Source organism: Poeciliopsis prolifica, unplaced genomic scaffold (genome assembly GCF_027474105.1).
Source record: "Poeciliopsis prolifica strain line A6 unplaced genomic scaffold, Auburn_PproV2 SCAFFOLD033, whole genome shotgun sequence".
NCBI classification, from domain to species: domain Eukaryota; kingdom Metazoa; phylum Chordata; class Actinopteri; order Cyprinodontiformes; family Poeciliidae; genus Poeciliopsis; species Poeciliopsis prolifica.
In genome coordinates this window covers 3,279,660-3,351,748 of record NW_026562408.1, presented here as the reverse complement: position 1 = coordinate 3,351,748, position 72,089 = coordinate 3,279,660, and the positions used below count along the sequence as shown (strand labels likewise).

The following is a 72,089-nucleotide window of genomic DNA, read 5'->3' as shown; positions in this document are numbered from 1 at the left end:
CGCCGTGTCATAGCAGAAAACATTGAATTTTAATAAGCAGAATCTAAGGCGCAATCATTTCACAAACTCTGTTATAATTGTCAGAAATATTTGACAAAGTCTAGAAGTATCAAACATACACATTGTTCCAAGTTATTATGCAAATTGGATTTAAATATCATAAAGATTACATTTTTTTGTTGTGCTATTAAATTTATAGATGATATTGTGTGTCAGGGCTCTTTGAATCACGATAATTAATTTCAGAGAGCTGGTTGATCAGTTTGTCTGATTAGCTCAATTAAAGGAAAGTAAATTTTCTTTAATTGTTGTTGGATGTTCCACGTTATTAAGCAGGCCACCGGTTTCAAGGAATATGGGAAAGAGAAAGGATCTCTCTGCTGACAAAAATCATCAGATAGTGTAGTGCTATATGACAAGGTATGAAAACATTAGATATTTAATTGAAGCGTTATCATTCTGTGAAGAGATTTGTGGCTGATTCAGAACAAAGATGGTTTGTACAGATAAAGGAATCAGGAGGAAGGTTTCTGTTAGACAAATTTATGGGATTAAAAGAGCAGCTGTTAAAATGCCCATACAAAGCAGCAAACATTTATTTGAAGCTGCTGGAGCCTCTGGAACGTCAAGGTGGAGGATCCTCCAGAGGGTTGCAGTGCATGAACCTACCATTCAGCCCCCTAACCAGAGCTCACAAGCAGAAACAGTTGCTGTTAATTTTAAACAGACTTGTTCACTGATGAATGCTGTGCAACCCTGGATGTCCAGATGGACACAGTAGTGGACTGGTGGTGAACGGCCACCACATCCCAACACGGCTGTGACGTCAGCAAGGAGGTGGAGGAGTCATTCCTGGGCCAAAAACATGAGGGGAGAGAGAGCTGGTCGGCCCCTTTAGAGTCACAGACGGTGTGAAAATGAGAAAAGTATATGGACTTTCTGACTGATCACTTTCGTTCATGGTTCAAAAAGAAGAGCCGTATCTTCAGTAGCAAAATCACCTTCATGCATGACAATGAATGCTGTAAGGAATACCACTGTGTCATTGGCTGCCATGGGCATAAAAGGGGAGAAACTCATAGTAAAGGGCCTTTAAGTGAACAACTATTCACTTAGTTCCTTTTCAACCAGACAAAAGTTAATATCCTGTTATCTGCCCCTATTAGACAAGAAATATGTTGAGACTAAATATACAAATAAAGTTTAAAGATCTCTCCTCCAGTTCACTAAAGTAAAATAGTATTAAAAACTAAGCCTTTAAAAGAAAAACTTGAAGTAACTCCACTATGCGTCTTGCATTTCAACAACATTGAACTGAGCTCACCCTATATTTCCATAAATTGGATCTATTTGCTTTGTAAAATGCCTGGAGATGACATTTATTGCAAATCAGTCCTACATAAATTAACTGAAGTGACTTAAATGACTTTGTTGGGCCTCCTTTCTATCTGAAGCAGGACTGTATCACCTTTTCTCACAGCCTGAATGAACTGCAAACTTATTTTAAATCTCTTCTTTCATCTCTGTGTTCCTCTGACTTTTCTTAATTGATGTTAAAAACAGCCAAGCTAATAGCTAAGAGTATTTCGGTCTCAGTAATAGCATTCAAATTAAAAACCTCAAACTGATTTTGATTTGGTAAGGTTCACATTGTGAGTCAGTTAACTCTTTTTAATTTTCAAAAACAATATAAGAACCCCTTTTGATTGTTGGACCTGAATTAGTCTGCATATGTGACTTAATTGTTGCAGGAAAAGTGAGCTGCAGAATCAGCAAGTCCATTTTTTTTTCTTTTGTCAAACTGACTTTTCACTGCAACCATTAGCTAAAATATGCCTTTTGGAAAGATTTTCCCTTCTATTCCATAGCAAAGTTAAATGGTGCAAATCAAAACCAGATTTTCAGAATTACTGCATTTGAAGTTAACTTAGTGCACATCAAAGCTGGGTAGCATATTTTTCTTTTCAATAGAACTAAGCTTTTTGTCTTATCAAATTTCATCACTATACAACAGCAAATATGATTTAGCGTTTGTTTTCCTATTTCTTTTGAATTCCTAAAAATTCACTCACTAAATGAAAATAACCAAATCTTATTATCATGGCAGCTGGCATGCACATTTGAGTCAATACTGCATTTAGACTCACATCAATTAATCCAGAAGGAGACAGAATTCATCTTTAATTCAGGTTAAAAGCACTTCAGACACGAATATAAAATCTTGAAATCCTAAGAGTATCAACGAGAAGCTGTGAAGCAGTTCCGACTCGCCCGGTGACGTGTGTAATCGAGGTGGCAGTTGGTGCCACCTCATGAGAAACACACGGAGAAGAGGCATGATTCCAGTTCATGAGTTAGAATAGAGTCAGCAGACGGTTGAACATATGTAGCCTTAGATTGTAGGAGGGAAGAGGAAGACCTACATCAGAGTCTGTGACATGATTACATCCATTTCGACTTTACTGCGGAATGTTGCTTTAAAATCTCTACTGTGCAAATTGGGGACAAGCAAAATCACCATGCGTCTAAAAAAAGGGAAAAGGTGTTTTCCTTGCTGAAAATAGACACTGGTACTTGGTCAGCTTTTTAATTAATTTGATCAACTACTTAGGCAGCAGTTGCTTTGGGGCCTCTGACCAATATTCATGAATCTTGCAGATATGAAGTGGTCTTTATCTGCTCCTGAAGGGAACAAGTGGCTTTTCACTACTAAATAGCCCACTTTAGTGCCTTAGTTTATTTCTTCCTGTGTCTTCCTGCTTTAAGGTGTTAAACAAGTCTAAGCTTTATAATGATTTATCACAGAAAAATAGCTGCTTTCTGTGGTCACAAACAAAAACAGAAGCCATAGGAAACCTTGAGCCAAACTTGAAGAAAGCTGAGAAAAGCTGTTGAGCCGTATTGCATAATTCAGATGAATTTTATCCCATTCTTCTTATACTTGTAGTTACTGTATTAGCTGCTGACCTCAAATCCTTCTGAAACTTGTCTGTTGGATTAAGCTCAGGAATTCATTTGGCTGTTTCTACACAGTATCTTTTTCTTATAATCCTGTTATGGCTTTATTTTCCCTTGCTTGTGTTGATCAGAAGCGATAGTTCCATCAATAATGGCAAACTGCCCCTGCCCTCAAGCAGAAATTTATTCATGAATGAAATAGTGCTTTATGTCAGAATGCAATCTTTTCTTTCCCACAAACATAATGGCTCTCATTTTGACAAGAAAGTTGTGAATTGGTCTTACAGGTTCAACAGAACAAAAACATTCTCGGAATATAAATGAGATCCTGACCAAACAAAGAGGTGGTCATGTTCTTTTTGTTTCTCAGAATAATGAATTGCTTTTTGCAGTACTGTGATGTATATCATTGTTGTCTAGTACCTTTCCTTTGGTGTATTCATAAACACTTAACTTTCACCAGCATTTAAAGGGCATTTTGTCACTTGAAGACCCTGAGATCTTTTTAAAACTCAGATATAATTTGTATATAATTTTAAACATTGTAATTGTTTTGGTTGTGTGTAATTCAGAGTAAATATGTACATGTACAGTTTAGCAAAAAAACTGTTCATACCCCCACAATATTAGCATTTTAGAACTGCCCATAAATTGGCAGAGATCCATCCATCCATCCATCCATCCGTCCGTCCGTCCGTCCGTCCGTCCATCCATCCATCCATCCATCCATCCATCCATCACTTTCTCCTGTGTCACTTCATGCTTTCCCATCCATTTCTTCTAAATTCCTATGATTGACTTTTCAATCCACATTCACTGCCCTGAATCAGATCTTTTACCATCTCAGGTGTGCTTGCCATATGTCCATCTCTTTGTCTCCATAGCTTTTCTGGCCACCGTATTTCTGGAAATCCTAACTCTGTCCACAAACATATGGGTAATCAACCTCTTGGAAGTGAGTACCAGCCATTCCTGCAGTGTGGAGTGCTTTAAATAATTACTTAATCCAGTCTAATTCTGTTATTTCAAACACTCATCTGAATGAAAGCTGATCATCTGGAACTGAAATGATCTTTATCTTACTCCATGTAGTTAAGCGTAACGCACCACTAAATGACAAACCACTTTCTCCTGATCCACTCCCACCCCAACATATACTGATGGTTTAGTGAAGACACACCTACACCCAAAGTTTATTTCTATATTATTAAAATGATGAAGAAGGTCCATAAAATTCTAAATTTTTCATAATAAATGTACATATAAATAAGATAAGCAGTTTCAAACAAAGCTTATCTTTTCAACATATTTAACGTAAGCTTTTTCTAGTTCCATTTAATAATGCTTTACATGGATGTATGTGTGCTGAGTACTGAGAGCAGGTGGTAAGTGGCAGTCTGGGGATTACTGTCGGGACAAATAAAAAGGTCTGAAATAGGAGGGAGGATCACAAAAGATAGATGGATTTTCTAATGATTTGCACCTGGCACAAAACTGTTTTTGTGATGAGTGTTCCTGTAGGGAATCACTCAAGTACCAAATTGGTACCTGACAATGCTATAATTATTTATCACTTTAAATCACTATGATATCAAATGGAATTTCAGGGCACAGATCTTAAAATGATCAAGAATTCATATACTTGTGTTTATTTATACACAGATATAGATTATAGGTTCCTACAGATGCACCGATGAATCAATAACTCAGAATTGTCTTTTTCTCTTTTTCTATCAGCTCTAATTAGTGATTACTTGCATTTAAAAAACTTCTCTCTTTTATGCAAATGTAATTTTGCTTTTGACAACATTTGGTGTAAACAAAAACAAGATGCCAGCAAAAACTATGTCTGCTCCAGCTGCAGTTGAAACCAGCTGTAGCAAATTACAATTACATAAAGAATAAAAAATGACTGAGAAGGGAATGATTGAAATCAGCACCAGGGTGAGACGGTTTAAACCACCAACCAATGCATGTAACCATACCAGATAAAGAAAGGCAACAATTAGGACCTTTTAGAACTTCCACTCATCATCAGAAATCATTGACAGACGAGGTCTTCTTCCAGGATGGAGATCTTTTACTTAAAACCTCAAAACAATTAATATTTTTACTTGAATCAATTCAATTTAAGCAGTTATGATATCTCAGTATGACATTTTTAAGCATAGCAATGCCATTAAAATAACTTCAGTGGTCCATAATAGCACAAGAGCAAGGAGGCTGAACAACCCTGAACAAATCTCATGGCCCCTCAGTGCTGAGCAGAACCACTAGATTAATGACTGAAGTAGCTGTCAGAAAGCCTCAGAGGTTTTTGGCAGAGGTACAGTCCAAAGACACAATCCATTAAACTGAAACAAAACAGCCTTTAATTAAACACAAAGTTGAAATAACATGGATAAACTAGGACAGGAGTCCCGTTGATGGTAAGTGTCAGACGATGCTGTTATTTAGCATTTTGTGGAAAGGAAAGTCCACCGAGAAGTCTCATGTTCTGAGAATTCTTGAGAAAAAAAATTGATCATCTCAGGAAATGCTGTAGCTGAAATCCTGAGGAGCATTCAGTTCTGGACCCAATTCATTTACAAATCAGCAGATCCCCATGACAGTCAGAGGTTGTCTTCGCATGGAATCATAATTCTGCCGGCATCGACAAAAAACCTCTGATCCGGTTCAGATCTGAATGAAAAAAGATTTTCATTAGAGTCAAATGCAGTATTGACAAAGCACTCGTGGATCACCTTTCTGACCCACATCTGTAATCTAGATCATTCTGCTAATGGGACGGGCCCGTTTACAGGCCTGAGCCAAATACTCATCTAGATTTGTCCCAGCGCCAATGTAGATCACTTTTGGTGTCTGAATGCTTGAGACAAACTATGCTATTCCCTCTTCAAATTATTTTCCTACTTCAGAAAGTCTCTCCTGGAATAGTAGACTGACATCTGAGGAAATGTGGCCTGAACACTTTCTACTACAATCCTTGTGACACTTCAACTCAATTTGTTGTTTCAGTGCACAGGCAAGGGGCTGTGAGGTTTATATGGGGTTCTGCTGCTAACTCTGACAAAAATGCAACAAAAAATGCTTGTACACCACAGAGCACAACTAGGTGCCTAATTAATGCACCAAGGACCTCGATGCAATTACAGTTAAATGGACGAATGGATATTTGGGCCAAAGCAGTTTATCCACAGTATGGTTCAGCACCTGCTACCTTAGCCTGGTGCACATGTGTGTGTGCCTCAATGCAGTTGGTGTATTAGTTTTACTCCAAGCTCTATCCGGTGGCCTTACTCTATTTCTGAGGCTAGATGCAGTCACCCTTGGGTGATTGGTTCACGTTTTGGGCCAAATGCAACAAAACAAACAGCTGAGTTTCATTGCGTCATTTTGGATCCAACAGTAGCCTCTCTGAAACACACAGAGCACATCAATGAGGCGGTGAAGAGATGACGGTATGAGATGGACAATAACAGTCACCTTATTACTGTAGCTATAACAGCTTTCACAGCAGACATTGTTGTCATGGTGTGGAAAAAACACTTAAGGATAATTTTTGCTCCAATAAAGCTTCAAAGGGATGGCTTCATGTACGTTCCAGACACATGGTGCTATTTTGTAGTAACCATATTCTTAATAAAATCCTGTATATATCAAACATATTGTAGCAGAAATTTTCACAGTTTGAGATCTTGAAATTGACTGACTCTTTAAGAAGCTCTTGTTCTTTCCAACACTGCCTACAGTACATTATCACAACAATACTTTTTTCCATTCTGCCATGTACTTCAGTTCTTAGGCGAATTGGACTGAGAAGTAGTTTGTGTAATAGCTCAGCAGTCTTGCAGTTCTGCCAGGTAATTGTTAATTGTTGTGTGGAAGAGCTGAGTGGAGGAGCTGGAGGGGGGGAGGTTTTCTGTCAGTGGGAAATTCATCTTGGAGACTGAATCTCCAATTAAGGACTCTGTTAAAATAGAGCATTTAGGCCCTCCTGAATGGCTGTCAAGGGAAATTCAAGGATTTTTCAAACATGCATGAAAAAATCAAGGTAATGCTCCAGGTATGTTATTGATAACAAGATAACATCATAACATGACACAAAGCTCAAAAAGTCGATTTCGCATAATACCTCACATTAAAATTAACAAGCAAACAGGGTGTTTACTCCCCACCAGGGAGGCATCCAGGAGGCACCCTAACCAGACGCCGGAGCCACCTCAACTGGCTCCTCTTCACATGAAGGCGCAGTGGCTCTACTCTGAGTCCCTCCCAGATGACCGAGCTTCTCCCATTTCGGCAGCTTGTATCCGCAATCTCATTCTTTTGGTCATGACCCAAAGCTTGTGACCAGAGATGAGGGTAGGAACATAGATCGACTGGTAAATTGAGAGTTTTGCTTTTTGACTGAGCTCTGAGATGGGGAGCAACAAGTATGCTCACTTCCACCTGATGCCTCTCACCATGGGCAACTCCAGAGTGGAAGTATGTCCAGCCCCTTTCAAAGGGAATAGTTCCAGAACCAGACCCATGCGTTGAGGTGAGACCAACTATCTCTAGCCGGAACCTCTCAACTTCACACACTAGCTCCGACTCCTTCTCCACCAGAGAGGTGACGTTCCACATCCCAAGAGCCAGCTTCAGCAACCGAGGATCGGACCACCAGAGCCCCTCTCTCGGCCGCCACCCATCACACAGTGCACCCAAACCCTTTGGCCCCTCTCACAGGTGGTGGGCCCAGGGGAGGGGGGAACCTATGTCTCCTCTTTGGGCTGAGCCTGGCCAGGCTTCATGGGAGCCACCAGGCACTCGCCATCGTGCCCCTCTTCCAGGCCTGGCTCCAAAGTGGGGCCCCGGTGAACCGAGTCCGGGCAAGGGAACGCCAAGTCCAAAATTCTTGTCCATCATAAGGGGTCTTCGAGCTGCACTTTGTCTGATTCCTCACCTGGGACCTGTCCGCCATGGATGACACTACCAGGGGCATAAAGCCCCAGACAGCATAGCTCCAACACAGGCAGCTTTATCCATGGGGAAAATTTCTCTCGGTTTCAGAGAGGGAGCGAGAAAAGCTGCCTCCTGCCTGTGATAAGTTACGAATGAGCAAAGAAGCTGAATGAGTGAAATTCTGTTACATAAGCACATTACTCCATGCTTGCATGTCCAGCTCGCTCACATACACACATAAAAGCAACACTGAGTTGCATTCTGCTGCCTGCAGTCTATCATTAACCTTGACAGTATTTCCACTGTGACCCCGCTGCTGTTCATCAGTACCTTTTAGACTGAAATAAGTTAAATATCAATACAAGGCCTGATGTGTGACAGAGAGTAAATTATTAAGATTCCATTTTATGGTTTTGCCTAAACAAACATTATAACAACAACACCCAGTCTAATCTGGAATACACGACAATTTCACTAAACCTAAAATTTTCCAAGTGTTAAGATTTTTCAAAAATGTCTAGACCTTCTAGATCAAATATGGCACTCAAGCATTGTCTGTCTCAAGGAATCTTTCTCTCACATACAATTATGCAATGTATATTAGTGTTCTTTAGTGTTTTAGTGTTAAAAATGGAGATGCACCTAATGCTTCCAACTTGTAAAACTATTTACAGTACAAAAATAGACCAAAAATAGACCTTCAATTTCTTCTGAATTGAAGTTTTAAAATATTGTTTGCTGCTCTTCCCTTTTTTGCCAACTAGTCATGTACTACTGTATTAATCTCACTGTTTGGCTTTTTAGTCGTACAGTATAACCAGTTCGCCTCACACTTAGCTTGTGAATAGCTGAGCCCAGAATTTCCTCTGAATATCACAAATGCTGAAAGTATTACCAGTGGTTTTGTGTGCCACAGTTCGAGAACCATAGCCATAAAGTATTTATATATATTTGATTTAAATACAGAGGAGCAGCATGCTAGTCTGTTCAGAGTAGATTTCCACCTTTCTCATGATTCTACAAGACAGTTTGACTCAGAGGTTACAGATTTTGTCAAGGCTTTCAGAGGAAGTCATATTGATTTATGTTAAGTCCTGCCTTCAGGTTTAATGCTGACGACACAACTTCTGACCTTTCTAGATGATGATATATTATTGATCACTTTTTCCAGTATGTAGATCCTTCAACTGTTAATTATTTTGCTTATTACAGATCTTTAAAATGTATAAAAGATTTAGAGTTCTGTTCAGAAGTTTACGTAGGTACCATGAGCGTGGATGACATTTCTGGGACTCTGGGAAGTATTCAAGCATGGATTTGAATACTTAATTGAATAACATAAAATGATTATGAATACTTCTACAAATTTCAAAAAGAACAATTGTTTTCACAGTTTTAAATTGATTGTAGGCTTTTTTTCTGTAATCCACATATAATCTAAGCTATACTTATAGGATCAAATATAAACAAATCCCCCCCAAGTTAGATTTGGTAGATGACCATTATTAACTTACACCACAACCAAATCTTTTTGTAGCAATATTATACAAAAACATGTGTTGAATATTTGTCAACTTCTTTTGGTAGAATTGTTATAGTTCATTTAAATTAGGATTTTTGAGGAATGATAGCGCTTTAGACATTTTCAAAAGGATAGAGGTGCTTGCAGAAATGCACTGTCAGCCTCCTTTATCATTTCTAAAACCAGGTTTATGTTTATGCTTAGAACACCAAAGTGTATCCAAGGTGTTGCCAGTTTTCAAACTGGGAGATTGTCCAGCTTTTCCTTATTTCTACTGGTAACTGTTTTGGTCTGCTTAGACAAAACTGGGTGATCCAAAATGGAAATGATTCCAAACACACTTCATAACTGAAGTGTGTTTGGAAAACACACTTCAGTTATGAGGTTAAAAGTTTTGGAAAACTTGCAAAACTTTTAACCTCAAACATATTGAAATGTTTGTGTTAAACATATATGCCAGATACGTGCATGGAATCTAAATCTGTTAAGTAAACTTTACCAAATCCTACAAATTGTTATTCTGCACTAACAAGTGGTCCATCTACAATCCAAAATTGTGGATGGACCATAACTTTGATGTGCAAAGTTATGCCACATATCTTTGGACATCTAGTCCATGAAGGATCAGGATTATATGGACACAAATTTAATCTAGTTCAAAATGTTTATGCTCATGTTCACAAAACTCAAAATTAACTGGGTTTTATTTAAGAAGCAAATTCAATGACAAGTATTATGTATGAGCGACTTTAAAAAGTTAATGCCTCTTAAAGTCATCAGCATTTAGAGACACTGTTTAAGGATGCCACCCTATGATCAACTTTGCCTTTGTTTGCACCCAAATTTAGGTTTGCTAATCAGGCGTAAAGGATGAGAGGGAGAAGAGGAAGAGGAAGAGGTCGAGTCAGCTGTGAAGTGACCATCAGGTTATGTAAATGCAGACTAAAGGCAGCGAGGACACCACGCTTTGGGAGCTGGAAAAAAATATGCGTCACCATGCAAAATCAATTTCTATCGATCTTCTGCAGTGGCATTACCATCCAATATCCACTGAGAGTCAAAGGTAGACTGCCCAAAAAAACTAGAAAAAACAACACATCAAAAGCAAATGAAAAAAGAACATACATACATTTTTATTTTACAAGAAGGGCACATTTGTTTTTTGTTTTTTTGTCTTTGTACAAACTGTAAACTAAATATTTCTCAGGGTTATAATTTTTGACATCACTTTCATGGATCAACACCAAAAACATGTAAGTTAATACACAAATTCTCAGTGAACTTTGCATGTTATCGTAGATTTTAATCCCACACTCGAGAAAACATACAGCATGTAAGTCTGCTACACACATTAAGGATTCTGAAAGATAGAAAGCACTTGTGTTCATCACAACTACATTTTGAACATCATTGTACAATACTGTATCCCTGCAAACCCCAAACCTTTTTACTGCCATTAACTGTTTAAATAGTTATTTTGTATTTTTTTTACATGAAACTTGCTGACTGAGGTTGAGGTAGGGACTCTGTCATTAAGTCAGACAGTCAAATGAGGTGAAACATCATTGCTAAAATGGCTCCATACTTGCAGCGCCTGGCCACTCGTTTTAGGAGGACACAGAGAGATTCTGCACTGTCAGATTTGTTAAAGTTGTCATTCGTCTCTGCTAGAACACTGAGGGAGAGACTACGGACTGTCACCACAGCCATAGCTCCTTCAAAGGAACTTGTAGGGTCTCCCAGAGGAAATGCTCCACATCAAGCAAAACATTTTGCTTCTGGGAGTTTTGCACTGACATCGGCATTCTCCAAAATCAAAACAGGGCAAGCTAGAGAGATGATCCACAAAGCTGACAAGGTGAAGGCTCATGAAGAGGGCTGGGGGGAGAAGTGAGGTTATACAGAGTCAAAAAACAATAAAGATCCTTTCAAATGAAGGTTTCAGTAAACCATCATAGGTTTACCAACTGCATGTATAAAAAGACATCACAGGAAATGGCAAATAAATCTTAGTGTCATCAAGAGTCCCCACATATCCCAACCTTCAGCATATAAAACACTGGTTATGTCACAGCATATGCTAAAAGTACATCCACATTCAACCAGACATGAGAACTTTGGCAAAAAAAGAAAGAAACAGTATAAATACAGATAAAATAACCAGTCGAGCTTTGATTTAGGACTTTGATTTGGCGCTTTAATTTAAATTACAAAATAAGAAAGCAGTCAGCTCTGGTTGCTGAACTATAAATCTGGTATTTGTTAACATCATGAACGCTCATCAAGTCGACAGAGGCAGTCAAGAGAAAGAGACAGAGAAAGAAGGAGCTGCTGGGAGCAAAGGGAAAGGGAGGAGTTTGAGGAAAAGCCCACCCGAAGGCAGTTTTCTTTCATGTCCGGCTCTGATGGATTGTACACACGTCATGTTTTATCGCTTGTTGTGGCCGGGATGTGTTTGGAGATAATTACAGAGAAAAAAATTTAATGAACTGGTGCTGAATGAGCATGCTGTGGATGATTGTTTGCAAAAGAAATGGGTTACAAATTATAAGGGATTGTTCACAGTTTATGGCACTTTGTTTCTCTGTTGCCACTCTCAACATGAGAGAAGGTGCTAATCCAAATTGAGTCCGAAAACATCAAATCCTAACCTGATGGAGCAGAGCACATGGGAAGGCACAGAGAAGCAGTGAGGACAATGAGGTGCTTTTGTGACACAAGCCAAGCAACATATTGAGCTAAAAGCTTTCCCCCCTCGCTTTGGTGCCATCCAGACAGCATTGGATTTTCCAATGCAGGAAAATCAAATGCTTTATTCAAGACCAATTGCCTTGTATTGGATTGGTTCTTCCTTTCTCTGATGTGCAACAGTTTTACGCCATCATGGGCACAAACATGCGGTGAATGAACTGCGTGCAATCTGGAAAATGCAGTGGAGTAAACCTTGACTGGACTGCTGAACATATTTAATACAAATGAGATATTTCAAAGTTATTTTTTCAACTGGAGATTCTTAAATAATTAAACATTCTAGGTTTAGGTCTAATTTTAATGTGGTAAAAAAAAAAAAAAACGGTCTAAACAATTATCAAAAACTATTTGATCTGTGAGAAGCACTTCATACAGACAATGGAACAATGTTGAAATCTGACTTAGTTTGTCTTCAATCAGCTGACATTCTTAAAATATAAAAAAGAACATGTTAAAAAAGTTTTGCTCTAAGGAAAAATTGTAATCTAGAAAAAAAAAGAAAAAAAGAAATACCACTGTTTTTGAGAATATTTAGTACAACACTAATTTATATCACATCACATTTTGAGGTTTGATTAAAGTAATATGGACTTTATCAGCGACTATTGGCAATGTATAGGTATTTTACAGGATTATTATTATTATCATAGTAATCTTATTATTTTAATAGTAATCCTATTTAAAATGCCAGAAAAAACACCCGTTTTGTAAAGATATATCCAGAGAAGTGTGGCTCAGGTTTTTACAGTGAAATTTAGATTGAAAACAAAGCTCTGTTGGTCATGTCAGCTCCCTGTCTGTAAATTTCATGTGACCTGTGCTGGCCTGTTGTCAGAACATTTTTGTTTATAAATCAAGTTAGTTCAGATCTGGTTGTTCAGGAAGAACTACATCTGATCACAATCATGGAAAATAAGTGAAAATACAACTTCTTCCCAGGGCAGCTGCGTTCTAATCAGCAGCATCTGGACTATTATTCTATAATAAGTACTTAATGTTTTGCTCCTGTGAAATATCCCAGTTTATTCCTAATTAGTCCTAAATTGGGAGTGTTTTCCAAGTGCAGCTGTGCAAAGATGCCAAACATGTCCGACAGCTCAGGGCTAATCCACATCACGGTGCACCGTCTGTGACTTCACCTCTACAAAACTAAGCGACTCTGTCACACTGCATGCTCCACATAACCACTACAGCACAGTATGGCTCCCAGCTTGAGCAATTTATGAATCTGATATCTGCAAGTTTGCAAAAGGTCAGTTAGTGTCATGTGTTTCAGCTTAGTGAACTTGTATCCCTGGCTTCTCTGTATGAGTGCAATAAGCATTTAATTTCATTAAATTGTCTTTCTGTGAGCCAGATGTATTTACCAAGTGAAAAACCATCAGTACCACTCAAAGTGGGCAGAAAAAGTAGTTAAAATGGAGGACTGCCAAAGGAGACTGTGAGGAGAGTGCAGACAAGAACACAAACATCAAAAGAGTTGATGCGCAGGTGCAAAAAAAGAAGACTGTTGACAAAATGAGAAAGAGGGGCATCGTGAAGGAGAATGGGATTTGCAGACTGAGCAAACAAGAACAGGAAAATGAAGATGAGAAAGGAATAAATGACTGCTTAATAAGCAGCAGGGGGTGGGAGGATTAAACAAACAAGAGGAGGAGGAGGATATAGAAAAGAAATGCAGCAAAGTTTTAGGAAAGACAATTTGATCAGAAAAAGGGTACAGGAGATGAAAAAGAAAACGTTATTTTCAAAACTTCCTTGTCTGTCTTTCTCTGACGACACATCATTTTATGACATTTTACATAATAACCTTAAACCCAAGATTAGATTCAAATAGAGCCTTTTAGGCTTGACTTATAGAAAAGTTACTTTGGCATTTACAGAAATTTAAATAGTTAAATAAATAACCACTGCAATACAGATGTAAATTTGCAATAAAACCACCATTGCTAAGATACTGAAGAGTTGAGCAAAAAAGTAACAAGCAACTAATTTTACTGCACCTGTTTAATCCACATTGCTCTTTCTTTCATGTAACACCTATAAAGCACCTACCTACATGATATTTCTCTAATACTACATTTTCCTCTGCTGAATATAATGTGTTTAAGTCCTTCCAGAGTAGTGTCAATGCTGAGCTGTACAGTACACTTGAGCAGATGTATACCTCCAAGGAGATATTTCAAAGATGTATGCATATGCGCTGTTTTTTCTGCTTTAATATACACGTTATCAACATTTATCATCAAATAAAAGGATTTCATCCTCAAATGCTGAAATTATTTTGCAGATAGTTATATCCTGGATAAAGTGCCTTTACTTTTTGACATTCTGTAGGTTTTTCTATGTGGATTTTTATTGACAGTCCAGAGTCCTGTCACATTTTTTTTTCTATCAGGCATATTCTTGGAGATCCTTGTCGTGGACGTTTGTTTTAGGGTCCTCCATGAGTTTTGATCCATCTTTGCAAAGGTATCCTCAACATGACACAGCTTTGTGTTGCCCGTTCTGTGTGATGGGATTGATCTTTTCCAGGGTTACCTCGGTATCACTGTCTAAATTCCCAGAAATGGCCGGGGAGGGTTTCTCCAGGGCGTTGTTTACTATTCCAGCCTCAATCTCGCCTCCACATCCATCTTTCCTCTGTAACTCGTCCTCCTGACACTGGATGCTGTGAGGAATGACATAGCTTGCAGAGTTGTTCCCTTCCTTTGGGATGTGACTCTTGGGCTGATACTGAGAGTTAGGGTTGGGCACGGGGGCTGCCATGTTGTTGTTAATGCTGACGATCTCAATGGCGTTGCTCCCCGGGCACAACCGGTGGCAGCCCAGGAGTATGGAGAAGGCCTTGCGGAAATCTGCATTGAAGGCATAGATGATGGGGTTGAGAGAGGAGTTTGCCCAGCCAAACCACACGAACACATCGAAAGTGGTAGAGCTGATGCAGAAGAAGTCTGCGGACCCATCTGGCAGGTTTGGTTCGCAGAAGGGAACCATGCAGTTCAGAATGAAAAACGGCAACCAGCAGCACACAAACACACCCATGATGACCGAGAGCGTCTTTAAGACTTTGGTTTCCCGTTTGAAAGACATTTTGAATGAGCTCTCGCTCTCTATGTTTGAGCTGTTCCCCATACTGCTATGTCGGTTTTTGGCATTCTCTGCTGCACGTTCCAGGGCAGATATTCTCCGTATTTGCTTCTGGGCAATGCGGTAAATCCGGGTATAGGTGACGAGCATGATTGCTACAGGGATATAGAAGCTGATGAGGGAGGATGAGATGGCATACGTCCTATTAAGGCTAGAATCACAGTTATCAGGGGGCAGTTCACTGGGGTATGTACCATTTAACTCTGCATAGCTGGTGGTCTCAGCTTTGTGCCAGTCTAGCTGAACAGGAATGAAGGAGATGAGTACAGAGAGAGTCCATGCTACACTGATCATCAGGCACGCCACTTTCGGGGTCATTTTGCGTTCATAGCGAAACGGGCTGGAGATGGCCCAGTAACGATCAACACTAATAACACACAGGTTCAAGATAGAGGCAGTGGAACACATGATGTCAAATGCTACCCACACATTGCAGAATGCCCCAAACGGCCAAAACCCCATGATCTCTGTGGCTGCCTTCCATGGCATCACCAGGATAGCCACCAGAAGGTCCGAGATGGCCAGCGAGATTACAAAGAAGTTGGTGACCTTTGACCTCAGGTGTCGGAACTTGGTGACAGCTGCACACACCAGGGTGTTGCCAAGCAGTGTGGTGAAGATAAGCAGGGAGAGAAAACATCCTGTCAAAACTCGCTTGGACGAGTCCCTCTCTGGCGTGAGCTGCTTGCCGTCTCGTACTGTTGAGAAATTCTGATCCATTGTTTGTAATCGCAGCACTAATGCAGTGAGAGAGGGAGGGTGGGCGAATGGGGATGTTAGCAATCACCCCATCACATCCCCAACCTGCAGCAGCTGTGATTCTGCTGGAGTTTTTTTTACACAGATGGTGGAGATACAAGCTGTCTGGGTACCAGCTCTCTCTTGGACTGGGTCATCCACTGGCTGCTCGTCACAAAAAACATTTTTGTGCAAGTGCAGTTATAAATTTTTCAAACTTTTCTCTTCAGAAATTTCCTTCGCAAAAATCCCCAGTCCACTGATTCCCGCAGCAGCAGTAAAAGCAGCAGAAGCACAGACAGTCGACATTCTAGTGTGTAGAGGGGGAGGAATTTTCCAGCAGTTGTTTGCATCCAGACTCCCAATCAGAAGAGGTTTTCATGTAAAAATCTGAAACAAAAACAAAAAGTGTATCCTTCAGTTTATGTTCTTTTTGCACCCTATAATTGCACGCAGCAAAAGTTCCACAGCGCACTGACCTTGAGCTTCCCAGTCAACAGTGGTTTTGCCAATCATTAGCCTTATATACCACCACATCAATGACTTCTATTGATGATTTTGCACCGCATTTATCTGATTTGTTTAGTGGTTTCGAGGCGTGTCCATGTGGTTACATTGGGCACGGCAATGATGTGGATCCACCCCTAATAACATCTGCCTTATTTTTTTAAATCTGTTTTCAAGCAAAAAGTTTTGAGATGGACAATATTAACCATTCACAATTATAACAATTAATTTAAAGACAGACGATAAAACAATGTAATAATTAGAGATTAAAACATGTTAAATTGTGTCATGAATGTTTGGTCCTATAATCCTCATGCGTTTTTCCTTACATGTGGGTTAATGCGCATGGCTATTCCTGTTAAGGCAGCACAGCAGCCTCTGACCCCCTTACAGAAAAAAAAAAAAGCCACTCGTTCTGACCACCCACCTAAATCATCTCTGGCAGTCTGATCCCTCGTTGGTCGTCCTTGAAATTCAGGGGCAGTTTTAGGTGTTCATCCTGAGGCTTTTTTGTTTTGTTTTGTTTTTTGTTAAAGACAGCGTGCGCCTTGCTGCGTGAGAATGGGCAGCTCCTGAAACGTCCTGGGTCGGCTTATAAAATATGCTGGAATTCAAAAATTCAACAAAGTACTAAAAAAAAACCATTAAGCTCAAAATCGAAACCGACATTTGTCCAGTTTGTATCTTGATGCCAGGGAAGGCGCTCACCCTGTCTGCGCTCTGCTCTGTGGAAAGCTCTCCAAGACGCCACGGTCCGCAGGTGTTTTTTCGGTCCTTACTGGCTTTCCTTTTTGTTTCTCCGGGGTGCATCCTTGTTTGTGCGACATTCAGTGAGGCTGCAGCACGCGACGTGACTGCGGCCGGCGGAGAGTGACGGAAATGACTGATCTCTCCACGAGCGTTATTCATGCGCGCTCTCCTCTCTCTCCGCTCAGCTGCGGCTGCCTGCTGCTTTGGTCCACGTCCCCTGCCACAACTTCTCCATCCAAGGAGATTGTAAGGGTATAGCCACGCAACTCGAATCTAAGCCCCTTAACGTTTGCACTCGGAAGAATTTAATCTGTGTAACGTGACCAGCTGGTTAAAAGTTTTTTTTTTTTTTTCTCGAGTTAAATTGTTCTCTAATGTTAGAAGTCCCATGTGTTTCACTATATTTATCATATTTTATTCAGGAAGCAAAATTGTAAGACATTTCTTAGTCATTTACTTTATCTAATGCAAATGCCACAAAAGTGTAAAATCAAAAGTCGTGCTAAAAATGTATCCCATATGTCCTGCGCTGAACTTGTGGCCAGCAGGCACAGCAGGCCCAACGAGGCCATCTACTGGATGCAATATGGTAGGAGGTGATGTTTGACTTCTCAAGCAATAATCCATTATTGTCACCCAAGTAAACAGAGCAACAGTAACGCTGAGTTAGTTGAGTCATGACAGCAAAGAGACCCAGAGAGATCAAGAGTGTAAATTCACAAATGGCCACAGGATTCAAAAGGGCGTAAATAGAATTTCATTTGGGGGCGGCGGCACACTTCCAAACCAAGGCTTGGCTGAAGATTCTTCCAAGACATTTGTTGCTCAAATTGCCAACTTTGTGTGCGTACATTTAAAGTTTAAAGTGGCCTCCTTCACCTAGCTGCATTATTTGTCTTGTTCAAAATCTAAAATACTTCAAATTATCAATCCTAACCTTCAGAAGTAAACATTGAGCAAATATTCTTTAAAACAGAGTTTGAGTTTTTATGTATTGTTATTCTATTTGTAAAACACACAAACTTATCCTTTTCATTGCTTTTTTTTGTTTTGGCTTCAGGAGCACGTTTGCACCGCATTTTGAGACAGGTTGAGACAAACATACTGCCACATATTACCCAGTTAAATCTCGATTGAATTATTCTGCAAAGATTGCAGGTGATTTAAAACTATATTTTTGTGATTTGGGTAATTAAATGAATGAATGTATGTTTTTCTCTTTCCAAAATATTACTAAACAATTTTCAGCTCCCGGCCTTTGACCAAATATTGTTGTCTTGGGAGTAGTTGTTTGGTTACAGCTCTAGTAACTAAAAAACAGGAGGTGTGGTGGGGTCTGTAGCATGTCCAATTGAAATGTACATGTTCTTGTGTCCCTGAGGCCATTAAGAGGCCTGAGGAAAACAAACAAACAAAAAAATATTGAAATGGATAAACATACAAACACCAGCTGTATATGTACTGTCAGTTTGACCCACATACACAGTCACAGGGCTTATCTGTCTAGCTTTTTATCTCTTTGCTGAAACCGAAATATGTGCTACAGCTGCCACTAACTCTTTGGTTTTTCTTTAACATGAAGTAAAAGTTGAGTACTGGACCAGCTTCTGCTTATTCTCTGGGCTATTTTCTCAAACCCCCAGTTGGCAAAAGCAGACTGGGGGTTTTGTGCATCACAGATGGATGGAAACTGGTTCCGCTAGATGTTTCTCCCCTGTGTCAAGGGAATCTTTTCTTTCCACTGTCAACACATATATTCAGTATGAGGGATTGCTTCAAAGTTAATCACGTGATTCAATTGTTTTTATTTCTGTAAATAGAAATAAAACAATTTTTTTACAAATTAATGTGATGTGATAAATTGAACTTGAGATTGTTTTTTCTGGCCTAAAATTGGAATACATTCATCTAAATCTGACAATTAACCCAAACTGACAGTGTATAAATTAAATCAGTTTGTCTGGTAAAGGTCCTTCAGACGACATTTGTTGTGAAAAGAAGTACATATGAACAAATCTTCATATACATCTGGTTCTGGTACATATAGTCCACTATACTTCCTTTTTGACAAAAATCTGATCATTTTCATACAACAGATAAAAACAGAGATGTCCAGTTTTCTGGTTGATTGCTGATCTTTAAGAAGTCTGACCTGCTGATTCCGATTTTGCCTGATGCTAATTATTTTTGGTCTGAAATGTTGCTAAACATGGCAAAAGAGTCACTGAGTTGACAACAGCGAGGTATGCAGACATGAGCTGACTCTCAATCAAACCTCTTTAGTGGCAGAGCAATAGGACAGTGGTTGATTTTTTAGAGTTTTGCCGACTTTCATAGGATTGGTAAATAATTTCGGCTCCACATATAAATATTAGATGATACCGAGGAAATTGGTACTAATTTATCGGTGGACTCCTAATAAACAGGTTATAGTCAGCACACATGGGCACACATCATCTAAATTTAAAGACATAAAAATCCTCAATGGACTCTGTCCCTCTGTGCCTGTGTGTTCCGGGACTTTAGTTTTGTATGTGTGCATGTATGACTTTGCATGTCTGTAAATACGTGAGTTTTTGTGCCTGTGTGTGTTTTTGGGGATATGTACACATTTATTTGTGTCTGTGAGTGTGTGTGACCATGTGAGTAATAAATGTAGACAAGCCAAGTGTAAGAGGCCTGGCAGACATAACGCCCACGTTTCCCTGTAGCACTGAGCTGGGGTGTGCGTGCAGCTGACAAAGTTCAAACCAAAACTCACATGCGCTCAAGACCGCGCACAACCAGCCATGCAGGGTAATTTATGTCTGCTCCAAAAGGCAACAAAACAGAAACTGAATGGAATAAAATAGAATGAAAAGTACTGGATTGGGAACAGAATACATTGTTATACAACAAATCTCACAGAATCGATGATCGCTAAGATGAAAAAGCTACTTGTAGCTGTTGCTGTTGTATCGTATCGTATGTTCATTTGTAAATGAAGGACTCATGGATTTAAACAAAAAAAGAAAACAATGTTATGAAACCTGTCTAAAACAATATTTTGACTTCTGTGTCTTTTAAAGTCTTCATTATAAACTATTCGGCTTCATTGTCATATTTTTAGGAGTTTTTGGATAAGATTCTTGATTGTACAAAAAAGGAACCAAATAAGAATGACCATTTCATTACATAATAGATTTTAATGCTCACAACAGACAGAGCCCACCTAGTTTCATGTTCACTTGATTTAAAAAAAGAAAAACCTGCCAGAAATGAAACAAAACCACTACACAATATCAGATCCACAAAGATGATGTTTATATGTTGGTCTATGGCCTTCATAACCATTTTCTTTGTGGCAAAGGTCTACCATGACTTCCTCTGGCTTCATTTTGAATTTGGCTGTTTGCTAGCACAGGCCTTCACATACTAGCTATATGTTAAACTGGAAACAAAAAAATGTATGCAATATTTTCCTGCAATTTCAAAATTATGTATTGCATTTACAACATAAAATCCCAATAAGATAAGATAAGTTTTTGGCTGCAAGGTCAAAAAATTTAGAGGTTTAAATGTTTTAAGTGATAAGAGTTATTGTATAACTGTTTGGTTGGTACATTATAATATTAATTTCATTGTCAAATATTATTCCCTTTTCTCATCAACTTCTTTGAACAAATTGCAATGCAACTAAGCTCAAAAACTATACATCTTGGAGGCAGAAAATGTAAATGCTAACCTCTGTGAGTCTTTTATTCCCAGATAGAAACAAAATACTGGGAATGAAAAAGAAGATAGTGAAAAGTGTCAGTATAGTGTTCCATGGAAGTAAAAGCAATCCAATCAAATGATATGATATGAAATGGTTGTATATGCATAAGGACTGTCTATAAAAGATGTCAGACTAAAAGTAATAAATGTGTTCTTGTCTCATTCAGCCTGAATTCTGTGTCACATACTCAATAACTGGAAAGCCACTGTGGCTCTTTTTTCATGACCATTCAGAAAATTTGTTTTCATTGCAAAATCAAGCTTCAAATAAGCAACATCTTTAGTGATGCCATCATGTCTTGTCCTGCTTGTCTCATGTACTGTAAATAAATCCCCCCCCCTTAGCAATCAGAGATTTCAAGCAAAACAGTAATTAAGAGCCTGATGGCTCAATAATCTCGGTGAGAGGCCCACTTAGTCTTATCTCACATGATAAGCTGTCATCTATTTATACTGCATATGTGCACGAACTCTATAGGTTGATAAATGTGATGTGTTGTCTTTTTTAAGTGATAAGAGTTATTGTATGAGTCGGGGGGGAAATATCAAAGATGGGATGACACCACCTGCATATTTTCTTCTCACTGAGCAAGGGGACAGCAGCAACCTGAGACCTGCATGTCAAACTGACAAGATCAATCCACCTGAGCCCAATGAGAGATCAAGAAAGTGTGTGTGGCAGAGAGAGGGAGTCTGCAAGCTGTGTCTCTTTTTCATCTTTCTTTGCTATCAAGAAATAATTGAGTTTTCTAAGATGACTCCTCTCTCTGTTTCTTAGTTTTATATAAATCTACACATAAAGTGCCTCCACAAGTAGTTATTGTTATAATGAAATCTAGTAATCAAGTGGTCATTTTTATAAATAAATTTCACACAGAATGAATAAATCTTTTTTTTAAATCTTTGGCCTTCCTAAACAAGAAACCTTCTTCCTTCTGAAAGGAAATCTTGAGACCACTGATGTTCACACCTTGTAAATCTCTCCCCAGATTCTTGAATGGAGTTTGTTTGACAATCCCCTGATGGTTTACTTATTCATCATTTCCTCGCACTTTTTCCTTTCAGTCAACTTTCCATCTTTATTAGCAATAACCTTCTTTTGCTTACCCTGATTGAAAAGCTTATCTGTTGGAAAACTGCCACTATGTCAGTCTTCATAGTTGCAAATACCAGACTTGTGCACAAATCAAATTTTGTCTTTTCATTATCAGTCTTTTGTAAACAGAAAATAATTGTTTAACTCTTCATTATTTATTTCTGATCACACCTAAAACTTTGGTTTAGCTGAAGATAATAATAGTGTTTTATCTCCAGTAGTAATTCATCTGAATGACCATATTATAAATAGGGTTCTTCTAAGTTAAGAAATTAATGTCTACTAAACAGAGACACTTATTGAGAATGACGTGCCTAGAACTATTTCTTATTAACAAGCACAACAATCTGGTCTCTTTTTGTAAACAGTTTTATACACTTTTCTGATCATTTTAATATGTCCTTTTATTTAAATTTTCATTTAAAAAGTATTACTTTAAAAATTAATTCAAACAAAGAAAAAGGTATGTATATATGATTGTCTACTCTGCACTATGGTGGATTTTGACGAGATACTTCTAAAAGGGTTTGCAATCCCTTATTTAAAAAGACTTTGCAACTCAGGGATGTTTTCTGCTCTAATGAAGGAGAGAAGCAAAACAAAGAGTTACACATTCAACAATGACTATTGAAGCATTGCAACTACATAATCTGTTGAAGCATTTGCATTTGCAGGAAGATTATTTTGGGTTTTTAAAAAAAGAGGATTTCTTTCTGTAGTCTCTGGTACAAGCTGATGTAAGCTCAGAGAAAATATGTCTCTTCACCAAGGGTGGTGGGAAAAAAAAGCAGCACAACATTTAATCATCAGTTAGCACTGAAAGGGGAAAAGCAACCTGGGTTGCAGTCTTGTCATAGTGGTTGAAAGCAAGTAAAGAAGATTATACCATTGCAATTTATTTGAAGTTTATTACCATAACAGAAAGTAGACAGTACCTTGCAGTTTAAATACCTTAAACCTTTTCACATTTCCTCACATTAGAAGCTTAATTTACTGTTGTTCATTTCACCGTTTGTCCATCACATGGAGTCTTTAATAAAGGTTCAGATAAGCTGTCAGCACCTGTATGACAAACTCCAAACTGAATTCATGAGTTTTTCATGAATTTTGTTTAAAAATGTTTTTCTTGTTTCCTACTTTTTCACCTATGTTAGTTATGAACTATTTCGTTTAGGCACATCACACACATGGCTGGACATTGCACACATTTTGGCACATGGCTGCACTCTTGGAAACATTCGGTGGGGGTTGTTGACCATTACTCTGCTTCTGCCAAATAACTGTAAGGAAATATTCCTTTTCAACAGTGTTTTTTTTTTTATGATCATTGGCTTTTATTGTGTTCTACATTAAATCTTCGTCAGCATACTTGGCTGTGCAGGCTCCATCTACATCGCCTTGTAACAAATGTTAACTTGAACATATCAATCCCAAATATGATGAACATCACATAGAGTTGTCAATAATTTGACCAATAATTGCAAATTATATAAATGTTGTTTCAGGATATTTCAGCTAGGTTTAATCCCTTTGTGGGCTTAAAAAAATGTATTTCAGGAATCTTCTCCAAATAGGTTTACACAGCTGTCACAAAAACTTGATTTTGTTAATTATTGTGCCAAGTGTAAAATTGTCATCTTATTTTTATTTAGTTTGTTGAAGTACAAGTAATGTGGCATTCTTCTGGCAGCGTGATGAACATTTGTTTAATTTGCAATTATGTGTCTTATTTCAGGAGCTTCTGATTATTGGTGCACTTGTTTCAAAGCATTTCTCACTTACGGTTCACCCACTGAACAATTGTGTCAAACTGATCCATTCAGTCACAGTTTTTATTTATAAAATTGACATAACTACTGTTGATACTTGAAACAAATGAGCTTGTCATTGATTCTTCACGCTATTCATTGAATTTTGTTTCTTGTCTGCTCTGAACTGACTCACAGGGGCTCCAACCTGGCTGCACTCCCAAGATCAAAAGCATCCCTCAAACAAACATCAATACGTCTGTTTATATCCACTGCTGTGAAAGCCAGACTTTCATCAGTGATCTTGTCACTTCCCTGGCTATCACAGCATATCCTGGAGTCTTTAATAAAGGTTCAGATGAGCTGTCAGCACCTGTATGTTGACGAAGATTGATATGATATGAACCATAGATTTTTAGGGTTGAACTCAGGGGTTTTAGATTATTACCAACACTTACACCATGTTCTAAATTATAATGCAAGTGATATTTTCTCACATTTACTTAAATGGTCAATGTAACTGATAGTCAGTATAATTTTTCAAAGAGCCCTGACACACAGCACCATCATTATTTAATAGCATATCAAAAAATGTTATCTTAATGAGACTTAAATCCAATTTGCATAATAATTTAAAACACAGTGTAAATATAACACTTAAGTAGTATTGAGTCATTGTACAAAATAAATCATCCATATTATTGTAGCAAAGTGTTGAAAGGTTACTTTTCAGATATAAGTGTTACTGAATATTGTAGAACAGCATTTCCAGTGGTCCCTTATGGTGACAAGGAATAAATTACCAAATCCAAATAATTAAATCCATTTAATAGAATCAGCAACAGCGGGAGCAGGACCAGACGGTACAATCACCTCTCTTGTTCATAATAATTGCTCTTCTTCCAGCTGCCTGTCTTCAGCGATCTCTCTTGGCTTTACTTGCTCTGATTTCACACTCCAGCTCATTCTCTATCATATAATCTGCACCACAGTCTGGAGCAGAGCTTTCAGCTAAAACTGAAAGCTCTGGGATAGGTTGGGCAATCAATAAGTCAAGAGATTCAAGCACTTCTGATGCCTGTGCTCTGTACATTCTTATCTATGTTCCCCTCCAAAGCAGGTACACATCATTTTCTTTTGTTTGTGAAATAATAAGAAAAAGTACACAAAGCAACTTTAAAATACGTTTAAATGAAGGATGAATACAAGTGCAGCTTAAAAATTATGAATATTACAAAACAGGTCAATACTTTTTGTCTCTCATTTCAGAAAGTAACATTCAGGTATTACAGAGATTCATTAAATATACATTGGAATAGTCCAGGTCTATTTGTTTTTATTTGGCGTTTGGCACACTGAACGTTGTTTTCACAAAATAAAGACTGAATGAATGACAAAAAATTAACTTTTATGTTGCGAGAATGACACAGGATATGGTATTTGTACCCAAATAAAAAGTAAAAAATGCTATATTTTATCACTGCCATATATAACAGCTGTGCCAATAATAGTGAAAAAACACTGTAGCTGTAGGAGCTAAGCCTGATTTCCTGGAAAAAAATAATAATAATCAAAACTGTTTGTGATAAGAAAAATATGTTGAAAAAATCAAAGTACCTAAATTTCACAGGCAAACTTAAATCAAAAGTTTGATTTAAAGATGAAAGGTCAAATGCAAGCTCTTAGTCTTCTCAGGATTAAAGTGTAATGATTTTGTTGCTCGTTGTGCTCAAAGCTTCAGATACTCACTGATGGTACTTCACATTAGCAGCAAAGCCATTTTAATCTTCAAGAAAGATTTCAGAAACATTGAAAATACACTTGTTGACCTGTAGTTCATAAAAACTGTAATTCTATTTAATGATATACACTGGTGTGTAAACATTACAGCAGAAGAAAACAAGTCAGGTAAAAATTGGTCGTAATCGTCAGAACCACAGAGGGATTCCTTTTCCTGTGTGCTGACTTTGTTTTTCCTTTAGCTTTATTCCCACATTTGTGCTCTCCTTCTTTCCCCACCGTCTTTGATGTGGGATGGTTGTACAAGTTGACTCAATTCTGTTTCACTCCTCACACCACAACATCTCGGTAGGGGGCTAATCTCAGCCCAATTACAGGACAGCTTAAAATATTTCCCGTGTCATACTTGTGTTTGTGATATCACAGGCTCTTTTGATTTCAGTTTGGCACAAGCTATTTGGGCTTAGCCAACACAGCTACATAGCTATGAATATCAACCTAAATTTGATTTACCCATTTGATCCCTTCTCCTAATAACTGAAATGTTGTCTTCCATAGAAGCCTGTTGATTTGTAGAAGTAAAAATAACTTCTGAACACCCTTGTTGGGAGGGGTGCTGGTGCCTCTCTAGCGAACGTTTCGGGCGAGAGGTGGAGTACACCCTGGACAAGTTGCCAGTCTGTCGCAGACAGACAGGACAAACATTCATGCACACTCACACCTAGAGAGAATTTAGAGAGCCAATGAACCTGACAGTCCAAAACCACTGTCTGTATATATTTAGCGCTAACACGATGAGCTATTTCACTCTTTTGCTAATGTTTAGTTAGTCATTAATCTTATTAATTTTGATGTACTGCAAAAAAAGCTATTAGATAAATATAAAATGTGTGTGTGCTGTTTTAAATTTTCTCTAGATAACCCATTCTAAGCCATGTGATGTAACTAAAACAAAGAACATGCCTCTTATTTCTGCATTCAAATGAAACTTGTTTCCATAAGTGATTCAAGAGAATTGATATTTTTAAATAAATAGAAAATCACAAAGAGAGGCAACTTTCTGAAATTAGATTAGTTTAAAATGATTGTTCTGAAGTTGCTTTCTCTGTAGCTGCACTAACTGGAGACAGTAAACTGTCATTTTAAAGCAGCAGACAAGAAAAAACGCAGATCTCAGAATTGGTTTGGGCGTCTGACTGCAGAAGTGGATTCTCTCTTCTGAAGGATCCATTTTGAGCATTGCTAAACTTGGCTCATCTGTCAGAAATCTTACTTATCTTAGAAATAAACACTATGTGGAAGCAGTATAGAAACTATTCATATGTACCTCAAACAGCCCCAGTTTATAAACTCTGAACCATCCAGTTATGAAAATAAAGGAAAAACAATTTCATGGAGATAACATGAGAATGAGAATTTTCTGATATTTAGTTAAAGTTTTCTTCTTAAAATGTAGATGTAACATATAAACACAATATCTGGGTAGTAAGTACTGTGTGAACCTATATGAATCATAAAAGTTATTAGATCTAAAGGGGATATGTTGCGGATTAGGCAGTAAACAATATTAATATAGGTTATGTGATTCAATGATCACACTTGTTTTTCAGTGCTGTTCTACCAAAAGGTTTGTAAATAGCTCACTGAATTAAGGTCATGACTTTACAGTATAAACCACCTTGAATATGTGTTTTTAATAATCAAGAAGTCTTGCAGTTCTTGCAGTTGGAAGGTCTTTTAGTGATTCTGTTACTAATTATTATAGTAGTATTTATTTCATACACGTTGGATAAATTTAATTGTGTTTAGGATTTGTGTGTGTGTGTGCGGTGGGTGTGTGTGTGTGTGTGTGTGTGTGTGTGTGTGTGTGTGTGTGTGTGTGTGTGTGTGTGTGTATCTCACACACACACACCTTGCTCCTGCAGTGTGTGAGTATTAGAACTGGTTCCAGTTGCAGCTCATCAGCCAATCATTAGGAGCAGCAGGTAGAGGAGCAGCTTCTTTGAGCCAGATGCCTGATGATTTTATGACTGCAAGTGGTAACCAGCCCTAAGTTAATAGCATTTGATGTAACTTTACCTGATACTTATTTTCTTCCTTGTTCCCATCTCCTGCTCCTCATCCCTATGCGCTGCTCCATTGTTCCCTCTGGACTCTCGTTTCTTGTCTTTAGGCGTTCCTCGGAATGATCCATCGACAACACTTACGTGGATCTCTTGTCAAGCTACACCTGCCTGAGTTCTTTAATTCCATCCATCTTGGAATTAAAGTCAAACAATCCCCAACTGAAAGCTCATCCCGCTCTGCAAGTCTTGGTCTCTTAGGGCTCATTTTCGCCATAAATCCACCTTATTTCCATTAAGAGAACCATTCATCTTCACCTTTCCCTGCAATTCTTCATTCAAACAACAACATTAATCAGTCACCTTCCTTCCTAGTGTAGACCTGGGTCAATAATCTGTCCTCCTTGTATTGCTGAATCGCAAACCCACAGACCTTCTGAACAATACCTGCACAAGTGACTGAACAGAGGACCATTTCTAAACATTTGAAAAAAACCTGGTCTCTCCCTGCAGCTTGGCAAATTTACAGTTTTTGTTCATTCTTACCATAGCCTACCTTATTTAAACTAATGAACTGAGTTTCTGGCCAAGTTTTCTTTTCCTTGTAGTTAATTCAGTCTAAATCATCATGTGTCACAGAATCTAACTTGGAAACAAAGCTTACAAGATTCTTCAAAGTTCTTTGTTAGAACTGCAATGTGTTTTCAGTGTTCTTTTAAGCTACTGCAAAAAAAAAAAAAAAAAATCATTTGAATGAATAGATACACAGAGATGGGAGTAAGTTTGGAAGAAGATTCTATCAAAACTCACCAGCTCCTGAGAAAGATAAAATCTGGGTTATGTATAAATGTCACTTAGCAAAATCATAATTTCATTCCCATCATTGCAAAGTAATCAAGCAGTTGAAGGGTTGGTGGACATGTTTGTGTTTTTCTGTGGTTCTCATGTTCTGTTGAGGGTGTACACTTGTGGTTAAGGTTTTCCAACATTCTTCTTAGAACCATTTTAAAAGTCAAACTTCATTTGTCACTGGTGTGGTTTCTGTGAAGAAAAGAAGTTGACCAGTTCTGACTCAGAGGCACTGATGGGTATTGCTGCTCAGTTTAATTCTGTGGCATTGAGCTCAGATGTAACTTCACCTCAGAATATTTTTAAAGGCAGACCATAAATGCAGCTATGATTAGTTATTTTTCTGCTCAAGTGCTTTTTGTGCAAGCATGTAAATATCAATAATTGTTTATTAAAAATGTAAATTAAACCTGCTCATTCTCAGACTACTTCAAGTTTTAGATTGATTTTTTTTTAAGTTGACAACAAAAGACAGCCAACAAATTAATCAACATACAGACAAGAACACAACACTGACTTCATTTTCTCCATTCAACAACAACCTGCCTGGCTCTGCATTTATTTCATATTTAAATTTATCTTACCTTCCTCTAATTGCTTTTATGACTTTTGCATCAATAAATTATTATTATTTTTTTTTGTAATGAGAATTACATTGAGAGCATACACATCCAAGGGCATAATGCAGGCTGACGAAGAGCTGAGTAAGAAGAACTGTCTAATTGCTATGCAGAGCAGTGCAGATGCTCTGATGAAAGCCAGTCATTGCTGAATTATGGATTTGGCTTTATTGAATGAAAATTACATCTATGAAGTACACAAATGAAATTAAGCCATTCGGACATGTTAAGTGGTTAGAAATTTGTGGCATGTCTTGAATCATTTAAGAATATTAAAAAAAAATCTTTATAGTACTCTTTGTGGACTTTGTTTTCCTTTTTCTTTTTGTTATGTTTATACGTTTAGCAGATTGTATTTTCTACATTTAGAAAATATTGCATTTCTTCTCACCAATGGAACACTTTGGTATTATTGTGTTAATATACTTACAATCTATTCTTAATATGGATATTACAAACCCAATTCCTAAACTTGGGGTTTAGGAATATCCCCAAATATAGGAATTATGGTGGGACAATTATAGGAATTGTTCCACAATATCCCAAAACATTTGGACATTAATAAATTGCAAATCCAACCTATGTTCAGCCGAATACACCACAATGACAAGCTATAAATTAAAAATATCATATCGCATCAACTAGAAAATACTCCTAACTTTATGTTTTGCACTTAATTTTTACTGCATTATATGTATTTCAATGTTGTATTTGTTTTTATGTTAAATTATGTACTGTGACCTTGACTGTATTATTATTATTATTATTATTATTATTATTATTATTATTATTATTATTATTATTACAATATTTTATTGAGGTTTGTCAAATATTAACTTATTTGGAACTTAATGACTGCAACAGAGGCAAAAAACTAGGACATCATGGTGTGATTTTGGATCCGTTTTCTTCCTTTTAAAGTCTGATGCAGACTTGCAATGTTTTAATGTTTTGGAAATTCTAAATCCAGAAGGAATTAGTTTGTTTTCATTATTTTAATTGATCACATCTTAGGGAAGAACTATGAACAGTCTCAATCCTCTCTATTTCTTACCCAGTGATAAATTCTCTCATCAGTCATGTTCTTTGCTGTTTTTTCATAGAGGAGGGTGGCGATCACAGAAGCTGAATGAATGAATGAATGTGCTTCCATGCATGAACACAAAGAGTTAAGTCCATATTGAAGGACACACTAAAAGCAACTATGAAAAGGTCTTGTAATGCCAGAGGAATATTTCAGTTCATATTAGCTAATGGATTTTTATTGAAGTTTTGGAAGTGTATACGGATGCAATGAAATATTGTGTTTTAAGACCTCTCATTCAAAATCCATTCATGTAAATCTTCAGATAACATGAGATGATATAAAAATGGGTTCCTTCTGCCAAGAGTTGTTTTTTTTAAGATAAAGATTAAATGTACATATAAATAATCTGTTCCGCTCTTATTTTTCTTTCTTCCCAGGAACTTAAAAGCTATCAGGGACTTTTCTTGGAAGAAACAGTCTCTTTAGCTGAAAGTCATTTTGAAAAATGCAGGATGTGTGAGAGGTATTCAAAACAGAAGGTCTTGAAAAATCAAAGAGGAGGAAATAATGTTAGAAGACATTTCAGGCTCCACTCAGCAAGCCTGAAAAAAGCAACCTTACCTTTCTTAAGTTGAACAGCTTGAACACCCTTCTGAGGTCATTGCATGCACAACTGCAAAAGTGATGTTCTTAAAAACATTTACTTACTGCCAAACTACTCTTGGCAGATAGTAATTTGAGTCTGTAGGAGTTGAAAATATGTAACAGTTTTTAAGAAAATTTCAATTGTTCTGATCAATTTAACTTTAATACAGACACAATGGTCATAAATTCAGAATATTGGGGTTTTGGAGGTGTAGTTTATTTTTTTCCTACAGATTAGTAATTATATAACAGACAACATCAATGATTACTACCACTAGAACTGGTTGCAAAATTTTTTATTCATGTTGGATTTTTCCTGATTCACAAAGGCTCATTTAAAGACACTTCTTAATCTCTTGATCACATATTTTTTTTGCATCCAGCACCAAGCTTTGGGCATAATATTTCCTTAATATAATACTCTATTTGGGAGAATTGTTAGAGTTCCTTTAAATCATTTGGCACGGTCCACAATGTTTCATGGATTGATTTAACAAATGTATTCCAGCTTGTCTGATTGACTATACATAACAATCAGACCTATTCCATGCATATCATCCACCAAATTTGGAGCATGAGAATGCCCTGATATTGTGGTTTTTGAACTGATGATAGATCATCAGTTCAACGAGTGGTCCATCCTTTTAAATAAACTCTTTTCTCAAGAGGATTCTCAGTAAGTGAACAGCTCCAAAACCGATTTTCCATCCAAACAGCCCTTCAGTGTTACAATTTTTGTGAAAGGCCAGAAGCAGACTGTTGAGTGGAAGGTAATACTGTCATTTTAGTTTTTCTGTGTGTGACTGCTGCCTGGCTGGAAGTCCAAAACATCTAATTTATTCATTCTAAAGGAAGAGATGGTCAGTATTTCAGTTCACTGTATCCGAACCTACTCTTATTGCTTTTCCTCCTTCTTGTACTTCTTTTCCATGTCTTTCTACTCCAATGTCCTTCCTAAAATTTCAGTGTTTTGAAAAGTGGAAAAGAATTAAATGGTTTTAAATGTGTGATAATCAAAAATGAACAGTTAACCAATTCCATTTAGAGGGTGGCAGTGGGTATTTTGAACTTGGAACACAAAAACACACAAGATTCACACAAGACACAAGGTCATGGCATTTTCATATCAGGACAGGATGAAAATAGAAAGAGAGCCATGAGCTGGACAGACTGAGGCACAATGAGTCAGTGGGCTGATAACGCAGACAGACTGAATCAGTGGGCTAAAAGCAGGAGGCAGTTTGTCTGTTTGTGTGTTTCTGTCTTTCAGGGGGAATACTAAAGGAGGACATCAAGAAGATGATGTTTCTGGGTTTTTAGGGAGGTCGCTGCAGGTGGGATACACCAGGCCTACAGGTCCCTATGGATGTATGATGTTATGATCTTCAGTTTCCTAAACACCCCCACCCTTTCCCCTGCACACATAACCTCTCCTTCCTTCTTTTTTCCATCAAGATTTATCCCCTCTTGTGCAGACAATAACAAACACACACTAAAACTCTCCACTGTCTTACAGTTTGAATTATTGCTCATGCACCTCATTATACACGTTTAAACGTTGATGATTCTTGAAAAAATATTGTCCAGGTCAAGCTATTCTTACTGCAACTCCTCTCCCTTCTTTAATAACCCCAATTGTAATCCAATATTCTTTAAGGTAACTAATGATTGCTCCCAACCTTTTTTCTAAAACACAATGGTTGAACAAATCCTAAATGGCGATTTGAATATAATCCTTTCATTTTTTTTCCCAATAATTGTTTTATGTTGTCGTAACAAGGTCTAATTTTGGAAGAAAGAAGAGTCCTGAAAGGTTCTGGACCTGTTCTGGAGGGAGCAGCATGTGAGCAACATCTAAAAACTGAAAGGTCACTACTCAAAACATTTTGTGAATATGTGGATTTATGGGATAAATTATGGGATTGATATCAGCACAAAAGGCACAAAGGTGGCTATCTCACCAGTTTCCTGACAAAAGAGGCCACAAAGAATAGGCAGCACTTATTTGTCCTGTCCCATGAAGCCAGTCATCAGGATTGGTTGCATTTTATCCTAAAATAAATATTTTGGTATTGCTCCATGTCAGACATCAATTGTCAGCTCAGCCTGTTCACGTTTGGTTGGATATACCAGAGTCATCATAATGTTGTCAACAGTAGCAATTCTTAGTCTGTGTGTGCAAGCAGTGGCATCTGTGCTATAACAATGGATAAACACACCGCAATACAGAATGCTTTTGGAGATTGAGAATGTATTTGGAACTACAGTGAATGACATCTGCAGATTGCACCCAACTGGATGGAAAGTTACAGAATCAACAATAAAATAAAAAGAGTTCTCTCAATGTTGGAGAATTGTACTATTGTTCTCTATGAAAAAATAGATTTTAGCCTTTGAAATGCCTGTTAAGAAAAATTAGGCCACCATCATATTGGCTCTTAGGTAAAAATACACCGGTGACCAAGCGTGTCAAAGGTACTATTTATAGAATATTCATCATTGGCATGCTGAGCAATAAAGAGAGGGAGCTTCAGTATAATATGTTTTTTAAAGCAATAACATTTTTGAAGTAACAGGGCCATCTTGTGGTCAAAGATGTGACAACGTTTAGCTAACATGGCATTGTCGATGGTTAGTTCTGGACTTCACAAAAAGACACTAGATTGATGCAGCTTAAGTCAGTTTATTTAGAAAGACAAATAGATTCAGTCCACTTTCAGATTTTCTTCTTTGTCAGCTTTTCCTTTACAAAGCCAAAATTTGCCATTAATCATTCTAACCTCACATAAAATAACTTCATGTCCTCTTTGGCCACATTCATCAATCTCCTTTTCAGTCTTACTCTTGGCCTCTTACCCTACGACCCCAATCTCAGTATTGTTCTGTTGATATAATCATTGTCTCTCCTCGGAATATGTCCCAAGCATCTCTGTTCAGTCTCTGTGACTTCATCTCCAAAACAACTAACATGAGCTATTTCTCTGATGTACTCATTCTTGATCATATTCAAAAGAAAAATTAAACATTTCGTGTTATGCGACACATGGTGTTGCTTCCTTTTTCTCTTTTGCATTGACTCTACCATGCAATATTGCTGTCCCTCCATTGTCTTGTTTACCTTTCATTTCATATTTTATCACACATTACACCTGACACCACTGTCTTACAGTTTGAATTATTGCTCATGCACCTCATTATACATGCACCTCATCTTTAGCTCTCTTCGACACTCTCTGTTGCTCATAACCCATTTTTTTCCATCTACACTATTGTTGAACAACATAAACCTTGATTCTAAACTTAAGCATTGCTGTCTTCAATCTACTCTCATAGAAGGAAAGTGTATCCACCTTCCTTCTCTGCATCACTTTCACCGACTGAGCTTCACATTCAAAGTCCCTAATCTCAGTTCCATACGCCTCGTCTTCTCTCTCTCTGCCCAATAGTCGTCTGATTTCCACTGGCGTCCTGCAGGTCAAAAACAAAGATGACAATCATTGTTCACACAGGCCTTGAATAATGTGATATGAAGTTCATGTGTGTGATTTTCATATTCAGAAATAATTTTTGAATCAAGTCCAAATTCAGTTGCAAAAATCCAAGAAAGAAAGAAGAAAATAAAGAACGAGAAAAAGGAGGAAAAGAGCAAGCCATCTTATCAGCATGACGATTACACACTAAATGAAAAACAAGTTAACAGATTTCAAGTTGAATTAATGCTACCTTTTTATTTAACTTTCAAAGTCAGATAAAAAAAACGGTATTTATAAAAATATATAACAATTTCATTTTATAACCGATTACGTTTGCAAAAAAATTTTAAAAAAGGAAAAAACGTTGTTTGAATGGGCGTTCTATAGACCGGAAGTGAGCAAATAATCTCACGTCACTTCCCCTCCAGCGCGAAAACTGTAGTTTCCACTTTGGCCATAAGTGCAGCCACTGTCGAAGGTAATCGGGTTGAATTGTTTATCTATATGTTCAGGGAGCTTTCTTTTTAACCGTATTATTGTATGTCAAGACGGCTTAGTAGTTCGAAATGCGTTTTGTTTTCTGTTAAACCGCAAAGCAGAAGTCCCGCAAAAACTTCGTTGTTAGCTAACATGTAAATATTTTTAGCTTGTTGTGAATTCACTAACGAAAACTCGAAACTCAGTTGAAAACAAAGTAACTTTCTGAAATTGTGTCGAGCAGAGTTGTGTAATATTTAATTCGTAATTTTATTGTTAAATTCAAGCTTTTAACGTCTAAAATGAACACGTGTGTTGACTTCAAAGGCTCTGTGTTTATTACTTTGCAAAATTTACGACGTGATAAATCTGGTGATAAAGCATGAAATAGTCTCTTTCATGTAGAAACTGATTAGACAATTATTAAAAGAAAAGGTGCATGAAACTATTATTTATTTTACTACAACAGTGATTATTGAGAAGTCACTCATGGCTTTACATTTCCCCCAAAAATTATTCCTCAAGCTCATGTATTTAAATATGAATGTAAATAATGTTTTGAAAATGAAAAGATGCCAAGATGCAGGCTCCCAGTTGCAACGTTTTTTTCTAAATTACATTTTTAAAGAACCTGACCCAAAACTTTGTCATCACTATCTGACAAAAATAAATATAAAATTATTTTAATGACCCTATTAGTGAAATTTTTGCTCAGTTTTACAGACAAATGCTTCTCGAGACACAGAAGAAATAATATTTAAAACAAAAACCAACATAAAGTCCATCTGACAGAGTTGACACAGAACTGAAGGTTGTGACAAACTAGTGAGTAAAAAGAAAATTCAGTAACGATGTGCCATGAGAGCACATTGTTGCTTTTGTTTTGTCCCTCTTCTCAAGAGGAGCTGTTTTGTGAAGAATATTTTATTGTTTATATTTTTCAGATATTGTGTACAATAAATATAGGAAATTCAATACAGTATTGCTGTACTTTATATTATTAGTTACGCCAATCAATTATCCTCTGATGAGGATGGTTCAAATTTCTTTTGATTGACTCATTTTTAATGACCCTATTAAATATTCTAAAATGTATTTTTCTTTTCTATATTTGCATTAAAACTCAAAATACTAGGGGTGTATGTTTTGATGCATGATTGAAACAAATTTTTCAATGCCTTAATTGTAAGTAATTCAAAACTACTCCACATTATTTTTTCTCTTATGTGTGACAAAAGTTATAATCAACACATTAGACACTAGAAATCACAATTGGCAATAAAAAGCCTGACTGGGGCATTTCAGCGTTGTAATGTTTTTTTTTAAACTTTTGTCATAAGTAAATAAACAAAAGAGACCCACAGCTATTACTAGTTATTAACATTAAGTTAATAACTAGTTTTAATTGTCTTTTAGCTGATCCTTCCATGGGTCAAGATTTTTTCATCTTTAAAGCATTTGTCTTATACTTTAAGTGCCTTTGTTCTTTCTCTCTTTCATAAAGCAAAAATGTCAAAGATAGACAAAATGAGCATCCTTGGTGTGAGGAGTTTTGGGATTGAGGATAAAGACAAACAAATCATTTCCTTTTTTACTCCTTTGACTGTTCTGGTGGGACCAAATGGAGCAGGGAAAACGGTAAGAAAACATGAAGATAATCCTAACTATTAAGCATGGCTATGGTTTATTTTAAAGCTCCGCAAAAGAGGATAGCTAAGCAGAAGTTTACCAAATACATTTGGTATGTTTTGCAATAGTTTGTAATCTCTTTATACAATATGATTCACATGTTTTTGTGTTGTCAGACTATTATTGAATGCCTAAAGTATGCCACATCGGGAGAACTTCCCCCTGGATCTAAAGGAGGAGCTTTTGTTCATGATCCAAAGGTTTGACGATGAATATTTCATCATTTTTTTAGAGAGGATTTTTAAATTTAGCTGTAAAGTACTATCATTAATTATTCATTTAAGATCTTATTAGTCATTGCCTCAAATCTAATTACATTTAGATTTCTCAAAATCCAGATTTGATTCAAATTATTTTTAAAGACAAATATGTTGTTTTTTATAAATTTCCCTAAAGTCATTTTAGGATTATTTAAGATTTTTGAAGAAAAAAGTAATTAAAGATGAAGGTTACATTTTTGGATTTCCCAGAATAACATTTCTTGAAATAAATTAATTCTCTTCTGGCTTGTCAGATGATGTTGTCTGTTGCTGCTAATTTATTTTTGTATTTTTAAAGTGATCATGTGCCATTGCAGGATGCCCATGAGACCGACGTACGAGCTCAGATTCGACTCTTGTTTTCAGATGTGAATGGGGAGAAAGTCACCATTCAGCGCTCAATGTCCTGCACACAGAAAGCAAAGAACTATTCATTCAAAAGCTTAGAGCAGGTCATTACTAGAATAAAGTAAGACACTTTTAAAAACCTATTGCAGTCTTTTACTTAGTGTTTGAAAACTTTTATAATGAGAACGTTGGTCTCCTGTTTTAATTCTCCCAGAGATGGTGAAAAAGTAAGCCTTTCTTCTAAGTGTGGTGAGCTGGATCGGGAGATGATTTCTGCTTTAGGAGTATCCAAGCCGGTGCTGAATCATGTCATCTTTTGTCACCAAGAAGATTCCAACTGGCCACTTAGTGAGGGCAAAGCACTCAAAGACAAATTTGACTCCATCTTTGCTGCAACCAAGTGAGTCCAGCTGATATTTCTGTTTCATTGAATGACTAAGCTTCCAATCTTCATAACACATCACAATAGCACAAGTAACACAATATAATTAATCATTACTATTTACATTGTGTAGATATATTAAGGCACTGGAGACAATGCGTCAGCTGCGCATCAAACAGAGTCAGACAGTCAAAGAATGCCAAGTGGAGTTACGCTACCTGAAGCAAAACAAGGAGAAGGCTCAGCAGATCAGAGAGACTGTGGCCACCAAGGAGGCTCAGCTGATGGCCTCCAAAGACAGTGTCCAACAGACGGAGAACCAGATTGAGCCGCTCGAGGTGTGTGAATTGTTCATTTTAAACTGAAACTAACAGAAATAGCAATCAGCATAAATGAGAGTTAACGGTCAGTCCACATGGAGGATTGGTCAGTATTCTTCCCTTTTAATCAGTTTACTTAATTTTTTGTCAGAATCGACTGATGGAGTTCGACCAGAAACTGGGGAAGGTAATGAAGTTGGACAATGACATTAAGGCTTTGGACAGCAGGAAGAAACAGATGGAGGAGGACAACAAAGAGCTGGAGGAAACCATGGAACAGGTAAAGCAACTGTACTTAAATATTGATAACTAAAAAGAAATATCAGTTTTATTGTGAGCGCACTGGAGAGTTGCAGCTGGTGTGGTGAATTCATACAGATTCAACAAGTGTATCTTAACATAAAATATTTTTCACTTCATAAACCATAAATAAGATTTAACTACAGGCTATGCAAGGAGAGCTTTTGTTCCACCAAGTGCTACATCACTAAAGCTGCCTATCTTTCCTCTATTCTATTTTGTTTTGCAAACAAATATTGAGGGAGTGCAATATGATGATATGAGTTTGTGGAATTTTAGGAAATGTCAACAATATTCCAAAGTAAAGATATTGTGACATAATCTAAATGCCACATTCAGTCAGTTGAGGTTCTGTGATCTTCTGCAAACCCATTGCTTTTATTTTCTTCTTTATTCATTTAGCTTTACAAACGTCTGATCATTTACTGTGCGAGTTTTGTTGAACCTTTGAAGTGTATGTTTTGCTTTGCATTTTGGACTGCAATTATCTCTTTTATTTAATTGTTAATTTTACTCAACAAATGTTGGCGAAATAGAACAGTCTGAGTCTCTCACTTGCCATAAATGTGAAATTGTTTTTTCTTCTTTGATGGCTATGTATTACAGAGGAATAATTGCAACGCTTCTAAAAAATGTAGTTTTTTCTGTCATACGTTTTCAAAACTTTTCAAACTGTTAGAGCTGTAATACACACACACACACATTAGAATTATGTTTTGTTTTATTGAGACCATTGTTAGCTGAATAAAAATGCTGAGCTGTGCTTGTTCATGTAGAGATTCACTTTCAACCAGTGAACATCTGTGGTGCAGGTGTTTCAGGGTTCAGATGAGGAGCTACAAGAAATTTACCAGAACCACCAGAGGACAGTGAAGGAGAAGGAGCGCAGGTTGACAGACTGCCAGAGAGAGCTGGAGAGAGCCGGTCGGGAATGTCAGAGACTCAACAGAGTGAAGGCCGAACTCTTGGTCGAGCAAGGTAATAAAAATGTAAATTAAAACAATCCCTAAAGAGGTTGATTTTAAAAAGATGATTGAAGGTATAGATTGATATTTTTTACTTGTAGGCCTGCTCTGGCTTTTAAGCTTTCTATTTTTAGATGGAAGAGTCAATTATTCATATTTTGTTTTCTTTATTAGCTTTTGTTTACAATGATTTTCTGTGGCTGAATGGTGACATGGCTGTTGCCTGGCATCAAAAAAGTGTTGGTTTAAAGCTACATTCATGGATTTTATGTGTTAGGTATTTGGTTGTTATTGTTGAATAGTTGTGTTTTTAACGTTCTTTAGATTTTACATGTGACTGATCAAAGTTAAACTAAACTGTGAAGTTTTCAACATTGTTTTGATTGACTTCCTTTCTCGTCCAAAGATATTGATCTGATTGCCTTCTGGAGGGAATTGGTTGCAGTAGATTTTATTTAGTGGCATCACAATAAAAGGTGGTGAAAACAAAAACAAGCTACATTAGTCAGTTTTAATTTGTACATTTTTGAAAAAGATGTATGTGTTCTGTCCACACATTCATAAATATGTGAAATTTGTGTTTTTTCATCACATAAAACCCCAATACAATACACTACAGTTTTATTTTTAATTGAATAAAATGCAAAATAGAGAAAAAAAGATAATTTTGATCATTTCAGTGTTTGTGGATGCTTTTGGGAGACGCTGTAGGTGTTGAAGACCAATTCCCTTGTCTCATTCTTAGTTTCTCCTTCAACATGCAGGATAATTGCTCCGGCATATAAGCCACATGAATTTCATACGGAACTGCTTTGAGTTTGTTGCTTTGAGTAAGCCTAAGTAAAACCTTTGCAATAACTGATGAAAGTTTATTTTCGTCTCAGGTCGTCTTCAGCTGGAAGCTGATCGCCATACTCAGAACGTCAAGAGCCGCGACACTCTGGTGAGAGGAAGAATAGAGAAATGAACTCTTATACTGACTTGCTGACAATGAAAGATAGTTGGCGTTTCCACTGCGAGTTAAAAAATGTTGCATTACATTACAGGGTTTAGGAACTTTTGATAATCTTAATTGATTCTGGTATTGTAATTAAACAAAAGCTCCAAGAAAACAACAGCTTTCCTTGGTTTCTCGCTCATCCTCTGCATCTCACAGGTTCGCTCTTTGTCATCCCATCTGGAGATGGAGGGTTACGACCGCCCCCCCTTCACCTCCCTGCAGCTTGAAAGCTTTCATCGTCACGTCTCACAAAGACTGGAGCAGGAGAAAGAGACACTCAGTCAGATTATAGTAAGAAATACTTGGACTGAAACCATAACACTCCTGTCCAATTTTTTGGACCAATAACCTTTGTACTTCCTGCTGTGTTTTTTGATAATTAATGTTTGATAACTTTGCTTATGAAACTAAATAATGTTTGACAAGTAAAATATCTAACTTTACTTAAATTTGAAATTTGAAATAAATAGAATTTTGACAGTTTTGTTTATTGTGTTGTAGGCAGATCTGCAGGAAAAGGAGCAACAGAAGCAGCAGTCTATCGATGAAATGAGGGATAAGAAGACTGGCCTGGAGAGAACCGTAGAGCTGAAGAGGGACATGCAGGGAAAGAAGCAGCAGGAACTGAGGAACATCAGGGCAGATCTGCAGAAACTCGAAGGGTCGTCCAATCGATTGCAAGAGCTGGAAAATGAATTGGTCAAAAATGTAAGATCCCTCATATTTACACACTTTGATGACACACTTCTTAAGTAATTTTTTATCTTCTGATAAGTGACTGCACTACAACTTTTGTCTTGTATTACTTGAAAAAATAATCAACAGCTTTAGATTTTTGAGAACTGCTGTCGTATTATTCTCATTACAGTTAGTTTTTTTTTTTTTTTTCAGACCATTTCCCAGTTTTTTATTTGGGTATACATAAAGATTTTGTATGAATTTGTCAGCTCCATTCTGTGTGCTGGTTTTTCCCATCAGGAGCGTGAGCTGGAACGTGCCGTTCAGAGCTCCAATGTCGAAGGTCTGAAGACTGAGATTGAGGAACTCCAGAGAGAAAAGACTGAGCTTGACCGGGCGCAGAGACGACTCGATCAAGAGATGCAGATTCTTAACACACACACAACTGCACGCACGCAGATGGACATGTTGAAGAAAGATAAAGTATGAAATTATTACCCATTGCAACATAGTTTCAGTCCTTTCATTTCTTTTTCTGTGCTTGTTGCTTAATTAAATCAAAGTGAGCTGTTCAAATCAAACCATTTTTAATCTTCTATTTTCACTACATTCTTCTTGGTCTTTCTCTTTTTTCAAATGTTGTTGCTGTTATCTTTTGTTCTCTTCTCATGCTTCCTCTTCACCTTTCCAGACAGAGAAAGAGGAGCAGGTACGGAAAACCAAGGCTCGTCACGGCGAGGATCTCATGTCCCTCCTGGGTCATTTTCCCAACAAGAGAGAACTGGAAGACTGGATCTATTCCAAGTCCAAGGAAATCAATAGCACAAGGGACAAACTTGCCAAATTAAAGTGAGTGGGGTTTATTTTATTAAATGAAAAACCTATTCGAGTTTAAGAGTTTGGAAACCTATATGTTCCTGTTCTAATGAATCTCAGTAAGGACTTGGCATCAAGTGAGCAGAACAAAAGCCATATTGCTGCTGAGTTGCGGAAGAAGGAACAACAACTAAGCAGCGATGAAGAGAAGTTCTTCAGCTTGTGTGGCAGTCAGGATCTGGAGCAAGATTTGGGAAGGCTGCAGGAAGATCTGGAGAAAGTATCCAAACAAAGAGGTAACTGGACATGAGCTGAAATTTACACATCTACACTAAACAGTTTATTTATTGTAGGGATGGTGGCTCATACTTGTTTTATCAACTTTTGGAGGTTGCTGAGACTTGTTTTCCCTAGACTTTGGAGGAAGAACCCAAAGTTCCTGATTAGATTTAAATGAAAGTAGTTTGCAGGCAATGGCTCAAATGTCAATGTTTTGATCTTTATATAGCTGTTCATGTCTTTCTCTCAATCCTCTGCAGTCCAGTCCTGGTACTTTCTGCAGACTGTCAGTTTATCTTTTTTTCAGCCATTCCCCAAATCAGGCCGATATCTATAAGTTTCCCCCGACCTGTGTATCTCATTTGCCTTTTAAATTTCCTAACCAACTGCAGTGGTGGCAGCCAAGTCCCTGCTCTGAAAAAAAGTGTGTGCATTTACCACTGTTGTGTAAATATGTTATGTTTTCTCTTTTTCCACCTGTCCTGATAAAGCCATGTTAGCAGGAGCCACAGCAGTGTACACTCAGTTCATCAGCCAGCTGACAGAGGAGAGGGAGCCCTGCTGCCCTGTGTGCCAGCGGACCTTTCCTTCAGAGTCTGACCTGCAGGAAGTTATCAGCGACATGCAGTCCAAGCTACGGCTGGTGCCTGACAAACTGAAGAACACAGAGCAGGACCTGAAGAGGAAGGAGAGGAAGAGGGATGAAATGATGGCACTCAAACCTGTGAGGTATGATGATTTAAAAAATATATATATATAAATGAAGCTGTAAAGCTGTAATTTTTTTATTGCTTCAAAGAAATTAATGAATTCATAATCTTTTCACCTACAGATGCAGAGATGAATATTTTTCTTAAAAGTATTATTAGTGATGCAGTTACAGACTTTTAATTCTGCTTTCTCCATTCTGTTTTGGTTGGTCCATAAAATTATAGAATAGAAAGGAACACAAAATATTTATTTTTGCCATATTCATCAGCCTCATCAATGTAGTGAAATGAAACTAACAATTTCTGTCTTTAAGCTTCATTTTCATCATAGTTTTTCATGACTATTTTTTCACAGGAAGGTATTATAGTTGAAAACAGTCTTCAAACTAATTTAGGTTTTAATAAAACCAAGTAGATTGGCCAGCAGAGTTAGTAAAGTTCCAGCTAGTTCCACTAGATGGAGCTAAATTCTCATTGGATGTAAGTTTTACCTCATAAGACTAATTGAATTGTGTTCTTACGCAATGACCCAGCAGTTTCTTTTTTTTGTATAAATTATTTTGTTGTGTTAGATTTTTCTGGCTACTGATAAAACTAAAAGATGCACACACTTCCTGAACTTCTGATGAGGTAGATCTTGCTAAAAACTGGTTTGGATCATTGTTGTGTTAACTCCTTGTGGTTGATTGATTCAACAAGTTTTTAAAAACGTTTTTGCATTTTGGTCAGATGCACATCTATGATGCTAATCTCCTACATCTTCCCAAAGCTGCACAGCTGGATTGGAAACAGGTGAAAGTGGAGACCACTGAAATACAGTGAACTCTCTGTGATGTTCAATATACCAAGTTGAGATTATCTGAGGTATAAAGAGATGGGCCTGGTCCGCAATAGGACTGATTTATCCTGTGGGGTTTGATTGATTTTTCTTCCTGGTGGAAAGGGAAAATATCCCAATGTTTTATGGATGAAATCAAGACCCATTGGATCAGTCAACATTTTTCTGCTGTTATTGTCCATATTGTTATGTTAAATTTGTGAGAATCATGTCTGCATCTGGTGTAGTTTTCTTCTATTGCAGAAGAAAACTGCAATAGATGGCACTGTAATCACTTTGAACTGCCTTGCTGCTGAAAATGTTCTTTAACTAAAATGACCTTACCTTACTTTCTCACCCCTTGGTTGTGAAGAGTGATTATTTGAGTTCTCTTTGCCTTTCTATCATCTCCAACCTGTCTGCCCATTATTCTGTCATTGTCAAGACACAACTGCAACTTACCTGTTACTCAGCTGTATCTCTGAAATATGCTGCTAATTTGAGAAGATATTAAAGTTTGAAAAAAATACTACAACCTTCTTTTTTAACTAATTTATTTATTTTTGCAGACAGGCCATTGTACAGTTTCAGGAGAAGGAGTTGCCTGAGCTGAGAAACCGACTTCAGACTGTGAACAGAGAAATCGAGAGGCTCAAGGCAGAAGTAGAAGAACAGGAGACGCTGCTTGGTACCTTAATGTCTGAGGAGGAAACAGCCAAGGCCTGTCTGCAAGACATCTCTCTCATGGACAGATACTTGGTACCACTGTTCCCTCTGCATCTTCTCATCGCCTTAGCTTTTCACTGGTTCATGCACATTTCTGACAGACGCCCAGCTAATCTCCTCAACAACTAATATAAACATTCTAGCCTTTCGTCTACATTACATGACAGTCTTTTGCTACAAGGGCAGATCTGATCCTTCTGAGACTCAACCAAGATTAATATGAGGTGTCTGTAACTGAAGTTGTTATTTGAGTCTTTTTAGATCAGGTTGATTTTCCCATCCAGCCAGTCACCACAGATCCACTTCATAATGTTAAACATTTAATTTGAATCTTGCCTTTTGTGTTTTTTTTAAATAGAAAAAGCAATTTAATAACCAAGTTAATAATTGGATAGCAAAAGGTACTTAATAGGACACTTTACTTTCACAGAATTTAAACTGGGTGAAGCTAAAACTATGCTACTCAATGAATCCTGAGTAGAACATATTTATAGACAAAGGTTTTTGTCTTAAATGCATTTTTTTTGTACAGTTTTGATGTAATAATTCTTGCGAGTAGCATTTTTTAAATTTGCATATCCAGTTAACAATTATTTGATTACTAAATTAGTTGACAATTATTTATTTCAATATTAGTTTCATTATGATTAGTTAGATTAATTGTTTCAGTCCTAGAAATAGAGTAGCCAAAAAATTCCCATTGCCTTTCTCTCAAGGTAAGCTCAACATAGCTTATTTTATTGACATTTTCAAAGTTTTATTTTGTAGGGTTGTTTTCCACCTACTATTCTTTAATAAAAAACCACTATTCTTTAATAAAAAACAGCAAAGTGGTGCCGTCGTTGAACCAGTTTTTATAGACTGGGCTTGACGTTGATGCAGTTGAAACAAAACTGGTTCTAAGTTTGACTGCATTTCCATTATACAGTCCATTAACAGAGCAGGTTTTCCAACAAGAATATGCAACTCAACAAGAAAAGGAGTGTCATTCATTCAACCTCTCAGTCAGAATGCCGTGGCTTAAATGTGTATATTTATATATTTTTTTGTGTGTTAAAATGATTTTCCCAAGCTGTGTTTGTTTGAAATATGGGCTGTCAATTTTAAATGCCGACTTTCGTGTCATGTGTGCCAACTCATATATTTGTAAATTTGCAGATGGACCTTAAAGAGCTGGACAGAAAAATTGCTCAGCAGGCAGCTAAACTCCAGGGAGTAGACCTGAGTAGAACCATTCAGCAAGTCAGTCAGGAGAAACAAGAAACCCAGCACAAGCTGGACACCAGTAGGTTCTCCTCATTCACTAACTTCCACAGTGCATTACAGTTTTAATGTTTTAGTTTTGCTTTTAATATTAGCTTAATTGCCTTGACTTCAACTACTATTTCAAAGCTTAACCCCAAGCACGCACACACAGTTTTAATAAAGTCATACTTTTTTTATAGAGTATTGTGTAATACAGTATAAAAACAAAATAATGAAAAACATTTTTTTGCATAATTTACTAAAAAGAAAAACATTTTGACAGATTCCAAGAGTAATGTTTAAAAAGGAACAGTTTTGATAATAGTTTTTCTAGTATCTGAAGAAGATATTTAGCTTACACGTGTTAGTTAAAAATCCTCTTTGAAATGTACACTCATGCTGATACCAATTAAATCTATATATTTTTTAAACAATACTCTGAAGCAGAACCTGATGAATCTTTTTTGCATATTAGCATTATGCCTTGCAAGTCAAAGTTGACCCACTTTTGATTCAACTCTGTCATTAGCATTTCTGTACTTTGTCTCTGACACTGTCTCCTTCCAGCCTCTAGCAAAATGGAGCTGAAACGTAAGCTGATCCAAGACCAACAGGACCAGATTCAGATCCTGAAAAGTGCTGTAAATGAAACAAGAGCAGAGAAGCTGCAGCTAAGCAGCGACATGCAGAAACAGCAGCAGCTGGAAGAGCAATGTATTGACTTTACTGCAGAGATTCAGGCTTTAACCAGAGACATTAGGGTAATTATTATAATATTCATGTTTTTTTATTCTCATGTACTCTTCACAAATTTAATAACACATCATAGTGTGCATACAGACCAATTCAACAAATCTGAATATTATTGAAAAGTTTTACTTTTCAGTAATTCAATTCCATAAGACAAGCATATGAAATAGAATAATACACACAGTTTAATGTTTTAAGGTTTATTTCTTTTAATTATGATTATTTTTCACGTATCTTTCGAAAACACCACGTTTTAGGTTAGAATATTATATCAGACCATTTCTTTATTAAAAACATATTTCATACAGAAATACTGGCTTAATGAAACGTGTATAAGATCTGCGTAAATGTTGTTTTCTAAAGAACAGATATATTGTTCTCGTGACAATACAATTTGGCATTTGTGTATTAAAAATTGATTTTCCAGTAATATTTGACAACATTTTTTTCATACAGGAAGCAAAGGAACAATTGTCACCTCTGTCTTCTGCTTTGGAAAAGCTGCAACAAGAGAAACAAGAGTTAATGGAGCATAAAAGAAAGAAACAAGAAGAAGGCCAAGAGAAGGTTGATGCTTACTCATTCTCTCATCTCAGTCATCTCCAAACTGTTGATGTTTGTCTCTAACACGTGATGTACAAAGCAGATTCTAAACTGCTTTCTGTTTCATCCTTTTCTGCTTTTAGTGATGCTGTCATGTCACCTACCAATGTTTTTTTGCGTTCCCTTAAGACTTGATCATGTACTATGTACTAAAAGATAAACTTCACTTCTAACCTCTTGCGCATGCTGCTCAAGTTAAATATCTTTAACACTTTAAGCAAACACAAAAACACATCTATATTTTCAGCCGTTTTCATTTCAAGTGTGTGTTTTACAATGCAATCACTGTTTTTTAAAGATCAATGGCATAAAAGAGAGGGTAAAGTCTGTCTCCAGTTTGGAACGAGATATTAAAAAATACATGGATGACGGAAGAGAGGAATATAAAGAGGTAATGTGTTCACTGATTTTGGTTAACATTCATTTACATTTCTTACCTTAGTTTTTTTGAAAGCACAGTAATCACTCACTACTTTTCCCTTAAAAGTAATTGCAATTATGTCTTTATTTTAATATATAAAAAACCTTAACAATCATTCTTCCGTTTTAATTTTACTGCATAAAACAATTGTTTATTCATGCTGCAGCAAAAGGAATCTGAGCTTCAAGAAACCAACACTCAACTCCATGAGGCTGAGAAGCAGAAAGAAAAAATTAGTAAGGAGATGGGAAACATCCGTCAGGACATAGATACCCAAAAGGTACAGACTTTTGGCTCATTATTTTTATTGTTAATATTATTATTTAGGTATGGTAGTGTTAAAGAAGAACACGAATGTTTGACTATTGCAATAAAGTGTGGACCTTTTATACAACTTCTTGGTGGATTAAAAGTCCTCATGTCAGTCTTATGCACATCCCTTCAAATAAAGCTTTTATCTGTAATGCGTTCAGTCTGCTACAAGACTTCCAGCAGAATTAGAATTGGAGATGTTTGCAGCCTTCTAAAAATATAAGTTAATTTAGGACCTAGATTATCTTGAGAATGTACATGACAATTTCTGATTTAATTATGGTAATCACTTATATGACATATTAAAGGCAGTAAAAAGTGTCAGCTCTATGATCAGTTTGTTTTTGTCTGTTTGTTTAGTACAGCTCTTTCATGCACAGTATGGTTCCATCTCTGTTTCTAATATCAATAATCAATAACAAGCTCATTTCCAGAAGGCTGGAAATTATATTTCGAATTCTTTAAACACGTTTTTTTCTTCTCATGGTTCCAAGAACTATAAAAGAATTGGTTGAAATATGTAATTGACAAAAAATCTGGAGACCAGAATTGAGCCTGCAACATTCCGCTTCAGATATTTTTCTTTAACAGTGTTGTTATTATGTATTTGTTTCTTGAATATTTGTTATTTCTTCAGGTACAAGAGCGCTGGTTACAAGACAATCTGACATTAAGGAAACGAGTTGAGGAACTGAAGGAGGTTGTAGCTAAACGACAAACTCTTCTGAAAGACATGGGCAACATGCAGGTGTTGCAGCTGCGCCAGTAAGAGCATTTCACAATTTGTATTAATCTGTTGAAAAACAAATACAGTACCACTTCAAGATAGGCCAAGACTTGTCACTATCCCCTCAGTGGAAAGTTTGTAGTGATTCAAACCTCTCTATTTTATTTTCTATTCTTTTTTTAGAGAACGTCGTGATGCAGAACATAAGTTAGAAGAGTTGAAGAAGAACCGGAGCATCGCACTCGGTCGGCAGAAAGGCTTTGAAGAAGAGATTCTGCATTACAGGTAAAACAGACATAAATGTAAACTGAATTGAAACAGTATCAGCCGAAGTGTTTATCATCATAGCACTTAGTTTGCATCTGTGGAACCCAAATATAAGCTCCTTTAGTAGCTTGGATATTCTTCAGTGTAGAGTAGCACTGCATCTTGTTTTTTTCTGGAATTACTTATGAAGATTTATTGGATAAAGCATGATATAGCTCCAAGACAAGTACTCATTAAGTGGTAAAATATTTGCTATTTGTAAAAAGAGAAAGATCACTCTTTAAATTATTTCAAGATTAGTATTGTTTTAAAACTTTTTTTGTCTATTTTTTTATTACATTTTTACAGAAAAGAGTTGAGAGAAGATCAGTATGACAAAGCTGAGGAGCGCTACAAAAACAAGATGATCACCATGAGGACCACAGAGTTAGTCATTAAGGACCTCAATCTCTATTACAAAGCCCTTGATCAGTAAGTAACTGATTTGTTTGAATTACTACATTTTTTTGCCCACCAGTGGGCAACCTTTTAAACATCAGTGACTGCGGTTAAATGTTAATCAGGTGTGAGAAATGCTGAAACTGCTTGCACTGTGGAACTTTACATGTCTAAAATGTTTTCTTCAAAAGAAAATGACCAGATTTTGTGATATCGTCCTGGACAGTTTCCCAAGTCGCACATATCAGCAACCACATATCTTTGTGAGCAAAGAATTATGTGTGGCGTTTGCATTTGCATCTCACACATGCTGCCAAGGCGCATGGCTTTGATATTTATTTTAATACTATTTTTTTTGGTTTGTTGTTTTTTAATTCAATAGTTGTGTGTTTAAGCGCTGTTAATACTGTCTTCCAGAAACATAATTACCAAGTAATATTTTTATATTTCCTGTCAATGTAACATTTTTTAATACAAAGAACCCGGTTGCCCTCTGGTGAACCACCTAGCTCTGCGACCACCGTGCTTAGTAAGTTTTCTGGGGGGAAACATGATGCATATATTGGCTTTTTGTATTATTCACCGTGGTTTTAAGTCATCAGTTTGAGTTTCTTCTCTACCAGTATCTTACCTCTACTAATTCATAGTCAGTTTGAGAATATGGGAGAAGTTTGAGTGGTAATGCTAACAGCTAAGTAAATTTTTTCTGCATAGCAAAATTTAGACATTGTCCTCTGACTGCCAAAATATGCAACATGAACTTGTGAATATCTGACTGCTTGTCATGAGACTTGGAGGGTAATTATATTCTACAAATAAAGAGAAAGACTATGTACATTTAAATGTCGCTTTCTGGATGTATACAGTCACAAGAAAAATTAGGTCACGTCAAATATTTATTTCAGAAATGTTCAAATATTCGTTTAATCAAACTTGAGCAACAGAATTATCTTGTTTTACATTTTAAAAGATAGATACAACAATGCATTTACTAACTGAGGAAAAAGTTGGCCATCATACACTCTTTGTTCCCTCCTTATCTGACTTCATTTAAATGCTTCTTGTGCCACTCTTTGTCGTCAGTCTCAGTAAGATTGTGTTCCTAAGAATGAGGTTCTCTCAAATTTGTAAATTTTGGTAAGGAAGCTCATATGAGGAGGTTTGCACTCGCAAACTCTGATAACATCTGAGAAATGAGCAATCACACAATTTACCCATGCATGAGTGTGGGTTGTGAGCATCATTGTGGGTGGGTTGTGAGCATCATTGTGCAGTTTAATCAAGATGCAAAGCAAGCGTAAAAAGCTTTTTTCTGCAGCCCATACATTTACGTCACAGTTTCTGTGTGAATACAAAGCAATCTGTTTGAAGTTGAGATAGTTAATGTAAAAATGTAAGGTAAATGGGACATTTGGTGGCAGAATTGTGAATGAAACTTTACAGTTGGCCGTTTAAATGGCCAACTAAAAACTATTTATATAGTTTGTAAAAGCTTCCACTATCAGACATGCTTAAAAATGTCACTGAAAACTGACATAAATCAAGTACGTAGTGTAGTGACTGTTTAGATTTATTACTTTTTTTAAATACATTTTTCATATTGAATAATTACATTTATAATTATTGCATTTAATATAATTCAAATTTCTAAATGAACACCACAATTAAGGGGCTCTAGATTTCAAAAGACTTAAAGAGCCGTTAATAATAGCAAATATATCATAATAGCAAATATATCTTATATCTTAAAACCTCTATTGTTTGACGCAGATGTGTTTTGGTAATACACACACTTCACCACTTTTACATGTTCCTGCGTAGAGCATTTTGAGTACTACCTTGGAAACTGAAACTAAATAAAGAGGTAATTGGGTCACAGAATGAAGCACCAGATTGCACCCAAGAGAAAGGTTTTTACAATCTGCGGCAAATTTGAGCATTTTTCTGAATCTCGGAAAATGCTTTGATCTTCTTATGAAAGTTAGTTGACTAGATACGACATTTTTAAGTCATCTTTTCTAGTTGGAGGTTAAACTACTTTAAACTTGTGATTTGTGCAGGATGCTACAATGTTATATTTTTTTGTTTGAGGGTTTTATTATTTTGACATGAAGATATCCTTTAACTTTTATGTCTTGTCTGTGTTTCTATATCACTACGTTTGCAGAGTTACAGCCTCTGCAAACTTAGTTTACTGAACTTTATTAGTTTTTAATATGTGGATGTGTATTATAAATGTTGAGTTCACAAAATAATATTTTACTTTGATTTATTTTTAGTGTTGTATTAGTTTAACTAATGGCTGAACTTGAGCACACCACATCCTTTCCTATTCTGATAAATCGTTTGCATTGGTACTTCTCTACGTCAGTATTGTGACCTAGTTCACATCAGCAGGCACAAGACACTTATACCACTGTCACTGACTGATACACGTGGACTAAATGTTGCTGTTAAAGACCCACAATGGTCACTGAAATAACTGATAAAAGCGGTACTAATGAAAAATTTACTGAAAATTAACAAGAAAAAATCAGATGTTGCTTTTAAAATTGGCTTCAACTAAACAATTTTTAAAAAGCAAATGAAACGGCTAAACAAACATTATGGAACTGAAAATAATTTGACCATTGGCATATAAAGTGAGACTTCTTATTAATATTACACTTGTAATCAGTGAGTCAGCCTCCTTACAGGGTGACAAGTTGTCAGTGTGCTGTTTGATGACATGATGTGTACCATACTGAACATGAACCATAGAAAGTGAAGAACAACTGGCTCAGGATGTTGGAAAGAAAATCATAGACAATTATGTTCAAGGTAAAGTCTATAAGGCAATCTTCAAGCACGTTGATGCTCTTGTGACTAAAGCTGCACATATTATTGAGAAGTTTAGAGTTCAGTGGACTGTAGCCAAGGTCTAGAGAGGTCTAGAAGAAAATTGATGGCAAATTGAGAAGAAAGATAAAGAGCCCTGAACAACATTACAAAGATGTTTAAGGTGAACTCTTTAAGTTCGAGGTACAGATCACACCATATGTTGTCTTTTGAGTCAAAATAGACTTCAAGTGGGCCGACAAATAATGAAAAAGCAAAACTGGAATTAGCAACAATGCCTATTGATCAGCCAAAGTCCATTGGATAGTTGAGACAAAACTTGAGCTTTTGGGTGAAACACATCAGATTTTACCACACTGGACATTTTAACATGTCTGTGAAAATGAAGCGAGGAGGGGGCGCTATTTCATTGATCCGTACTAGTCAGTAGTATTTCTTAAGTATTTTTTATAGTGCTGCACCATACTTCTGCTTCGATTGGGAACACTTTAAAAGCTGCATCACTCTTATATTTAAATAACAAATGTATTTAACGATAACAGGAACTATAACAACATTCCTAACATCCTAATACAAGAATCCAGCTTAAGTTGCTCATATTTGCTTTTGTTGAGTTTCTGATGAATTCATAGAATTCCTTTTTTGGAAGATGTATGCTGTTTCTGCAAGGAAGTCAGTAATTGCATCTGCTGACTAAGCAGCTGCGTACATAAGGCAGTAGGTCAGATTGTTGGATAAGGTGTCCTCCAATCCTTCTAGTTTCAACTCTCTGTGGTTTATCTACCCCCCATATATGGTCATATGAAGAAACCGTGTTTTGTATGATTATCACTCTCGTCTTTTAACCACACTGGACTTTTTCATAAAGTTGCTAGATAATAGACAAAATATTTCTTGGTATCCAGGAAGGCAGCATTCAGTCTTCTATTTGCGTATCTTTTTTACAAAGACATATCATCTAACATATCAGTATTGAATGAAAAAAAAGATGTTGCTGCAGTTTTCATTTTGTAACCAAGATATGTGAAAGTCACATTTGCAGCAGTGAACTTGTTTAACTTATATGTAGAAATTGATAATGGTGCATTTTTGTCATCTTGAGTTGAGAGGATTTAATTTTACAAACAGATAATTGACAATATACTTGATACGTCTTTCTGAGCTTATTTTGCTATTTTCAATCTAACAAAAACAGAGTGCAAAAAAGCATCCCCTTTAATATTGAGTTTCCCCGTTGTTTTCTTTCTCCTTTCCACAGAACCATCATGAGGTTCCACAGTATGAAGATGGATGAGATCAATAAAATTATCAGAGACCTGTGGCGCAGCACCTATAGGGGTCAAGGTGCTTCTCTTTTACGAATATATATATATATATATATATATATATATATATATATATATTTTATTTTTTTTTTTTTTTTTTTTTTTTTTTCAAACTTACACAAAGTAGTTCCTCGCCAATATTTTCCTCTGTTAAGTCTTTCGTCTTGTGTCTCATATCTGCTTCAGATATTGAGTATGTGGAGATCAGGTCGGATGTGGATGAAAATTCATCAGCTGAAGTCAAGAGGAGGGTTTACAACTACAGAGTAGTTATGGTGAAAGGAGACACAGCTCTGGATATGAGAGGACGCTGCAGTGCTGGCCAGAAGGTGCTGACATTACCAATTCTGTATTTGTGCTGGCATGGCTAAAAGTTATACATGTATAAAATGTACACAAGAACATTGTCAGTCAATCAGTAGCTGTCCATGTATTTATGCTGGTGTGTCACAATGCAGGCATTGAATACAAGTAAAAACCGGCAGATGACAAATCCATCATCAAAAGGCTGTCACCATTGTGGTCCAGGAGATTCAAAATACTTTGATATTTAAAGAGACGTTCTTCTTCACTCCCTTATTGCCCATATTTGGCATACATTTAGGTTCGCATTAATTGAGACACTCCTTATCATTTCCTAAAACCTAGCTTTCCTGTAAATTTACACCTTTCAGTTAATTAAAAGATTTGTTTGGACACTTTATAGGTCAAGGTGGAAAGAAATATAAAATCTTGATTTGAAAGTTTTAAGTTATTAGTACAAAGACTCTATCTTTGAAACACATAGCACACTCATATAGTTTGTGTGTTTGACTGTTTAATATTTATAATTATTTTTCTACTCTGTACCAATCTGTAGGATTTAAACTTAAGTGTCAACAAAAATTGTGACTTGCAATCAGTTTGCATATAATCAGCTCAAGCGCAACAGAACCATTGTGTTGTATCAGTGTAGCTGCTCTGTATATCAGTTCCTCTTTTTCCCAATCAGGTGTTGGCGTCCCTGATCATCCGTCTTGCCCTGGCAGAGACTTTCTGTCTGAACTGTGGGATCTTGGCCTTGGATGAGCCCACCACCAACCTGGACAGAGAAAACATCGAGTCCTTGGCACATGCCCTTGTAGAGTCAGTGCTTTTCATGTTTTTGCAAAACTCTAAATCCGTACCTGAAGCTGTAGTTAATGTGATTAGAGCTTCAGAATAACTGCCAAACAGTGTGCAGTGACAGGATCGGTTGAAATTAACTCACATTTTCTTCATTCTTCTCTCTTTATTTTGTCCATGTGATTTTTTTCCACCTAGCATTTGCATTATAGTGTGTATCAGGTGAAGACTTCAGCAGCAGTGAAAATTCATACAACTGATGGTGTATACAGTTGTGTTCAAAGTGATAGCAGTCCGGTTTACGAGCAGGAAGCCCTCATCAAGTCATTATAAAGTGCTTACAGTTAATTGAGCAGCATCCTTATTCCAGACCAACATGATTGACATTAGAGTGTTTTCAGCAAAATAATTGCTAAAACTGTAATATGTTGCCTTTAGTTACTTGTTAACAGTTTAAATAAGGTTTTATTTTTATTTAATTTGGAAAGTAATGGGAAGTGTCTTTAATGTCTTAACAGATATGAAAATAAATCCCTTTACAATTTTGAGGTGGCTGTTTTTTAAACTCACTGCTATTTCTTTGAATACAACAGATTAAATACTTGAACAAACCAAGTGTTAAATCCAGGTTGTGCTTAGTAATACCACAAATTGATATCGGAATGATTTAGATTTGATAAACTGCACGTGCACTTTTCTTTTGAAGTGTCAACCTTTTCTGATTGCGAAACTTTTTACAGACACTTTTTTTAAGATTGCAAATGTGCAAGACTGTAGAATAAGAGTTGTGCAACATTAATCATCTTTCAACAAAGTAATCACTGATTACTGTTTCCTTGTCTTTTGACTTAGAGATTATCAACATTGCATTGCTTTTAAAGTTGCAAGTATTCAGCATGTTGTACTGAAGCTTGGATCTCTGTGGTGTGCTCTCTAGAATCATCAAGAGTCGTTCTCGTCAGCGCAATTTTCAGCTGCTCATCATCACCCACGATGAAGACTTTGTGGAGCTCCTGGGCCGCTCCAGCTACATCGAGAACTTCTACCGAATCCGCAAGAACCAGGACCAGAACTCTGAAATCAACAAGTGCAGCATCTCCTCTCTCTCGTCTTATCTCCATTAAAAAACTGACTGTGTTTCATGGCGTTAAAGGTCTTCAGTAGCATTTCATTCTTTGATTGTATTTGGTAAAATTCACACTGTGTTTTATTTATCCTCTCTTTGTTGTGAACCATTTAAGTTTTCTTATAGTTAACTATAATCCAAACAAAAGCTTGAAAAAAAAAGTTTTTCAATTTTTTTGAATAAATGTCAAAAACACAAAGTAAGAAACTGGAAGTACAAGTTATACATGTATATCAATGACTTTCATGTCTTTGCATGATGCACCAATTGCAGAGTTGTATTAAAGAAATTTGACATGCTTTCTTTGTTAAGAATTGAACATTTTTAAATGATCAAATGCTTTCAGATAGAAAGCATTGATAGTTTGTGTTTCAAAATCTGAGACATTGCAGTTTATATTTTCTTTTTTCATCTTCAGAAGTTTGACATTTTGGTATTAAATCTTCAGAATTACAAAAGCTGGAATGATTTTTTTTTAACACAAACTCATTTCAGATATTTCACTTTAACAGCTAACAAGTTCAAATTCAAAGAAATAGTCAAACCACAACTTATCTCATAATCACTGCAGATGACATCTCATTTTAGCAGCGAAGAAACAACTAGAGGCGTGGACAAAGGCTGTATAAAAACAACCACCTTGTCAGAGCAACTTCAAGCTCACAGCTGAACAACCAAAGACAACTTCAGAGCCTCTATCGAGACGTCCTCAACCTGCAAGCAACCATGGTGATGATGATACTTCTGCTGGTGTTTGCTGTGGCTCAGCTGGTCATCCCTGCTCCTACTTCACCTGATCCCACACACCTCAACCTCAACCACATTATTGCGGAGGCTCACAATTTAAAAAAGAATTTCACCAAAGTGAGTTTTCTCTTTTTAGTTTTCCTTTTTCCAACAGTTTACGACTAAATTAAAAGTTGGCAGCATGTTTGACTAAACTTATTTTCTCTTTGTGTTAGGAGTTGTTTGTGGAGGACGTGGAGGATTTGGTTGATGCCGGCTGTAATGTAAGAAGAGTGCTTCATCACCTGAACCATACTTAAATTTTCTTCCAAGAATGTTGAAAATGTACTTACATACTTTTCAATTACTTCCCATGTAGAGTGACTTCTTTTGCAAAGTGCACATGATTCTGTCTAAGCATGAGAAGTCTGAAGAGCAATCACTTGTGCGCTACCTGGGCACATACATCAAAAATACACATGTAAGTTTCTTTATTTGTTTTGGAGTTTTGGATTTTCATATAACAACAGATTGTGTGTTTTAGCCTTGTCAATAGAGTGGAGTAACTTACAAAAACAAAAATGACTGATGCAGCTGCAGAAATTAGGGTGAGCAACATTTTTGTGCAGCTTGAATGAACTGGATTTCTTGTTATTCAGATCGACTGTGCAGAGGTGCTGAAGACGGTGAAAAACTCGACTGTAACGAAGCCAATCACTGTTCTGCTGGAGAACATCAGCAAATGTAGCAAGAACAAAAACTTTAGGGGACAGTAACTTCAGCACATGGAACCTTTTCGGCATTTGTTTATCTGCATCTACAAATCCATTGTAATTGTGTCTTATAAGGTTTATTTGCATTTTTAAATTTTCTAAAATGAGCAGCATGATATGAGAAAAATAAGTTTAATGCTGTTTAACTTTTGTGTAGAATTTTAGTTGAAAAGTTGTTTTTATTTTAAGATATTCCATCTTATTTATTTTTTATTTATCATAAGACAATTTATTTATTGTAATTTTATTTCAGAGGATTAAAATCAGCATTAGAGAACATTAACTTATTTCTCATGACTTTCTCAGGCTTCTCGGGCAAAAATGCTTTGTTCTGTACAATTTGTCAGTTTTGTTATAGATCTTAAAAAGAGTTTTGGAGAAAATGTTTTACAAATTGGCATTTACATTCTGCAGATACTGACTGTACTTTCAGATGATCAGATGGAATTGTACTATATATTCTATTTTAATTTGATTGTTGGATTTATCTGTATTGGAATAAACTGAATTAAACAAATTTGCAATGAATTGGATTTGTTTGCTTTGTAAAGTGCTTTTTGATTTGAGTGAAATAAACTTAATTGTGCTATATATCTTGCATTTTGTCCTGTCCTTGTGACTTAGGAACAACTGCTAGGCATGAAACAGGAATGCAAAGTAGGGAAATTATTACATTGCTGGAGGGATTCCCTTCTTCCTTGACTTATAGCACATCATATGTAACATGTTCAGCCATAAGCTCTGGGAATCACTTTGTTGGTGATAAAACTATGCATGGTGTTTTAAAATTGGCCAAGGACATTGACTTGTATGGGCAAGTTTCTATAGGTCAAAAAGCATTAAGGTAACTTAATTGAGGGAGGGAGAACTCACAAAATAATATTTTGTATACAAAAAGTTAATCTTAATCAGAATTGTATGTACAAGAATGATGGTATAGTTGCATCTCTTTTACTTAATTGGTATGCTGACCTATAGCTTTTTTTTGAAAACTAGTCGCTTGTCCTTTGCCATGCTTTTTCCAGAGAGTCTGGGCTCTTGGCTGTTGAGAAATGATTGCCTCCTAGACATATGGCCTCTTGAGGTTTTAAATTTTACCCAATTGCTAATGTTTGCCTTTGTATTTTGCCAATTTGACGCTTTGAAGCTTAGCAGAAATGTAACGTGTTTTAAAAACCATCTTCCACCGCAAAAATAAAGTGCAGGTGTTACATTTCTGGTGGGTCAGAAGTGACCCATCATTTTCTGACTGCAGGGAACGATGGCACAATTATTCTGGCCAGAATAATTTGTGACTAGTATAGCTATTTGAGGGTTAAATATGATTATAAATACACCCAAATTGTTGCGATTAAGTGGTAAACCTCTGAAAAACTTGTTTTAAACTCTGACATTATTTACAGGCCTGTACAGTAAAGTCACAGATTATTTTGGCCAGAATAATCTGACCAGTGTGATCCATTTGATGTGATGGTCATTGTTCAGCCTCAAACACAAAGTATTGTATTTTCTCTGTCAATGCAATGGTAATATATATATATATATATATATATATATATATATATATATATATATATATATATATATATATATATATATATATATATATATATATATATATATATATATATATATATATATTTCAGAGATCTGGATGACAAGTAGTTACTTCTGCATTGTACATCACTCATTCCCTTTGACAGAGAAAAAGAAGAAGTATGTTCTGACTCAGCTCTATCCGTAGCAAAAAAAAAAGGTTCCTTTTTCACCATTATCGCACTTTCATTTTCAAACCACATGACATATTTTTATTCTGTGAGCAAGATCATAGACAAAGGTTCTTAGTATTCAGGAAAGCACCATAGAGCTCCTCTGATTTATATCTGTACAAATGTCTCTTGCAGCAGTGCAAGATTGATGCCCTATTAAAAATATTAAGACAAATAAGAACCTGCTGTAGCTTTGGAACAGTTCGCTGAGTTTACATCCCCTCATTAGTTTCTAATGAGGGTTTTGGCTTCAGAATGAATTTGCTCCATATTAGCCACTCTTATTTATTTATTCTCTTTTTTTCTAAACTAGTTATATTTAACACTTTGAAATGTAGTGGCTAAATGTAGAACAGTGTTTACAAAAATATTATCTAGAGATTTGGATGTGGCCTTTAGAAAAAGTGGGCATTAAGATAAAATTCATGTAAGAAGAAAATAAGTTTTGGCAGCCACCTAGTGGTCGATCTGGCACGTGTCAACTGTAATGTAATATAAGTTATTAAATTTATTAGCTAAAATATTTCCCTGCCCCTTTCTGAACAACCACATCTCTGGTATGATATTCAGTTTTATTATTAAGGGCTTCATTTGAGAAAGAAAACTTAAATTTAATTCTGGATTTAACCAGGAGCAAATGAATGTTTACAAACAAGATATTTTAGAAAATGTTATATATTTTGTATTTGTTTTGTGTGGACAATAATTTTTTGAGTATTTATTAATTATCTTATTTATGACTTTAACTCTGAGTGAAACAACTGTCCGTATTATATACAGGTCTTAAAATAAAAGTCATATTATTTATGTCTAATGGAGAGAATATGTCAAATAAGTTGTCAAATTACAAAAAGTTAAATGTTACTAGACTATTTGCTATATTACTGTTGGAGGATGGAATTAAAATTAAACTGAGTTAAGATTTGTGTTATTTTCTGATATGTAACTAATCAATTTATTTATAACAAGACTATAAGGATAAAAAATAATTAAAAACTCCAAATAGCACTATTGATACAACATTGTTTTTAATTGGTTTATTGTAGACTGTCTTTAACCCAGACAGGAACAAAAATACATGATCCTTATAGACAACCTATAATCAACCTATAATCTAAGCATTATGGATTGTCTTAACTTAATGCAATTAACATGGTCATAATAACTTATTGCACCTGGTAGTTTCTTTTGGCCACCACAAAAAGGATTTGTTTGATAGTACTCACAGATTGGTCAAAACTCAAGGGAATAAAAACGATGCAGGAACCTCCAGAAGTAGAAGTCTTCTTAAATAATTTTGTGTAAAATTGTGTAAATATGTTAATGTTTTGTCATTCCTTTCTTTAAAGAGGCGAGTTAAAAACTCATCAAACCCTAAAATAATTATACTAATGCCCTCTTTAAGCTCTCGTCAAACCCATACAAATGGGTTGTAAAAAGATAGATTTTCTGTTTGTCAAAATATTTAAAAGAAAAATGGTGAAAAGTTGACTTTGATTTGCCTGTACTGGACTAAATCAAGACAATCTTTTTTTTGTTATGACCAGAGGGAACAATTACATGTTATTTGTCCTCAGAGGCTGTTACGTGTCTTGAAATAGCAATGCAGGAACGTTTAGAAGTTCAAATGATAACTCAAATATTGATGATTGTGTAAATCATTCAGCCCACAACGAACTTGGGAGGAACCCTCTTCTCTTGTAGTGCACTCAGCTAATCGCAGCACTCCAGAAATGCATTTGTGTAAATGCTCTTCTTTGGCTGTGGGGAGCCGGTTCCGTCTCTGAGAGGAACATGTTTCACCACTCTTTTCCCTCCTGCCTGAGACAATGTACCTGTCACTCTGTGACTTGATGCAATGTGAGAGCTACGGAGGAGGCTTGTTCATGGTGGGACTCTGTGTGCCATTCAGCTATGTGTATCTGTGCTACTGAACCGTGGCTTCCTCATTACTTAATAAAGAGAATCACTCTCCTTTTCAGCATTGCTTTTTATAGAACTGTTGAGGGAAAAAAATCCTCTTTGTGAATGCTTTTTTACAATAAACAGGAGATTTTGCAAAAATTTCAAAGAACACGTAAGTTCTCAGATCAGCTGAAAGTAAAATAAAGAAAAGTTAAAAGTTCTGCACATGCTTTAGATCCCTGACATGTTTGTAAAAAATGGCTGATTGCTGCAGAATCCCTTCTAGTGAGAAATGCTGTGATTCAAAGGAGTTATTATATTAAACCAGCCTTGGATGAGCTTAACATCCTATTTATTCCTCAATTAACCACACAATAGGCAAACTTTACTTATCTGTTTTCCTGGAGGCAACAAACATGTAACATTGTCCTAAATTGAATGATTGAATTCTTTTCTCTTTAAACTGATACGTTGACATTACAAAGCACTATAAGCCGGACAGTTGAGACTCATTAAATCATATAGTTTGTTCTTCTTCAGACTATAAAAAAACTCTAAAAAGTAGCAACCATTTAAGTTTGTCACATTTTGTTACATCAACATACTTTTTGACATATTTTGTTGGGTTTTACAATTGTATAATCTTTTGTGCCTAACTGTACAGGCGAAATGACCCATGATTTTAAATGTAATGTTCCAGAAATTGTTTTTTTTTAATATTCATAATTAGAACTCATCACTAGTGATATATTTTATTATTGACTCCTATTCTTGAATTTGGATGATGTGCTTCATTTGAATCTATTGAGACATCTTGAATGTGATTTAAATATTTTAAAATTTTTTATGTGTAATTATGGTAACTCTAACGTGTTTTACTACTTATTGCCATTAAATGCTTGTTTTTACCTGGCTTTTTAAGCCATAAAAAACCCTCTAAGTTTTTTTTTCTTTTGCTTGTCATGCTCACATTAATGCACCTTTTATACTATGGTCCATCACATCCTTTATTCCAGGAAACTATGAGTAGCTTTTGTTTTTTAGCTGCTCTGATGTGATGCACAATTTTTAATGAAAAACATATTTTCTGCAGCTCACAGTCTTGAAGAAGCATGTAAATCTTTAAAGTGTGAAGGAGCCCGTTGTGGATCACTGTTTGTATTTAGGGTGGCTTGATAAATTCATCGTTTTGTTAAGCTCTTCTTGATCTGGACACATGCAGAGGAATATGTGCTCGAGCTTTCAACCTCTGCTGCTTTCTTTATTGTGTTCCTGGTCGATTAGCCTCGGGGCTGTCTTCGGGGCCTGGGGCCTGTGGGAGCAAATGGGGGAAGGGCGGGTGGCTGCATCTGCTAGGGGACCTTCTTCAGGGGGTCCCACTGTGGCCTGGCTCAGTTTTCATGTCTATCTTCAAAGGCACAACCCGGTGCAGAGAGAGAGAAGAGAGAATGGTGAAGAGACGACGACGCTGCTGCTGTTATTTTCCCACGTGCCTTTAGCAAGCACTACTGGTGTAACAGCATTTTGACACCAGCCCGCTCTAAAGATACCCAAAGTAAACTGAAATATCATTTTATATGTTTGTCAAAATTATTTTAAAATTAAAGTTTAACCAAAGTAATTCACAAAATAACTGTATCCTTTGCCCACACATGCGGTGACCCCATGGATCAGAGATATGCAACAGGAAGGGAGTAATTAACAGTAAAACATTGGGAACATGAATAAAACATGTAGAGAAAAGGTCTAATGAATAGGCCTTGAAAATCTAAACAGGCAGGACTTTGAATGGGATAATGTCCTTTTTGCAGCTTCCTCGTGTCTCCGGATCCTCTCTGTAGCCGATCCTCGGGCACGGCTGCTGTCACAGGGGTTTAACTTCACATTTTTCAAACCAGCAGGGAAGCACTCACCTTGACGAGACCAACTTAGAAAAGAAAAACTAAATCCAGAACATAAATTTAACAGAAATGTCAACATTTGACGTTTGTGTGTTTTCTCTACATTTTTGTTTTTATATAACTCATTCTCTTTCACAAAAATAAGTAATTTACTTCTCTTTGGGTGGCATTTCTTTTACTTTTTATATGTATTTTCATCCTTCATCTATTTTATCCACTACTTTTTTGCTGCATTCTCAATATTCGGTGGCTTAGAAATGTACATGGAGTCCAGTTGAGCCACAAACTTCAGTAATTCACACAAAGGGGTTCATGGTAGCGAAACGGAAGGTTACATGGTTTTCAAAATTGGAAGTTTGCCATTCATCTCTATGTTTTTCCTTTATTCTAATTCTATATGAAATGCAGATTAATCAGCTGCTTTCAGGGGACATTCAGTTGTGCAAGTGTGTATCTTAATTTCACTTTAGGTAAAGTTTCTCTGTGAATTAAACATGCAAAGCCAAAAACTTACACTGCACATCATTCTGAACACAGTGAAATGGTTTGAAGCTTGTGGTTGTATCATGAACTAATATGAAAACATTCAGGGTGTAACAATATGTGTGCAACACACTAAGTGATTACCACCCATCTTAGTTTAAGGAAGACTTGTTCCGTTAGAGTTTTTTTTCTTAATTTTCTTCTTTCTGCTTTATATCCACATGTCTGAGATGGTTTTGTCCATCTACTCTCATCTGAGTTTGTGCTTAGGAATTGCACCTGACCAAGTGTGTTATAGGGAGAAATCACGCCACACTGAGTTATTTCTGGCTGGGTTAGTCGTATTTCTCTGGGCACTTTGATAATGGAGAACATTTGAATAATGAATAGAGTGTATAATACTGTTCTTCAAACTCGCTGAACGAATTAGGCAAGTGCACATAAGAGACGTTTCTGAATGTATGTTGTAGGGAATGAAACACAAATTTCCTTTTTAGCACAACTTAATAAGCAAAGGAGTGGCCAAAACTATGAATATATATTGACATAGACAATTATCTCTTTTTAGCTTCTGCAATTCTTAATAGTGCTTAATGTGCTGCGATACTAAACTGACTCCTTGCTGGAACAAACACCTAATCTGAGAGGCAGTTTAGTCTCTCTAAAGAGAAGACACAATGACGAATGAATCACTATGAGACGACTAGTTCTTGATAAAGGTTTAAATAACATGACTATTGTACACATCACCTAAAAATGATTTAAACCACTATTCACTTCCTTATACTTTGATTCCAGTAAGCTATACTTCTTCAGGTGTCTGAGATTTCTTATGATCAAGGGGTATTTTCTTGAAAGTGATCAGATTTTTCACTTATATTTTGCCCAAAATTTTCTCAAAAATAAGGAAAATGAAAGAGTACACTGTCAATTCTAAAAAAACAAACAAAGAAAAAACAACTCACAGGTAATTAATATTATTCATTTAAGAGGTGCAGCTGTGTGATAGCACACAATATTTGCACCTATGAATATTTAACATGCACACTACTGTTAAGAGTAAGTGATTGAATAAATAATACAACTCTATTTTTTCTTGTGAAACCTATTTAGAAATTTGATTTCTGGTGGGGAAGAAATTCATGGCTGAAACCACAGAGTAAGACTGAAAGTTAGTTGGACCCTTCAGAATGAAGACTATAGGAACTTGTGAGTCTAGTGACGGGTTTAAAGGGATCTCAAAAGAATTTGTAATTATTCATGCCACTGCTTGGAAAACAGTTTACAAGTGGAGGAGATCCAAACAACTGCCTATACATAGAGATATATCTGTCCTGTCTTCAGGAAACCTAAAATACCATGAATGGACAATTCAATCCAGTCATGGTTGAATTGTCCAGTTTTATCCAGTCAATAAAATTAGATCAGGAATCAATATGTGAATATTTCTTAATAAATAGCTGAATGTTTAGTAGGTTCTCCTATTTTTTTCATAACTTATCGATCCTATATTTCCATGTTTGCCAACTTTTCACCTTTTATCAGTGAATAATGGTGAATAGAAAATTGTGTAAAAGACAAATGATAAATTAGACATGAGGATGTCAATTTGAATTCATAACCTGGAGCAATTCACTTCATGGTTAGACCCAATGTGAAGGGAGAATGTTAATTCCAGTGATTAGAGACGGTATAAAATGACTTGTCCTATTCTTCTTGATTGAAACTATACATTGATTAATATTCAGATGTTTTTTGTTGTTGGTTTTTTTTTCAAATTATTTGTTTGTTTGTTTTTTTCAATTGTTCAATTATTAATAACTCCAAAATCATAAAAAAAGGTACTTTCAGTCTGTTTTCAAAAGTGAATCCTGCTGAGTGTGGAGGAGGAAACTTCCATTAAGACATCTATTAACTTAGTTTTAATTTCTACAGCGTAACTCCATCTTACTTTGTTTATTTTAGTGTGTGCGTGTGTGCGTGCGTGTGCGCGTGTGTGCGTGTGTGTGTGTGTGTGTGGTTGTGTGTGTGTGTGGTTGTGTGGGTGAGCCTCACATATCATCCTGCAGGATGACTCGGTCCCGTGCTGGTTTGGCTTCTGACGATAACTGAAGGTGACTAAAAGGAAGGTAGCTGTCTTCTTTCGCTGTGGTCACATTCTCATTTGTTGCTTCTGGCATCCTATGAATTATTGAGTCTGGGGTGTCGTGGCTCCCACCTCTCTTCTCACATTCCCTCAGTCTACTTGACAGCCTGTGTGTGTGTGTGTGTGTGTGTGTGTGTGTGGGGGGGCGTGTGTGTGTGTGCGCGCTGAGCGTAAAGTGCATGCATTCTTCAGCAATTAGACGGAGCCTCCATCCTCATTCTGTCAAAAATGTTCTCTGCTGCATGAAAAAATCCAAAGTAAACACAATTTCTCTTCCGCGCTGTCTTTCCTCCAATCCACATTTTAATGTTTCACTCTGAATCTGCACCTTGTATTAATTTTCTTCAATTGCAAACTATTTCATTTCATTTACAAAGCATCAAAGTTTCACGCAAAAATAAAGCAGAAATTGGCCTCTCGGTGCACCTCGATTATTGCATGAGAAACAGCAATATACCTTTCAGGTTCTGCTGAATAATTGAAGTGCCCTCAGTCGCCACATGCCGCTGACGCTCATAGGCCTTCAGCTCAACTTACCACGTTATGATATCAATGCTGATAATATGAGGATCAATTATTCACAAGACCAAACCTCACTTTCAGGCCAGAAAACTCTCTCAAATTCAACTTTTTAATGTCTTAGTTTGCATTTTTATTTCTGACTAAACTTAAAAACGCGCATTGAAACGGTCTAGCTCATCAAAGGGGGGAGGATCCATTACAACAATTCAATTAGGATTCGTCTCTCCCTTTAGAAAAAAATCCATTAAACACCATAAATTAGACAGAATTAAATCGACTCACCATCAAAGAGAATATTCATGCGGGCCACAAACGTTCGCGTAAAGCTGCAAAGTATCGATCCCATCCAACAACCGGCGCACGGTCTCTCAGGGAAAAATCACACAGCCGCAAGCCATGACCACTGCGGGAGGATCCCGGCAGAAGCGTCTCAATTTAGCCTCTAATGCATTTATTTATTCATTTCGTTTCTGGAAACATCTGATGGATGTTTGGTGACCGACTCCACTGGCGGAAATGATTATTTAAAGATATTTTTATTGTGGCATTTATACGCATCTTAATTTTGCTGAGTAGAAACATCTGTGGAAATGAACTTCAAGCTTACGATGCACCCAGAACATGCATAATAATAATAATAATAATAATAATAATAATAATAATAATAATAATAATAATAATAATAATAATAATAATAATAATAATAATAATAATAATAATAATGCATAGAGCTAAAAAGTGAATTAAAAGTAGGCTTGTCGGTCACATGCGCCCATAATTTTAATTTATTAAACATAAGGAAATACAACAATAAAGTTTAAAAATACTTACATAACAAAAGCCTATTATTAATGAAGTAAAAGAGAGCGCGACAGAGACAACTCTCCCTGTTTCCTGGTCCAACCTGTGGTGCGTCTCATGAGTCGCTCTGGAGTTCCCATTCTGCTGCCTGTTCGTCCACACTACTTGCTTTTATACACATATATAATTAATATTGCATTGTCATTACTTAATAATTTCAGTCCCAATGCATGAGACAACCCGGTAACACGAGGGCATTCATAATTGAAGGTGCGCTAATTAGAGAGGAAGGGGCCAGGACGCGCACTTGTCGCTCCACGGTGTGAGAATCACTGTGAAAATCAAGGGCCCTCCCTGTGTTTATTTCTTCTGCTTGTATCATATACAAAAAATTCATATTTAATGCCAGCAGAGTTCTAGGGTCTATAAATAATACAGCTCCTAAAAACAACCCTCATTTTTTTTCTTACACTGTAAACATTTTTGTTAGTGACTGAAAAAGAGGAGTATTCACCAAAGTTCATTTCTCTTGAAGTAATGCCCAGTACCTACGTCACTGTAGGATGAAAATACTCCCAGTTTTTACACCTTGCTGTATTTATGCCACACTCACGGTGATGGTATTTAAAGAACAGTTCAGTGGGATGAGCAGCAGGAACTGCATGTAAAATTAAAAAGGCTACTGATCTTAGCTGAGAGGGAACATTTTTGATTGATTTTAAGTTTTTTATTAATTTTTTTTACGTAAGCACTAGTTAAACTTCGACACGGATTACAAAAATCACTTACAGCAGCGTGTATTCTATTTAATCTGTAAATTATAGATTTTTACAGGAAAACATGACAACACTGATGACTAAAATACTAAGTTAGCATACCTAATACAAATGATAAATACTTCAATATTTTTTGGATCTAGATAATCACAATACATTATATATAATCCATAGAAATCTGTTCCTCTTCTTTTTAGTGGCTATTTTGGTGAGTTTACATATTCAGACGAAAAAAATACGGTTTTGCATCTTTTTTAAGTTGTATTTTTGTTTCAGCTGCTCTTTGCTAAAATGTCCTTTCACAGGAAAAGCCACTGAGGTTTGCTGTTATTCTAACAATAAACAATTTGCAGTGTATGATCTGCGGCTGATCTAATGCGCCTTGCTGGAGGCCTCGGGCCTGAGGATCAAAACAATCCATTCATTCAAGAAAACAATGATAATAATAATAGTGAGAATTTTAGAAAATAACCAATAATTTATTCAGTTTAAATTTCACACTTTTTTTTTATTCCAAGTGAAATCAAGAGTGAGGAAAATAAATACTTAACAGGTGATAAAAGCCATATAATAAACATCTATACAGCTCACCTGTGATTCTGGAAAACATGTTCACATCAAAATACTAAAATATAGCAGCAGCCACGTTGGTTGTGCTCCCTGTAATGACGGTGCCATTTCCATTTCTTAATCATTCAAGACGAACAGAGTGTGATAGCTTGTGATGAAGACTCACTTTTGTGCGTAAATCACGATCACTCACAGATCACAAAGAGAGCTGCTTCATTCAAAGAGTTCAGTGGTTAAAATGTGAAACCCGGGAACATTTATATCGGAAAGGCTCCATAGGGGAAGACATGATTGTGTGGGTATTTATGGATATATGAAGTGGAGATCATAGAGTCTGTTTTGTTATTTGTTGTAAGGGGAAAACGTCCAGTTGGGCTCCAATGACAAGAAATGTGATAGTTCAAAATAAAAGTCCCTTCTCAGCGTGCGCAGACTACAATATCAATAACATCAAAAATCCCTTTAAAAGAAACAAATATGCCATCTCAACAGCAGAATCCGGAAAAGTGCAACAATGCAAAGTGAGTGACACAAAAATGGGTAAAGTCATTTTTGGAAACGATCCCAGAGATGCTGATAAATCCGTGTTTGTTGGGCTGCTCGGGTTATTATTAATCACTCAATCAAAAATGCAGTAGGCTATTTTATTCATGATGTTGGTGGGAAGAACTCAGTGCACCGCCGAGTACTTCATTCGCTTCTGTTTCTGCCGCTGATTGCAGAACCACACTCGAACCACGTTCTTTTTAAGGTCCAATTTCTCGGCGATGGCCGCGATTTTCTCCGACGAGGGCCGAGGCTGGATGGCGAAGTACGCCTCCAACGAGCGCTTCTCCGGCGCGGCGATGGACGTGCGCTTCCTTTTCCTCTCGCTGCCGTTGAAAAGGTCCGGCTTGCTGCTCTTCTCCCGGTGCGCAGCCTCGGCTTCTTCCAGCCAGGCCTGCAGGACCGGCTTGAGGGCGATCATGTTGTTGTGGGACAGGGTGAGGGACTCGAACCTGCAGATAGTACTCTGGCTCAGCGACCCCACGCCTGGGATCTTGAGGTTGGCCAATGCTGCGCCGACGTCCGCCTGGGTCACTCCGAGCTTAATCCTGCGCTGCTTGAAGCGCTCCGCGAACGCTTCCAACTCCCGTGGATCGGACTCCACGTCGCTGACGCAGGCCATGCCTCCGTGCACCGACAGGGAGTGAGGATGGGCCATGGTGGCCATCGCCTGATGCAGCTGTCCCATGGTCTGCAGGTGGTGGTGCGGGTGCTGGTGGTGGTGCGAGGTCGCAGTCATCCCTGGGGGCTCTGGAGCACCCATCCCGGTCACGGCCAGGCTGGTGGAAAGGTGATCCAGGAGGTCCCCAGCCTCCAGAGTCTGTCCCAGGTGGTGGTGGTGGTGGTGATGGGAGATGGGCACGGTGGTGGAGGAGGAAGAGGAGGCTGAAGTGCAGGGGACACTGCTCATGGTATGGTAAGTCACGTCTGGTTTGAACGGGTGGCTCTTGCCTTGAGAGACAATGCTGTCAGCAGCCGCCAGAGCTTCAGCCCGTGCCAGCAGGCTCTCATCAAAGCCTCCGAATATATTGCCCTGCAGCTGCAAGCAAGAGTGCGCATACTGGAGTCAGTGGGGAATTCTGTCAGGCAGCTCTCAGGATCTAAAAAACATTTTCCAAAGGCAAGCAGCGCCGAGGAGAGGAGAGAACCCCTCCTCAAAGCGCAGGTCATAAAAATTAATATGAAAGCAAGAGCATTGCTTGAATAGACATGTGGATGAAAGGGGGGAAAGGGGGAAGAGAAGAGAGGGGGCGCAGAGGAAAGAAAAAGAGAGAGAGTCAGAGAGAGAGAAGAGGAGAGAGAGAGAGAGAGAGAGAGAGAGAGAGAGAGAGAGAGAGAGAGAGAGAGAGAGAGAGAGAGAGAGAGAACAAAGTCCTGTCAAATCAACTTTACAGACATTTCCAGTGTGATATTTTCCCCTCTCCTCTCACCCAGCAGCGCTGGCCCTTCTCTCCCACCCTGACCCGAACGTACCTGCGGGGCCGGCAGACAGACTCTGCGCATGCCCTCCGAGCCTGAGTGCAGGCCGGGATATTTGGGCTCGTGCAGGGCCGGGTGCATGGAGAAGTGTTGCTTGCCGTTCATGGTCATCATCGTCATCCTCCCAGCAGGCCCCTCGCAAGCAGTGTGGCCCCGGACATGAAACGAGCCGGGAGGAGCGGGCAGCCACGGGAGCCTCCTGTGCTCTCCGTCACCAGACTGAGGCTGTTCACAGCCAGGGCGCCTCCCGGCATCCTCCTCCTCTTCCTCCTCCTCCTCCTTATAGACTCCCTCCTCCTCCCTCCCACCTGCTCTTTTGCTCAACTTACAGGTTGCAACCGTGTGGCCTGTGGACTCAAACATACTGCTGGTCAAAACACTAACATATTTTACTTCAAAAACTGTTTATAGATGAGAATATGAATATTTTGGTGACATTTTTTTTCTGTTAATATACTGAACATCTGTCAGGATCCGTCAGAAGAGGACGATGGAAAATTTGGCGAATCTAATTCAGTCTAGTCATTTCAGCACCATGGACAGAGCAGAACATCGAACATGCGCCACTGAACAGGAGTTGTTTTTCTTCTCGCCCCGATGTGACCCTCCAGCTGTTGTCACTGGTTTAGGTATGGTTGGATACATGACAGGCTGCAGCTGCAGCCTTTGTCCTGGAAACATCTGTCTGGGTCTCGAGGATGTCACTTGTGAATCTCAGCTAAAATGTTGTCTGGCCTTTGCTTCAAATCCTCTCAGGCCTGCAGTTTTATTCCTTGTTTTCCACTCAATATTAATATGTTGTGATACAAACCCTTATGAAGGGCCACCTTGTTTAGCAGTTACCTTGTATAGCCCTCACTTCCCGGTCAGGCTTTCAGTGAATGTTTACTAGACAATTGTCATATAAGCAGTTTTCTCTAGTGTCGGCTAAGGTTGGACAAACCCCATCTTAGGGCTGCGGTTTTGGCCATAGATATGTTGGCCTTGTTTCACCCATAATCATTAAAATTAACAAAAAAATAATAATAAGCCCACAAAACAGCAACAGCAAAAAAGAACAGATTTTCATGGCCTTGTACATCAGGAATGGTAATTCCTTTCCAACCCCACAGTTATTCCATTAACTTGTATTTTATTGGGATTTTAAGATAGACCATCAACTAGTGTTAGATGAATATAAAGAGGAAGGAAAATAATAAACGGTTCCAGTGTTTACAAGGCAAACTCTGGAAGGTGTGGCATGTCTTTATACTCAGCCAACTTTATTCATAAACCTAAAAATTCAGGACAAAGAATCACCTTCAGAAGTTAATTGTTGTAGGTTCAAAACACTTTAGACTGGTGCAGAGGTTCAACTTCCACTCTAATCATACAAATCATATTGAATGTTAGAATGTCCCAGTCAAAGTCTAAATCTAAATCTAATACAATAGTAAGGCTTGAACATGTGGGATCACAGACACTCATCCAAACTGACTGACTCAAAAAGTTCTACCTCTATGTGCAAAGAAATTTGCTGTGGGGTAAGAGACTTAATTATCCCATAGCTGAAAATGCAACTAAGGCTGTTCTGAAGAGTATTCACTCAAGATGGCTGAATAGAAAAAAAAACATTTTACACTTCTTGGGTATTTTGAAAAACCATCTTACTAACAGTAACTGTTGTGCAAACTGTAATAAATTATATTGGTAGGGCAGAGGAATATAAATGTTCATTGTTTAGACTGTGCTGTTGTGTAAGCCTGCACTTTAATGACAAGCCTTGACCCGATGGCCTTGGCCTGGCTCCTCTCGACGTGAATGCTCAGTTCTCTGGAGCTGCTGCTCCAGGGAACTGAGCTTCTCATGTGGCTACCTGGTTAAAACTCAGAGACCCGGATGGACAGACCGAAAGAGGAGCCATGCGGACAGAGGCCGGGCTGATGACACAGCGGGTCCATCTGATCCTGCCAGCCACCTCTCCAGTTCCCCAGACTGTGAATAATTCAGCAACATGGTGGCAGGCATCCATTACCATGGTGGCATCTTCTCATTCATTACGCAGATTAAAACAGGCAACCTTTTCTCACCATGCAAACATATTGCAGCCAAACATAAACCCATTTATACGCATGCTTCAGAGAAACACGGTTGTGACAGGGTTTGACAAAACCTTGATTCAAACTGGAAAAATTCAGCTTTTGGTGCATACACATGTGACGAAGAAGAAAATGCTAAGTTTTGGCTGCCATAAAATCAATCTAATTGTTTGCACATGCCTTGAACAGAAAAGGAATAAAGTTTGACTTTATTCATGAGTGGTACAGCTCATTGAGGACAATTCTTTTCAGTGTTTAGTAAATTTAGCATCTCTGAGAAGTTAAAACAACTTTAAAAACATTTTATTAAACTGTAAAATGTCTGCATATCAGATCAGCAAACTCTGGAGG

At 37.1% G+C, this 72,089-nt stretch overlaps 3 protein-coding genes across 3 annotated transcripts; 1 reads left to right on the top strand and 2 right to left on the bottom strand.

Moving 5' to 3' along the window:
* Positions 1-10,536: 10,536 nt before the first annotated feature.
* Positions 10,537-17,465, bottom strand: drd1b (dopamine receptor D1b). Its single transcript, XM_055051631.1, has 2 exons — positions 17,001-17,465; positions 10,537-16,456 (listed from the first exon to the last, which is right to left on the bottom strand). Exon 2 carries the CDS (start codon positions 16,046-16,048, stop codon positions 14,657-14,659), a length of 1,392 nt encoding a protein of 463 aa, XP_054907606.1. The 5' UTR covers positions 16,049-16,456; positions 17,001-17,465; the 3' UTR covers positions 10,537-14,656.
* Positions 17,466-34,747: 17,282 nt separating this feature from the next.
* Positions 34,748-55,276, top strand: rad50 (RAD50 homolog, double strand break repair protein). Its single transcript, XM_055051646.1, has 28 exons — positions 34,748-34,818; positions 36,322-36,455; positions 36,623-36,706; positions 37,084-37,235; positions 37,329-37,514; positions 37,630-37,834; positions 37,968-38,096; positions 38,929-39,094; positions 39,966-40,024; positions 40,238-40,372; positions 40,583-40,789; positions 41,060-41,242; positions 41,451-41,608; positions 41,696-41,871; positions 42,346-42,583; positions 43,951-44,140; positions 45,266-45,392; positions 45,920-46,113; positions 46,559-46,669; positions 47,004-47,096; positions 47,293-47,406; positions 48,076-48,203; positions 48,349-48,450; positions 48,781-48,903; positions 52,967-53,052; positions 53,220-53,362; positions 54,025-54,158; positions 55,075-55,276. Exons 2-28 carry the CDS (start codon positions 36,327-36,329, stop codon positions 55,259-55,261), a joined length of 3,939 nt encoding a protein of 1,312 aa, XP_054907621.1. The 5' UTR covers positions 34,748-34,818; positions 36,322-36,326; the 3' UTR covers positions 55,262-55,276.
* Positions 55,277-67,200: 11,924 nt separating this feature from the next.
* Positions 67,201-69,867, bottom strand: pou4f3 (POU class 4 homeobox 3). Its single transcript, XM_055051532.1, has 2 exons — positions 69,655-69,867; positions 67,201-69,220 (listed from the first exon to the last, which is right to left on the bottom strand). The coding sequence occupies exons 1-2, from the start codon at positions 69,778-69,780 to the stop codon at positions 68,306-68,308; spliced, it is 1,041 nt and encodes a 346-aa protein (XP_054907507.1). The 5' UTR covers positions 69,781-69,867; the 3' UTR covers positions 67,201-68,305.
* Between the last annotated feature and the right edge of the window lie 2,222 nt (positions 69,868-72,089).

What these genes read in the sequence shown, in the direction of transcription:
- drd1b (XM_055051631.1), bottom strand. Translation starts at nt 16,048, where the DNA reads ATGGATCAGAATTTCTCAACAGTACGAGACGGCAAGCAGCTCACGCCA.
- rad50 (XM_055051646.1), top strand. Translation starts at nt 36,327, where the DNA reads ATGTCAAAGATAGACAAAATGAGCATCCTTGGTGTGAGGAGTTTTGGG. An exon ending in AGACACTCAGTCAGATTATA is followed by an intron (nt 40,373 to 40,582) that starts GTAAGAAATACT and finishes ATTGTGTTGTAG; the next exon opens with GCAGATCTGCAGGAAAAGGA. An exon ending in GACAAACTTGCCAAATTAAA is followed by an intron (nt 41,609 to 41,695) that starts GTGAGTGGGGTT and finishes AATGAATCTCAG; the next exon opens with TAAGGACTTGGCATCAAGTG.
- pou4f3 (XM_055051532.1), bottom strand. Translation starts at nt 69,780, where the DNA reads ATGACGATGATGACCATGAACGGCAAGCAACACTTCTCCATGCACCCG. An exon ending in TCTGTCTGCCGGCCCCGCAG is followed by an intron (nt 69,221 to 69,654) that starts GTACGTTCGGGT and finishes TCTTGCTTGCAG; the next exon opens with CTGCAGGGCAATATATTCGG.